Source organism: Sorex fumeus, unplaced genomic scaffold, assembly GCF_029834395.1.
Source record: "Sorex fumeus unplaced genomic scaffold, SorFum_2.1 ptg000018l, whole genome shotgun sequence".
Lineage (NCBI taxonomy): Eukaryota > Metazoa > Chordata > Mammalia > Eulipotyphla > Soricidae > Sorex > Sorex fumeus.
Genome location: NW_026606075.1, coordinates 25,888,598 through 25,960,686, shown reverse-complemented (window position 1 = coordinate 25,960,686; position 72,089 = coordinate 25,888,598). Strand labels below are relative to the sequence as shown.

General features: G+C 42.1%; 1 protein-coding gene across 3 annotated transcripts; it reads right to left on the bottom strand.

The window, feature by feature from the left end:
• Nucleotides 1-23,208: 23,208 nt before the first annotated feature.
• Nucleotides 23,209-67,696, bottom strand: POC5 (POC5 centriolar protein). 3 transcript variants are annotated; one of them, XM_056112557.1, is made up of 12 exons: nucleotides 67,569-67,677; nucleotides 63,579-63,668; nucleotides 58,315-58,462; nucleotides 54,526-54,612; nucleotides 52,816-53,015; nucleotides 47,917-48,093; nucleotides 44,864-44,968; nucleotides 42,152-42,331; nucleotides 40,277-40,430; nucleotides 35,586-35,860; nucleotides 25,892-26,068; nucleotides 23,209-23,524 (listed from the first exon to the last, which is right to left on the bottom strand). In XM_056112557.1, exons 2-12 carry the CDS (start codon nucleotides 63,654-63,656, stop codon nucleotides 23,381-23,383), a joined length of 1,725 nt encoding a protein of 574 aa, XP_055968532.1. In that variant the 5' UTR covers nucleotides 63,657-63,668; nucleotides 67,569-67,677; the 3' UTR covers nucleotides 23,209-23,380. The 3 variants fall into 3 exon arrangements, with proteins under 3 accessions (XP_055968532.1, XP_055968533.1, XP_055968534.1); XM_056112558.1 differs by having other exon boundaries at nucleotides 54,526-54,609; XM_056112559.1 differs by lacking the exon at nucleotides 63,579-63,668 and having other exon boundaries at nucleotides 67,569-67,696.
• Between the last annotated feature and the right edge of the window lie 4,393 nt (nucleotides 67,697-72,089).

Sequence of the window (72,089 nt, the reverse complement as noted above, 5' to 3'; positions counted from 1 at the left end):
TCCAACTACTATTGTGATGCTTGTAATGTCCTTCTTAAAGTCTGTTAGCAGTTGTTGTAGGTATTTGGCTGGTTCCTCATTGGGTGCATATACGTTTAGGAGTGTGATTTCTTCCTGATGTACATATCCCTTGATTAATAAAAAATGGCCTTCACTGTCCCTTCTAATATTTTTTCAACCTGAAGTCTATGTTGTCCGATACTAGTAAGGTCACTACAGCTTTTTTGAGAGGGTTGTTTGCTTGCAGGGTTGTTTTTCATCCTTTGACTTTGAATCTGTGTTTGTTCTGATTGTTCAGATGTGTTTCTAGTAGGCAGCAGAATGTTGGGTTTTGTCTCTGAATCCATTTTGCCACTCTGTGTCTCTTAATTGGTGAATTTAGTCCATTGACATTGAGAGAGATTATTGTTATGGGGTTTTGTGTCATCTTTCTGTAAGGGTTTGTTGTGCTTGTAGGGGTTTGTCTTGTCTTACAGTAGACCTTTTAGCCATTCTTTTAGGTTTGGTTTTTAGTCTATGAAGTTCCTGAGCTGTTGTTTATCCAGAAAATAGTGTACCATTCGTTCGAGTTTGAGTGAGAGTTTAGCTGGATAAAGTATTCTTGGTGAAGCATTCATTTCAGTGAGTTTTTTCACTATATCCAACCTTCGGGCTTGGAGGGTTTCCTCTGATAGGTCTGCTGTGAATCTAAGGGGTGCTTCTTTGTATGTGATTTCCTTTTTTGACCTTGCTGCTTGCAGTATTGCATCTCTATCCATGACATCCATCATTCTAATTATGATATGTCTTGGAGTGTTTTAGTTAGGGTCTCTTTTAGCTGGAATCTTTTGGGCTCCTTGAATCTGGATGCCTGCATTATCCAGCTCTGGGAACTTTTCAGCAATGATTTTTTCACCATGGTTTTTTCATTGGGATTGTTTCTCTGACCTTCTGGTACTCCGATGTTTCTAATATTGTTCCTCTTGGAATCATCCCCTAGGACTCTGATTCGCTCTAGAGCTATTTTGAGGTCTCTTGCCATTGTTTGTTGTTGCCTGTAGGATTCCTGCAGCTCATCTTCCAGCTCACTGATTCTGTCTTCAGCTGTAGCCATTCTACTGTTGAGGGCACACACTGAGTTTTTTATTTCATCTACCGAATCTTTTATTCGTGACATTTCTGTGTGTAGCTTTCCAATATCTGCTCTCATTTCTTTCTGTATTTTCTCAATTGTTTCTTTCATGTCCTCCTTTAATATACTGGATATCTGCCTCACTGTTTCATTGAGTTCATTGAACATCTTCATTACTTCATATCTGAATTCTTTATCAGAGAGGTTAATGAGGCTTCTGGACTCTTTTCATCGTCCTCTCCTTGTGGTGGGAATTTGCGTTGTTTCTTCATGTTGGTGTGGTGGTATGGAGACTTTGATGTTACATGATATCTCTGGGTATGAGTCGTTTAGGCCACGCCCACTTCTGAAGAGGCCACGCCCCCTACGGGTACCTGGTGTGTGTGTGTGTGGGAGGGTGGGTACAACTTGGGAGAAGGAGAAAACCGAGCACAGCGTTGGAGATGAACAGGAAGAGGGTCAGTGTGGCCCATAGTCCCAGAGGTACAGTTACAGACTTACAAAGTTTTGTGCTTGTTTCAGTCATAGAATGCTCGAGTACCCATCCCTCCAGCAGTGCCCATTCTCCACCACTGATGACTGATGATCCCAGTATCCCTCCCCCCCCCCCCCCCACCTAACCCCGCCTCTGTGGCAAGGAAAGGTAGCTCAGATAGAGAAGGGAATACCCCTGCTTTCTTATGCTTTAGACTTTCATCTACATTAAGGCAACTTTTTCATTAGTACGTGTTACCTCCCAGGCAGTCTTGGCCGTAGATAATCTTAAAGCTGTGGGTCAGGCTTTCATGTGGGGCCCTGGTTCTGAGGGCTTGAATTCCAGGCCACCTCCAACTGGACTTTATTTTCAAAATGCGGGTTACCAGGTTTCACCCGCTAACTTTCCCAGATTTCCCCTCTCCTCCCTCTTTTCTTTCAGGGTCTGGCAAATAGTTGGCATGCCACATATCTAATTAAGGAATAAAAACTATCTTTTCTGCTGGCTCCCACAATTTTCCAATGACATTTTTCCAGTGACTGTTTCTAAGCCCAAATTAGGGGCTGGTTAGGGGAAAGGAGCTGAGTTTTGTGGTAAACCTGTCCCCACCAGGCTGAGGTGTCACAGGAATTTGGATCCCTGCCACACCCCCACCCCAACAAACCCTGGGGAGATTTTTCTCTGAGCTTGAAAACTCTCTGACTCTCAGAATGCTTCCTTCCCAAAATAGGCTAATTATGGTGATTCAAGTGGTTTTACAAGCCAGAATTTAGACAGCATACAATTAAAAGCTTGCTAAATGCCTGTAAAATGCAGTTCTTCCTAATTTCATTACTGTCTCTTTTGATTAGAAACTGATTACTTTCTGCCCCAATTTTCAGGCTCACCTGGGTCTCGACACCTGGCCTCACAGACACACAGTTTAGATTGGTGGACTTGACCTTGTGGCAAACACTGGATAAAATGTTGGTTCCCAAAGGAGAGAAATAGGAGTTCCCAAGACTGGAATGTTTGAGGGTTATTTTTGATCATTCATTTTAACTATCATTAAGATCTCTGAGCACACTCTGTATGAGTTATTTGAAAAGCAAACCACCATCTTTTGCTGAGAAAAAAAAGATATTTATTCATAGTTGATGTAGTGAATACATCTTAGGGGGCCTGATTACTAAGCTGGATGCCCTGCCTTTGAGCTATACCCATCTTCACAGATGTGCATCTTTTGTAGTTTGTAAAATGTTCTCTATGGACTCCTGGTCGCCTACTTCCAAATTATGCCCAAAACAGCCTTCACTGTTCATTTCATTCCATTTCTTTACCTTTGGTTTATAGGTAGGTGGTACAATTTAATAGAAAAAAATCTGTGTAAGAGTCCAGCAAGCTGAATTCTCTTCTATGGATTAGATCCAACTCTTTCTGTCTTATTATTTCACCCCCCCCCCCCACCTCAACACATACTTTCCACTTCCTGTTCTAAGATGACTGTTCAAGCACCTGTCATCATGTTAGTAATCTATTCTGGAGGAATGGGAAAGGCAGGAGAAAGAAGATATTTCCCAGGGTTGGCGAGATAGTACAGTGGGTAGGGCCTTGCTTGTGGTCAACTCTGGTTCAATCCCTGACATCCCATATAGTGTGCCAAGCATCAACAGGACCCATTAGTACAAAGCCAGCAGTAATCCCTGAGCACTATTAAGTGTGGATCCCAAGCCAAATAATAATAATAAACAAAATAACAGTAAGAAGTTTCTATTCAGATACCAAAACTACGTTCTGGGGGCCAAGTACCCAGTAAAACTAGGATATCTCTTCCTACAGGGGAAAGGAAGAAAAAACTGCCAGGTAGGGAAATGGGACACTGTCAAAAGCTTCTGTCAGGGGTGGGGCCAAGTTTATTTGCTGAGGGATTTCTAACACAGAGCTAGGAGATCACTGGGTGCCTGGGGAAGATGTCTGGATTCCTAGGTATGTGTCAAACACTCTTAGTTGATGGTGGTTCTCTACACTCAAGTCCTTTCTCCTGCCCAGTTGGCACTGGTACTAGTATCCAGTATCTGACACCATTCCCGCATGCCAGTGCTTTATAAGCATCACCTTCATATCCCTCATCATTCCTGGGGGATTAGTATAAGTTGTTTTTTTTTTCTTTTTGGGTCACACCTGGAGATGCACAGGGGTTACTTCTGGGTCTGCACTAAGGAATCATTCCTACTGGTACTCGGGGGACCATATGGGATGCTGGGAATCAAACCCAGGTTGGCCATGTGCAAGGCAGATGCCCTACCTGCTGTGCTATCGCTCCAGCCCTCAAGAATTCTTTGAGAGTTGTATAAACCTTATTTGTCTTGGGAACAAACCAAAAAAGTTTGTCTCTGAGACGCTCTGCCTTCATTCATTGTTACCCCCTCAGTATCTGCCACTCATGCGCCTCTCACTAGAATAACCTTCCTACAAGATTCACATCTGTGCTCCCGAGAGAAATTCCCTCAGCAGACAGAGGCCCTGTCTCTGTACATATGTTCCAGGGTGGTCTGAGCCAGCACAGCCCCAGCCTTGCTTGGGTCTGCCTCTAAGGACCTCTGGGTCTGCACTGTTGTCTGATTTGCCAATTCTGGGAAATGTCCCTGAAGTTCTTAAAACCAAATGCCTGGATTAGCCTGTCTTGCCTACAGTCCTGTTGAACTGATTCAGTAATCCTAAACAGATACTTTTTAAAAAAATTTTTATTAGTGAGACACCATGACGTACAGTTGTAGACTTACAAATTTTTGTGCTTGGGTTTCAATTATACAATGATCAAATACTCATCCCTCCACCGGTGCCCATTTCCCACCACCATGGATCCCAGTATCCCTCCCCCCCCATCCCCCCATCCCCTCCCCCCCCCATCCCACCCTGCCTCTGTGGCAGGGCATTCCCTTTTTTTTTTTTTTTGATTTTTTTTTTCCCTTTATTTTATTTTTTTTAAAGTTGTAGATTTACAATTTTTTGTGCTTTGGTTTCAATTATACAATGATCAGATACCCATCCCTCCACCAGTGCCCATTTTCCACCACCATGGATAATATCCCTCCCACCCCCATCCCCCCATCCCCCCTGTCTCTGTGGCAGGGCAATCCCCTGTGTTCTCTCTCTCCTTTTGGGTGTTGTGGTCTGCAAAAGAGGCATTGAGTGGCAAACATGTTCAGTCCATAGTCTACTTTCTACATGCATCTCCCCTCCTGGGAGGATCCTCCAAACATCCTTTATTTGGTGCTCCCTTCTCTATCTGAACAGCCCTTTCCTCTAGGATACCCGGCTGGCCTCTAAGTTATGGAGTAATCCTCCTGGTGCTGATCTCAGCTATTCTTGGGTATTAATCTCATACTTTGTTACTTTATATCCCCCAGATGAATGCAATCTTTCTATGTCTATCCCTCTCTTTCTGACTCATTTCGCTTAGCATGATACTTTCCATATTGTACCACTTGTATGTAAATTTCATGACTTCATCTTTTCTAAGAGCTACATAGTACTCCATTGTGTAGATGTACCAAAGTTTCTTTAACCAGTCATCTGTTCTTGGGCATTCAGGTTTCTTCCAGTTTCTGGCTATTGTAAAGAGTGCTGCAATGAACAAACAAGTGCAGATGTCACTTCGACTATACATTTTTGCCTCTCTGGGATATATTCCCAGGAGTGGTATTGCTGGGTCAAATGGGAGCTCAATTTCTAATTTTTTGAGAATCGTCCATACTGTTTTCCAGAAGGGCTGAACCAGTGGACATTCCCACCAACAGTGAAGGAGTGTCCCTTTCTCGCCACATCCACGCCAGCATCGGTTGCTTTTGTTCTTTTGAATGTGGGCCAGTCTCTGAGGTGTGAGATGGTATCTCATTGTGGTTTTGATCTGCATCTCCCTGATGATTAATGATGTAGAGCATTTTCTCATGTGCTTTTTTGCCATTCGGATTTCTTCTTTGAGAAAGTTTCTGTTCATTTCATTGCCCCATTTTTGGATGGGGTTGGATGTTTTCTTCTTGTGGAGTTTAACCAGTATTTTGTATATCCTGGATATCAACCCCTTGTCAGATGTGTATTCGGTGAATATCCTTTCCCATTCTGTAGACTGTCTTTGTATTTTGGTCACTGTTTCTTTGGAGGTGCAGAAGCTTCTTAGTTTAAGATAGTCCCATTTATCTATCTCTGTTTTCACTTGCTCGGCCAGTGGCGTGGCATCTTTGAAGATACCATTAGCTTCAATGTCATGGAGGGTTTTGCCAACTTTATCTTCAATGTACCTTATGGTTTCTGGTCTGATGTTGAGGTCTTTAATCCATTTTGATCTTACTTTTGTACATGGTGTTAGGCAGAGTTCTGAGCCTATTTTTTTGCATGTAGCCGTCCAGTGATGCCAACACAATTTATTAAAGAGGCTTTCCTTACTCCACTTCACATTACTTGCACCTTTATCAAAGATTAGATGAGCATATGATTGAGGAGAGATGTCAGTGCATTCAACCCTGTTCCATTGGTCTGCAGTTCTGCCTTTGTTCCAGTACCATGCTGTTTTAATTATTACTGCTTTGTAGTACAGTTTGAAGTTCGGGAGGTTGATTCCTCCCATTTTCTTTTTCCCAAGAATTGCTTTAGCTATTCGTGGGGGCTTATTGTTCCATATAAATTTCAAGAGTGTTTGCTCCATTTCTTTGAAGAATGTCATGGGTATCCTTATAGGGATTGCATTGAATTTATACAATGCTTTCGGTAGTATTGCCATTTTGACAATGTTAAGTCTCCCGACCCATGAGCAGGGGATATCTTTCCATTTCCTCATGTCCTCTTTTATTTCCTGAAGTAGCGTTTTGTAGTTTTCTTTGTACAGGTCCTTTACTTCCTTAGTTAAGCTGATTCCTAGGTACTTGATTTTCTGGGGCACAATTGTGAATGGGATTGTTTTTTTCATGTTGCTTTCTTCTCTCTCACTGTTTGCATATAGGGGGCATTCCCTTTTGTTCTCTCTCTCTTATTGGGTGTTGTGGTTTGCAAAAGAGGCATTGAGTGGCAATCATGTTTGGTCTATAGTCTACTTTCAGCATGCTTCTCCCATCCTGGGAGGATCCTCCCAACACCCTTTATTTGGTGCTCTCTCCTCTATCTGAGCTCCCTTTTCCCCAGCATGTGTGACTGGCCTCCAAGCCATGGAGTAAAATTCCTGGTACTAATCTCGGCCATTCTTGGGTATTAATCTCCTATTTTGTTACTTTATATCCCCCAGATGAATGCAATCTTTCTATGTCTATCCCTCTCTTTCTGACTCATTTCGCTTAGCATGACACTTTCCATGTAGTACTACTTGTATGTAAATTTCATGACCATCTTTTCTAACAGCTACATAGTACTCCATTGTGTAAATGTACCAAAGTTTCTTTAACCAGTCATCTGTTCTCGAGCACTCAGTTTTTTTCCAGATTCTGGCTATTGTAAAGAGTGCTGCAATGAACAAACAAGTGCAGATGTCACTTTGACTATAGTTTTTTTGCCTCTCTGGGATATATTCCCAGGAGTGGTATTGCTGGGTCAAATGGGAGCTCAATTTCTAATTTTTTGAGAATTGTCCATACTGATAACCAGATACTTTTAAAGATCACACCATTCTTGAACTTTCCTTATATGCCTGCAAAAGAAACAGAAAATCTTTCCTTTTATTTTTTATTTATTTTTTATTATTTTTATTATAATTTTTTTCTTTTTGGGTCACACCTGGCGATGCACATAGGTTACTCCTGGCTCTGAACTCAGGAGTTACTCCTGGCAGTGCTCAGGGGGACCATATGGGATGCTGGGAATCGAACCTAGATTGGCCGTGTGCAAGGCAAATGCCCTACCAGCTGTGCTCTCTCTCCAGCCCCCTTTTTTTTGACAATTAGAATCCTCTGTTTAATCTCTCCTCGTCTTCTGCCTCTTCCTCTAATTTCTGTTTTTCTTCTTTATCATAGCCCCTTCTCATTTCCTTAGATAACCACTGTATTTTGAAGATGACCTTTCCATATTCGACCTCTCCTCCTGCTCTTGATATAGTCTTGTCATCTTCCTTTGAAGTAAAATCATTCATTGATTTTATACTGATTTTATTGTGTTGGGGCTCAAACCCACAAGTGACTTTTGCACGGAACCACGGAACTAACCCCTCTTTAGTTCATTCTTACTGACCATTAGCAGTTTTAGATTTCTTTTTCTAAATGGGAAAATGAGAATAAATTATTTGCCACCAAGTGTGTTAAGCCCTTACTTAACAAATATACCATGTGAGATCTAATATGTAATGAGCAAATACATAAAAGAGATGCCTTCAGAAATGCCAAGTTCTTAACACTGTTGACAGTCTTGATAGCTGCAGTGGGAAGAACACTTTCTTTTTAATAGAGATTCTTAAAAAAAAAAGCAGAGGTTTTTTTATTTTTATTTTTTAGTTTTATTTGGAAGTTTTGAGGAAGCAGGGTGGGGTGTGGGAGAGAATATTGTCCTCAGGAGAGAACAAGGGCTTTTCAGAGTGGAGAGGAAGCTGGAGAGGGAGAGGGGGAGGGGAGGGGATGGGAGGAGAGGCATTACTATTTTTTTGTTTTGTTTATTTCTTGGATTGACACTGCTCGGGGCTTTCTGTTCTGTGCTCAGGAGTCACTGAAGGGACCTCAAGGGAGCCTCAAGGGACCATGGGGTTCTGGGGATTGAACCTGGTTGGGTCATATGCAAGGCCCTACCCGCTGCACTATTGCTCTGGACTTTTTTTTTTTAATTATCCTTGTGATTAAACAAGATTGTATCCTGGTCTAATATAAATAAGGATTGATTTAAAGAGGTGAGTGAAATTTCATCCGAGATCCAATATCCATCTACCTAATCATGTCTTCATCTATCATTAAACTCACTGTTTATAAAGTCAATAGAAGCTTTCTCAAAATCTGGCTCATCCTATTTTATTTATTTTGTTTTAAGAAACACCTACCAATGCTCAGGGTTAATTCCGTTTCTGTGTTAGAGGAAGAATTTGCTCCAGATGCTGCTCTGGGAATCATATGGTATCTGGGCTGAACTGGAACCAGCAGTATGCCTGGTAAAGGCACCATAACCCTGTGCTATCTTCCTGATCCCTTTTAATACTTCTCAGTTCTGAAGCACGTCATTCCTAAAAACTAGTTTTATGCTTGGTAGTTCTTATGCTTTCCAATGACTATTGAAAAAGACTTGAGCATTCTGGATCTCCAGTGTTTTCTGTGGAAGCCTAAGGACTGTCCTGTCCAATCCTGGAACAAATGAAGCATACTCGTTTCTGAAAGAAGTGAAGGTTCTGTTGGGTGGATGTACTGCAAACACATCTGACTCTCCCCTTTACCTCACAGGGGTTGGGTGTTAGAGCTGGCTGGATTCATCTTTTTTCCAGAAAGTGGGATGAGGAGGAAAGGTAAAAAGAGATGACTCCCATACATGTTCTATAATTTTTCCCAGCCTCACCTGGGCACTGTGTGAAGATATCAAAGACTGGGTAGGGAAGTAATGCATCTTACACTCTTCAACTATGGATAGAGGCTGGAGCGATAGTACAGTGGGCAGGGTGTTTGCCTTGTATGAGACCAGCCTGGGATTGATCTGCAGCATCCTATATGATTCCCTTGAGCACCACCAGGAATGATCCCTAAACACAGAGTCAGGAGTAAGCTCTGAGCATTTCTGGGTGTGGGCCCAAAGCCACCTCCCTCCACCCTCCCGCCCCTGTTTTGTTTTTTAAAGAAAGAGGATATGGCAGACCAGAATGATAATACAGCAGGTAGAACTTTTGCCTTGCAAGTCACCAACACAGATTTGATTCCCGGCATCCCATATGGTTCCCCAACCAAGTGTTGTATATTAACTAAGTGTCTTAGGCTTCATCAGTCAATTGCCCCCCTGCCTCCCGGGATGCTTACAGTGCTCTTACAAGCACTCCTGATCCTCTGAGTTTATCTTTCAACTTTTCTTCATACTTTACTTCTCATTCCGTTAGCTACTGTATTTCCTGAGTGAGGCTCGGTGACTTCTAAAGTCAAATCATTTGGTGATTCTGGATTTTGTATTTGTAGTGAATTATTTGCTTCTCTCTTTCTCCTATAGCCTTTTAATATTTTACCATAGAACAATGTTGCTGAAACACAGGAAGACCATCAATGCTATACTCCTAATATTTGCGAGTTAATTGACCCTGAAATTGACTCTGAAATTGACTCCTGGGCATCTGTCATAATTACTTGATTTATGCTTCAGTCTCCATAGTTTCTAACACCCAAAAAGCTGGGTTCCACTGAGGGGGTCTCTGAATGGACCTGGGAAAGCAGCAAAGCTATCCTGGCTTTGATATGGGACAGTTTAGAAATCATAAAGCATAGTTTTGGCTCAAGCTTTAATAGCCCAAAAGACAGGACCCCATAAGGTAGGAAAAGCTAAAACGGTCTGAGGATTTAGTCTGGGATTTATGGTAAAAACCCAGCAGACTATTAACCATAGTGCCCCCCCGCCCCCCCCCCCCCCCGCCCCCTCACGCCTCATGCCAGGAGAACTAAGTTTTGGTTTTGTTTTGTTTTGTGCTTTTTTGGGTTACTCCTGGCTCTGCACTCAGGAATTACCCCTGGCGGTGCTCAGGTGACCATATGGGATGCTGGGAATCAAACCCAGGTTGGCCTCATGCAAGGCAAACGCCCTCCCTGTTTTGCTATCGCTCCAGCCCCAGGAGAACTAAGTTTTGGAATCTATATTTCTTACTGTGTTTATCTTACTAATTGCATATATTAATAAGAAGCAAACTTGATTGTTTAATATGTACTAGCAATAAGGGAAAGAAAAGAAGCAATATAGATGGAATGTTGCCTGGTTTCTCAGTATAGCCCTTGGGAGACAGAACATCTCCTTGAGTTAATGCCCCCAAAGAATTACTTCCGTTGAAATGAAATGCTTTACCTCTATAAATGGTCAATCACATACGTGCAGTTCTGTATCTACGACCCCTCGGATTCTCTATAATAGGCTATTCGGTTCTGAATTAAACTGTCCATTGACCATCAGTTTGTGGTCCCTGTCTCTTTGTTCTTCTGAGGAGGTGGCTCTCAGCCACTAAAATTCTCATACCAAGGGACCCCCCCCATCACATTTTAACTCACACCTGAGCACTTCCAGGAGTAATTCCTAAGTGCAGAGGCAGGAGAACTCCTGAGCATTGCCAGGTGTGACCTCCTACACGCCCCCCAAAAAGGAAGGGGGCATGGATTGAAAGATATGCATTTGGTGTGTGTGTGTGTGTGTGTGTGTGTGTGTGAGAGAGAGAGAGAGAGAGAGAGAGAGAGAGAGAGAGAGAGAGAGAGAGTTCAAAGAGTGCCTTCCTGGCACATGGAGCCTATGGTTTTATCCCAGCATTGCCTTGTTTCCCCTAACACTGCTGGAAGCAACCTCGAGTATCAAGCTGGAGCATACCCTGATTCTGCTATGCAACCTAAAAAAAAAAATCCAAAAAGTAACCCCCTCCCCCCCAATAAAGACATAGTTGTTGCTCTGACATCTCCTTAGCCAAGGCTTGGAGTGCTGGGGGAGTGGGGCGGGGTCAGTAGGTGGGACAGATGCCTGTGCCATACAAGATTGTCTCATTTTCATTTCCTATGTCCAGAGAGTGCTTTTTTTTTTTTTGCCACACCTGGAAGTGCTCAGGGATTACTCCTGGCTCTGCACTCAGGATTCACTTCTGGCAGTGTTCACGGTACCTGAACTGCATGCAAGGCAAGCACCTAATCCACTGTACAATCTCTCTGGCCCAGTACTCCAAGTTTTAATTTCAGACTTATACCTCTATCTTGAAGGACAAGAAATGATCCAGCAACAAGTAACTAGAAGCACAGTCTGTTGCCTTGTAGACAGGTATAACTGAAAAGATAAATGCACATTCTGAAATAACATGATAAGCAGAAAGTGCTGGAAACAATTAGACATAATTACTTTCCATTTCGGAGCATACTGGAGCCTCAGGAGCCCATCAGCCAGTTTTACTCTGACATTCAAGCCCGATCATAGTCTGGAGACCAGGCATGTTTGAGGAACCCCTGGAACTTAGCTTTCCCCCAGCTGATGGTACAGAGGCTGGCTCACTCACGAAACTTCCCAGAGTACCAGCTTTGAGCACTTGAGGCAGGGGAATTCAGGTGGGCATAGCCTGGCACAGAGAACAGGAAGCATCAGTGTAGGCCCAGAGCTCTGGCACGGATCTTCCTGAGGGTGACCAGCGCTTGGAGTAATCCCGAGGAAGGGGGAAGGCAGCACCTACCTGGCAGTAGGGTGGCTACCTGGCAGTGCTCAGTGGCCATACCTGGTGGTGCTTGGAGGACCATATGTGGTGCCAGGACTTAACCCAGGTCACAGTTGCACCACATGCAAGGGAGCCCTAAGACTTTGTGACCTGAGACTTTACAGGCCTTGATCCTCCCAAGAATCAAAGCAAAAGGAAGTTTGCCAAGGATGATTGCTTTTCTTGCGCCATATTGAAAAGCTGGCATTTAGCCTAGAAGGAGATCAAGGTTCCCAACTGAATGACCACTAAGGACCCAAGGATTTAACAGTTGACGCACTGCTGGGGTGCTAAGCTGCTTGCTAGTGTTCCTGGAGGAGATCATGAGGCGAACTGATTTATTCCCTAGCCAAAAGGCTCACTGTTCAGGGCTTCCACTGCAGGAAAAAATGTTTCATTTTATCTTATTTACTTTACTTGGCAAGAAGCGGGGGTGGGGGTGGCTTCCTGGCAGTGCTCAGCGGCCATACCTGGTGGTGCTTGGAGGACCATATGTGGTGCCAGGACTTAACCCAGGTCACAGTTGCACCACATGCAAGACAAATGCCTAAACCTTTGTATTATTTTTTTGTTGGTTTTCGGCCATACCCGGAAATCTCAGGGATTACTACTGGCTCTGCACTAAGGAATTACTCTTGGTGAGTGCCTTAACCTCTGTACTACTATCTCTCCGTCCCTTTGTATTATCATGTGGCCCCAGGAAGATGCCTCAAGGCAGGTCAGAGGAAAGGTGTCCTTCCTCTGAGCATGTGATTCTGGGTGAGACATTCCGCTCCTCTGGGACATGAGTGACTCAGGCCCGGGTTCTCTCTTAGATGATCCGGTCCACATGGTCACCTCAGACTCTACCAGCTGCTGGGTCAGCTAGACCCTCAGCTTTGACTTCTTATGATTTGACCCAAACTAAGGAAATTATAAATTTGACATTAAATCAACAAATTATCTTCTAACAACAAAGAAACAAAAACTTCTAGGCAAAACTTTCTATTCAGGGCACTATCTTTCCATGCATATTGTCGGATGTGAGCGAGTCTGGTGTTCAGTGCCTAAATCACATTCTTCTTAGTGGTTCTATTTTTGTTTTTTGGGACCACACAAGGTAGTGCTTGGGGCTAGTCCCAGCTCTGTACTTGGGGGTTGGGGCAAAGAAATGGCATGTGGATGATGGTATTTTAGAAAAATCAAAGTTTGACAAGGCAAGGTTAGACAAAAGAACAGAATTCACCTGTTCTGTGAAAAAAAATTTTTTTTTGTGGGAGGTTGTTGGGGATGGGTGGGTAATAATATCCAGAAGAGCTCAAGGGCTACTCTTGGTTCAGTGCTCAGGGGTTATTCCTGATGGTGCTTCCATTATTCCTATGCGGTGCTGGCACCAGAACCTGGGCCTCCTGCTGACGAGTGCTCTCCTAGAAGCATTATTCCTAGATTACACTATATCTTGAAGTATGATCTCTCTTTTTGGAAAATCAAGGGCTACACCCAGTGATGCCGGAACGGGGTGAGACAAGTTGTGTTGGGGATTCAGCTCAGGGCCGCACACAAGTGGGTGTGTTCTACCACCTTTCCTGGCCTTCAGAAGTAGAACCTCATGTGAGTCCTTCCCTTGCACTGAAACACCTGGCCAGGAACAGGACCCAGACACTCTTTCTTGAGAGATCTCTGTCACACATTCCACAGAGCGACTGACCTGTGAGGGAACTCCTGCCCATCACAACAGTGGCCTCCCAGCTCCTGTCCCTCACACCCTGCCCAAACCTCTCGGATTTACTGCATGAACAATCCTGGCCTGAAGAGCCCAGACTCTATCTTGAGTTGTTGCTGGGCGCCTGAGAGGCAGGATAGTTGGCGATGATTGCTCAGTTTTGCTAATCCGGGTGGTGGCAGATGGAGCAGCTGGTGGGGAAGGGCCGGTCTTGCCGCACTCAGTGACGTCAGTGCTCTGATGATGTCACAGGGCATGCAGCCCTGCTCTTGGTAAACCCACTAGCACCAGGCAAGCCGGGCTTTCAGCAGTGAGGCCATCAGAGATCAGATGTCTCTGATTTGTTCTTTCCCTCCCATGTATGGTTTCCCTCCCTAGTTTAACACAAAACATGGTTTAGAGATGTCTTTTGGGGGCATAGGAGGGATGGTTTGGCTTATACCTGGTGGTGCTCACAGGCTTCTCCTGACTCCGGGTGTAGGAGAGGGGCAGAAGCAAGGGTTGAAAGAAAGATCTAGAAGTTTTGTGGAGCACAAGATGGAGTTTCTAATGCCTGTGCACTTACAAAAGGGTGAACCAGAATCTGCATTTCAACAGCATCACCAGATGAAAGGTGAAACAGGCTCTTTACCTTGGAGAAGAAGCTACTCCATGGATACTAAAGTTTATAAAGCTCCATATCTTGTTAAGATTGCCCTGAACAGAGTCAAAACGATAGTATAGGGTTATGGCATTTGCCTTGCATGTAAACAATCCAGGTTAGAATCTGAGCAATGTATGTGGTTCCCTGAGCATGACTGGGAGTGATCTCTGAGCAGAGCCAAGAGTAAGCCCTAAACACTGACAAGTATGGCACCCAAACCAATTCCCTACTAAAATTATTGCCCCCTTTAGGGCAGAAGAGATAGTATAGCTGGGCTAAGAGCATCCCAGCACTAGATATGATGCTCCCTGAGACCACTGAGTGTGGTTCCCTCCCCCACTTCCCCTCCACACCTCTACCCCCTCCCACCCCCTAATATTGCCCCATGCAGCTAGGCAGTAAGGCCTCTGATGGGCTCTCAAGCCTGTGATGGGCTTCTTGGGAGAAGAAGGTGCATAGCAAGTGTACACCAAGTGTACTGGTCACTCTGGAGGCCTGCAAGCCAGCGAGTGGGCACAGGAAGTGCTTCCACCCCCAGGCTCTTTAGCTCACAGCATCAGAGAAGGAAAAAACTTGCAACCAGTCACAGAAAACATACTTAAAACTGAGCTCTCAATAAAAAAAGGCATCGGCGCATGTTGTTTTACCTCTGACCTTTTGTGCTTGGCACAGGAAGGGAAGCTTCCGAGAACACGACTGCAGGGCTCTGCTCATGTGGCTGCAGGAGGCCCAGATGACGCAGGCCACGCCTGACAAGCACTTGTGTGAAGAGCCGGTACTTGCAGGTTTCCCAGAACTTGCCGGTGAGTTCTAGTTTTCATTTTGAGGGGTGGTGATTGGGGTGGGTGAGGGCTTTGAACCACACCCAGCATACGTAGGGCTTGTTCCTGGCTCTGTGCTCAGGGATTACTCCTGGCAATGGTGCTGGAGGGGACAGGCATATGTGGCATCAGAGACAGAACCAGGGTTAGCCACAGGCATGGACTGAACCCCTATACTGTCTCTCCAGCCTGAGTTACAATTTTCAACACACAGAAATGCACTCTCCCTAAAGAGGAGAGAAGACAGCCCATGGAAATCATCACTGCCCTGGAGAGCATTAGTCTTCCACTTGTTAGTTGAGGATTTGCACTTTTTATTTTTCTTTCTTTTTTTTTTTGTGAGTGACTCAATCAACATTGGACATATTTTTAGGCTGGCTGTTCTCAGGGTCATCTCTCTACTGAGGACTTGCAAAAGTGTAGGAGTGTTTGGTGTGTCTGTGTATGCAAGTAGGGGATGTGTGTGTAGGTGCAGGGAGTGTGAATGCTAAACCAGCTTGTAGGACAATCTTCAACTAAGAGCTCTTACTCAAAATGTCACTTTGCCTGTTTGGAAACTTCACATTAATGTATTTGAAATGATGGTTTCTAGTTGAGAGAGAAAGAGAGAGGCAGTTATTCCTTTGCTTACTGAGGTTACTGCGAAGGTCCACTCTGCTACCACATTGTCAAAGAGGCGGCTTTGAGAACATCAAAAGATTAGGCAATGTTATTGTAGTGGAATAGGCATTTGGGCAAAAGACAAGGACAGGTGACATTATTGTCACTAAAGATGTTACCTAAAGATGAGAACGTAAATGCATGCACCAGGTACCTGATCCAATATTTACTTTAGAGCAGTGGTGGCAGGTATAGGCAATGGTGCCTGGATGGCGCCCGCCTTCCGCAACACGATCTTCATAGCACTGAGGTGCTGCCTCCACACTGAATTCTGTCTTTACTATAAAAGCATATCCACAGGAACTCCAGGGAAGACTGAGGCAGTTCACTGTAGTTGAAAGACATGTGGTTAGGAGCAAGTCTTCGTGGGCTCATATTTGATTCCCAATAACAAAAGGCAGTGTGATCTTCAGGCGAGTTCTATAAGGTCATTGTGCCAGAGTTCTCCTTTATTAGCTAGAAAAGAAAGTGTTTGTGCTGAAGGGCTCTTGTGGGATTTATAGTACTGGCAGCATAGCAAGTGCTTAATAAATGTAGCTCCTATTAATAAATGTGACTATTTTTATGCTACAGAAAATATCTGCGGGTCAAAAATGAGAGCAACTTTAGGGCTGCTCAGGGGACCATGTGGTGCTAGGAATCAAACCCCGGTTCGACACAAGTGAGGCAAGCATTCTAACTTCTGTCCTGTCTTCTGGCCCCATCATTGTATGAATAACACATAGGCCACAGGCACATGAAAAATGCTCAACATCACTTATTTGGGAAATACAAGTCAAAACTGCAAAAAGATATCACACCTCATACCTGTAAGAATTGCCTTTATCAAAAAGATTGGAAAATGTTGGCGAGAGTGTGAAGAAAAAGGAACTTTTTACACTGTTGGTGGGAATATAAATGGAATATAAATTTAAAAAAAATTCAGCCAACAATATCACTCCAAGACATTTGTTCAAAGAAGGTGAAATCACGAATTCATATTATCTGCGCCCCCATGTCATAGCCTTATCAAAATAATCAAACCATGGAATTAATCTAAGTGTCTAACCATGGACAACCAGATAAATTTGCTGTGTGTATATATTATTATTTTGGTTTTTGAGCCACACTTGGTGGTGCTCAGGGCAATCTTAGCTCTGAACTCAGAGATCACTCCTGATGGGTCTCAGGGACCATAGGGGGTGCTGGTGATTGAACCCAGATTAGCTACTTGCAAAGCAAGTGACCTACATGCTGTACTCTCTCTCCAGCCCTCAGCAGAACCTTTTTTGTCATTTCAAGATGAAAGTAATGACATTCTCTCTCTCTCTCTCTCTCTCTCTCTCTCTCTCTCTCTCTCTCTCTCTCTCTCGACATAGAATCATTGTGGGATATACAATTACAAAGTTGTTCATGTTTGGGTTTCAGTCATACAATGTTCCAACACTGGATCCCTCTGGAAATCCTTCACATTTCCCACCACCAGTGGAAATCCTGTCTGCTGGGACAAAATAGATGAGATTTGAAGTGGTTATACTTAGCAAAATAAGTGAAAGTCAGGCAGAATCTCCTGCCTCTGCACCAGGCTGTCTTCACAGGGGCCCCTTGGAGGGGGGTGGGTTGAGTCTCCCTCCCTGCCCCAAGCAGAACCTCAGCAGTTGAAAACCTCCAGGACCCAATCACAGCCATGCTCCAGGTCACTCTCCACATGCTTGGATGAGCCTCACACATGAAAGAACCCAGGTATGCGAAAGAACCTAGGTATGCGAAACTTGTGGCTGAGATCTTCAAGCCTGCTTAGGTCGGGACTGGGCCTCCTCCACCTAGATCCCCTGTTTTCCAGTAGCTTGGCAGTCACACCCACAAACTGCCTCCTGGTGCCATGTAACCTCATCAACGGTCAAGATCCAGAGACTAGAAAACAAAGCCCCAGGAAAAGAGCGATGCAGTTTTTCTTGGAACGTGTGGCCGCAAAGCCGTGCAACTTTTTTTTTTTTTTTTGCTTTTTGGGTCACACCCGGTGATGCACAGGGGTTACTCCTGGCTCTGCACTCAGGAATTACCCCTGGCCGTGCTTGGGGGACCACATGCGATGCTGGAAATTGAACCCAGGTTGGCCGTGTGCAAGGCAAATGCCCTACCCACTGTGCTATCCCTCCAGCCCCTCGTGCAACTTATTATACTCTTATACTCTAGCCTGCTGATTTACCTAAAGCAAAGCACATGTGTTTGGCTTTAACATACTTGCTTGTATTCTCATATATACGGACTTAAATGGCCCCAGAATGAAATCAACAACCTTCACATACTTTCCTCTTATTGTGGTGGGAAGACACTCGCTGGTTGGGTGGGTGTTTGAATACTAGCTGTAATGAACGGTTGTTAACTACTTTATGAAAATAAAATGTATAAAAATAATGAAAAAATAAGTGAAAGACAATTGGATGTATTACAGTATGATTTCATTCACATGTGGAATATAAATTACTAAAGCTAACAAACTAGCAAGAAGCAAGAAAACAAACTCCTAAGATTCAAATTAAAACCGTGGTGGTAACTACCATAGGGAAAGTAGAAGGAATAATGAGTAGGTCTGTTTGGTGGTAAGATGCCTTGGGAACTCCAGTTACACACGTATCAGTATAAAGCTAACCCCTCTCTGACATTCCTTCATATTATAAAATAGCAAGTCAACAAAAACTAAAAATGAAAGTAAATTAACACATGTACTACAAAAGACTAAAAATGCATTTATCAAATGTTTTTCTAATCTCTTGATGGCATAATTACAGGTAATTTTAATGTTGTATTTTTTGATACTTTACTATATTTTTTACCCTGATCATTGATTATTTTTGTAATGGGAAAACTATGAAATTTGGTGTCAATTTATATTCCTTAGTCATTATAATTTAAGGTTTTCCATTCTCAAATCTGAATCTTAAGTCTTTAAGATCAGAGGTAAAATCATGAACAATTTCAGTCTAATTATTCTATAATGAACATATAATTATGCATGTTTTTCATGGTGGATGTAAATGATGACCATTTATTAAAAGCTATGGAAATTTAGGTCGAGGACAGTTCTTCGCAATGGACTTGCTTTTATGCAACATGTAGGCACTTTGTGAAATAGGTAGAGTAGGTAAATCTGTTTTACAGGTAGAGAGTCATATACATTACATGAGAGGCTGATCTTATTCTTTGATGTCAGTTTTATAGAGATGGTTTCTTCCTATTGGCCAACACTGAGAAGTCTCCACCCAGGCCTAGAAGGTTGAGTTTGCTCAGGCTACCCAACCATTCGACAATCTTTGGTTGTCCAGAGAGCATAATGCAGGTTTAATGCTACAGATTTTCAAAAATATGTTATTTTTAATGTTTTTGGTTTTTAGGTCACATCTGGCTGTGTTAAGGGCTTACTCCTGGTGGGAGCTCACATGTAAAGCAGGTGCCTTATCCACTATAATATCATTCCAGCACCTCAAAATCTGCTTTTAATTGTTAAGTCTTGGAAAAATAAAAGATGAGTACCCTAAAGTCACAAAAAAAAATTTGTGAAAAAACTATTAGTACTTTTGGCCTTTTTCAATAAAGTAAGTAAAGGCCCTCCCATTGATCATCGATTTGCTCGAGCGGGCCCAGTAACATCTCCATTGGAGACTTTGTTGTTACTGTGTCCCTAGTTTATATTAACTTTATTAACTTTTAGTAAATTTGTGGAGATCACAGTCAGAGGGCCTGCTCCTGGTGGTGCTTGGGGAACTGAATGTAGTACTGGGGTTCGAACCAGGGTTGCCACATGAAAAGCAAATGTCTTGTTTCCCAATACTATTTCTCCAGTCCCTTAGACATTTTTTTTTAGTGATCTCTTGTAAGTTTAGTTGACAACACTGGGAATTAATCTTTTGGAAATAAGAGAAAAAACAAAGCAGGATTTACATACCTTAGTGATGTATTGTGACAGGCTGAACATATTAAGAAAAAGAGTCCATGGTATTTTTAATTTAAAAAAACTTTTACTTAATTAGATAAAAATAACATTAAATTTATTCTCTGCTTGCTCCCACCAACCACAGGTGACGAAGGGACTAAAATCAGGAGTCCCACCCTACCTTGCCCTGTCTGCTTCCACCAACCACCAGAGACCCAGGGATTGGATTGCTCACAGAAGACCCATCCTACCCCTACCAGGACCAGATAAATACCTCACTGGCAGACCTCCACTACCTCTACTACCCAGCTGCCGCCACACTCCAGGACGCTTTCTGGACATTATAAGACATTAAATACCCATCTTCCGAAATTGCCATACCATATATGATAGGGTTCAAATATGGTAACACCTACAAGGGCGATTAGAGGGCGCTCCAAAAGCCTCTATCCCTCTCGGAAAGCCTGGCAAGGTACCGAGAGTATTCCGCCTGCACGGCAGAGCCTCGCAAGCTATTCATTGTGTATTCGATATGCCAAAACCAGTAATTACAATGGGTCTCATTCCCCTGACGCTGAAGGCTTCGCCAATAATGAGAAGGCTTCGACAGCATTGAGAAGGATGAGAAAGGAGAGGCCGATAAAATCTCAAGGCCGAACTAGGCTGCCACAACGAAGGAATACAAAAATGATCGTCTGTACTTTCAATGCACGTATGCTGGCATCAGATGCATCCATCGAGGACCTGATGGGACAAGCGCGAAAGATCAAGTATGACATCATTGGTCTGACCGAGACAAGAAGGCACCAATCTCATCATGCCATTTTCGACACTGGAGAGGAATTGTTCCTCGGAACATGTGATAAAAGAGGTGTCGGAGGCGTCACTGTCCTTGTCAACACAAACTTGGCCATGAGCATTGATTCATTTGAATGCCTAATAACCTGAATCGGACGTTTACATTTGAATAAATGTGGCTCACTGCCGGCAGTTTCTATCTTCGTTGTCTATGCACCAACATGCAATTATGATGAAGGAGAAATTGAGAAGTTCTACATGGAGCTGGAGAAGTTCTATAAAGAAAACCACACCTTCTACAAGACCATTGTGGGTGATTTTAATGCCAAGATAGGACCGAGAAGATCAGTTGAAGAACTTCACATCGGCCTAGAATGGAATGAACAGGGTGAGAGACTGAGTTCATCATGTCGACCAAGACTATCCATGGTAACTCACAGTTCCAGAAGGACGAATCTAAACGTTGGACATGGGAGTCTCCCGGTGGACAATTCCACAACGAAATAGACCACATCATATTCAATCGACGGTTTTGCCTGACCAATGTTGCTGTTGTCCCAAAATTCCAAATGGGATCGAACCACCATCTCCTTCGTGAAAAATTCTACTTCACAGAATGGGGAGAAAGGGCTGCAAAGTTTAAAAAGAGAACTCCCAGAACGACCACCAACTGGCAGCTCTTTGGCACTATTGTGGCAACATGGCAAGATTCCATTGTTGACAACATTGACGAGGAATACGATTGACTGGTTCAGCACCTCCATGATTGTGCGAGGAATGCCAAGAGAGAGAGAGCCACAAAAAAACCCTGTCTTCAAAAACTCTTGAGCTTATTCACCAACGTGGTTTGGCGCATGCCTCAGGCAACTGCAAGGGAACGTCCAAGCTCGCAAAGCAGTGCAGAGATGCGATCAAGGAAGACCTCAAAGAGAGAAGGGCAGAAGTGCTGGTAGATGCGACAGAAGCCAGGAAAAGTATTCGTAACGCCTGCCTGTCCTTCGCCAACTACAAGACCAAGATGACTGCCCTCCGATGTCCTGATGGATCGATCACATCTTCCAGAACAGCAATGGAGAAGATTATCCATGACTTCTACTCAAACTTCTTTGATAGCCATGTCCACTTACCAACATACCAAATTCCACAGGATGGATATGTCGTTCCCAGTGTTCTCCCTTCCGAAATCCTACACGCCATTTCGTCAGTAAAGAAACGAACAGCACCCGGCCCAGACAAGGTCAGACCTGAACACCTGAAGAACCTGCCGTCAGTACTTACCAATACACTGGCTCGGCTTTTCACCCACTACCTGTCTGAATGCAAGGTTCCGTTCCAATGGAAAATCAGCAGAAGGGAGACATAGGGAGTCATCCATGTCTGTACAAGAAGGGAGACATCCATGACATTGGCAACTATTGCCTGATCTGCCTATTGCCTGTCATCTACAAGTTGTTCACTTGAGTCATCCTAAATAGGATTGGCAGAACACTAGATGAAAGACAACCATGCGAGCAAGCTGAGTTCTGCAAAGGATTCAGCACCATCGACCATATCCACATGATAACCAAGCTCATTGAGGTTTCTCGGGAGTTCAAGATGCCGCTCTATCTACCATTCATTGATTTAAAGAAGGCCTTTGATTCTGTTGAGACGGAAGCAGTCATTGAAGCCCTAGCCAATCAGGGCATTCAAGCTCAATACATCAAGATCCTCCGTGAGCTGTATTGCGGATTCACTACCAGGATCTCACCATTCTACAAAGAAGTGATCGTTGATGTCAAGAGAGGGGTGCGGCAGGGTGATACCATTTCACCGAAACTCTTCAGTGCCACTCTCGAGAACATCATGCGAAGACCGGAATGGGAAGGAATGGGAGTGAAGATAGATGGTCGGCAATTACACCACCTCCGCTTTGCTGATGACATTGTTTTAATAACACCAAACATCAGCCAAGCGGCACAAATGCTGGCCGACTTTGACCGTGAGTGTGGAAAGGTCGGACTACAGCTGAATCTAACGAAGACAATGTTTATGAGAAACAGCCTCATTCCTGACACCCCATTCGCTCTCAACGGAACAACCATCTCTGAATGCAACAGCTATATGTACCTAGGTTGAGAAGTCAACATGACAAATGACCTGGCACCCGAGCTGCGCAGGAGGAAGAGGGTGGCTTGGAACGCCTTCAAGAGCGTCGAAGAAATAGCTAAGAGGACGAAGAACCTCCGGCTCCGGGCACATCTCTTTGATTCCACTGTTCTTCCTGCATTAACATACGCCTCAGAGACCTGGACCCTACGCAAACAGGATGAGAACGCTATTCGGGTCTCCTGAAGAGGAATTGAAAGAGCTATGCTTGGAATATCACGTTTCACTCAAATGAGAGAAAAAATCCGGAGTTCCGACCTCCGTCGACGATCAAGAATCAGGGATGCTGTCTCATTTGCCAAGGTGTCAAAAATCAGATGGGCTGATCACGTTTAAAGACGACCGCTGGACTAGAGCTGTTACCGACTGGATTCCACGGGATGTCAAAAGACCGCATGGCCGCCCACCTACCAGATGGTCAGACTTCTTCATCAAGATCATGAACGATCAGTTTGAGGCTCTCCATTTTACTAGAGCGAACAGACGCCATTGGGCTATACTAGCACGCGACAGGGACAAATGGAGACATTACTGGCACCCGCTCGAGCAAATTGACAATTAATAGGAAATCAAGTGATCAAGTGAACATTAAATTTATTCTACATATAGTTACAAAGGATGGTATGGTTTTTAAAAGTCTCTTATAATTTTGGGGAAATGAACATGATATATCCTTAATGTACTTAAGAATATGGAAGAATGAAAAACTAAAGACCTCAAATCCTTTATAAAGCAGAGGAATGAAAAGGCTTCACCATAAACATGTTTGTTTAGTCAACCACTTTCATGGAATGAATGCTTGAGAGAGACTGGGTGTGGGCCGATCTGGTTCCCAGAGATCTGGAAGTTGAGGCGTTAGTTTCAGGGTGAATGGTCCGAAAATATTTTGCTGCAGTAGCTTGAGAGATGGTTTGCTGGAAGATAAAGATCAGCTTTAGTTATTCCCTAAAATGACATCTATGAAACAGCATTTCATCATCTATCATTCAATGGAAAACAGATTTGTTAAGTGTCCTGAAGATGCAAATCGTGACTGGGTTAAGCAGCTGTTAAAAAGAATAAGATGTGGTGCTTCCAGGAGGAGCGCCCACACACCCAACTACACAGATGTGCTCCCCACCCCCCAATTCAGATGGGAAAGATGGCCCAGAGGGTTTTAAAGGAACTACGGGAATTATTGCTCAGAAAGTACTCAAGGGGAACTGCATGATGCTCACAGGGGCTAAGTATAGAAAGGGACTCTGGTGTTTGGAAGAGGGGTCAGCCCTAAGCCCTCACTGTCATCCCACCTCCCTGAAGCCAACATGTAAAATACAGTCCCAGAGAACATGCAGAATGTCCTGAGAAATTTTGTCTGGTCCCTGCTTCCAAGCAAAGTAAAGCTGATTCCTCATATTTCACCTGGTTCATCTGGGCGCTGACTAAACCTTTTATGGGCACACAAGAGGTCTTCCAGAGGCCTGCTGCCCCATTAAAATGGACTACAGCTTCCTAAACAGGGAAATAACTAGACACTGAGGACACTTATGAGAGGAGGATATACACATTACCTCAGAGCCCAGGGGACCAAGTAGGGAGGCTTTCTTCAAAAGCTCATCTTTTAAATATTGCCAAGTAAAATTATATATATTAAAATAGAACATCATGTATTTCTTTTCTGGGATACACCCAGCAATGCTCAGGCCTTACTCCTGGCTCTGTGCTCAAAGATCACTTCTGAGTAGCTTGGGAGACCATATAGGGTCCAGGGAAGAAACTGGGCTGGTCATGTGCAAGGCAAGCTACTGTATTCTCTCTGGTCCATCATATACTTAAAAAACCCTCTGTGATACAGGAGGCTGGAGGAGAAAAATGAAGAAATAACCTCCTTTTTATATTTTTTAGGTGTCTTATATAACTTTATTCTTTGTACATAAAATATAACTGCATAACCATTGCAAATAGGATTCTTGTGACAAGTATGACATTTTAGTTGCTAAACACCTAGTCTGACCTTATCAGAAGAGCTATTTCTCCTTGGGTAGGCAAGGGGAAGTGGGTGGGCAGGAACTGTAGGAAAATGGTTCGTAGAAAACTTTCTATCATGATGTAGAAAATACGACAGAGAATAAAGTAATGCCAGGAGCAGGCAATTACCCAGCAGATGGGGCTAACGTGTCAAATCTGATTATTGGTTAATCTGTAATAACTGTTCCTGGTACTTCTAAATCTTGGTTCCTGAGGGGGAAAAAATAAAAAATAAGTACAGGAGACAGCCATTGTGTCTGTTACATAACCCAAATTAAGTAGTAATGGAGGCAGGTTGTGGCTCTCTAATTCACGGCCAATTACTGGAGGCACAGAACATACTGAATAAGCAAAGGGCAGTTTGAAAGGGAACTATCGGACAGAGCAGAGCAGCTGTAAACCTCACATTTCTTAATTTTTTTTTCTGTGAAATGTGAAATCCTTCCGCCAGTATAAAAAAAACCAGAAGGCTAAGTTCTGAAGAAACACACATTTTATACCTTCTTTATCTCACAAAAGCAGTCAATTTTCCTATCTTTGCACACACATGTGCTGATAAAAATAGATACAACTTCACCTCTTCTCATTTTCAACAACTGGTCTCACAGGTTGAAAAAAAAAATAGAAAAAGTCATCTCAGGGCTTTCAGACATTGTCCATCTTCTGTACTGAAAAGTGGGGAAGAACTGGGGTTGGAGTGACAGTACAACTGGGTGGGGCGCTTGCCTTGCATGTGGTGGACCTGGGTTTGATCCCCGGCATCCCATATGGTCCTCTGAACCCCCCAGGAGTGATTCCCTGAGTTCAGAGCCAGAAGGAAGCCCTGATCATAGCCAGGTGTGGCCTCAAATAAAAAAACAGAAAGGAGGGAAGAAGTTAATATTAAAAGAGAAAAAAGTTATGGTAACAGTAGAAGGTATTTCTTTTAATTATCTACTATACGGGCAGCTTGCTAATGAGCAAATATCTTGCCTCTATTTAAAATTAATAAATCATTTATATATTTTATCTTTTGTCCACCAGCATACAGGATTACACTGAGTTGATAAATTCTTTTATACTGTTGAGAAAAAAAACAATGTTTCTGAAACTGATTTCCTAAAAGAGCTGAAGCAGATACAGACAGGTTTCATAACTGTAGGCCTGTAAATGCTCCTAAAAGCGTCACTGTGGCAGGAGTCACGAGTTTCGAGGTCACCCTCAACATCTCAATTAAGTGTATTTATTAACCTTTAAACTCAGGAAAGAGATTTTGTGGCCCAAGGTGAACTCACCACTGTGACAGGATGATGCTTTTCAACAACAACTGAGCTCATGGGTGGAGAAACTCCCATAATCGCCAAGCTGCTGTTAATTCTGTTTTTTGAAGCAAAATCACATCTCCCTGTGATTCGGGCTGTAATTGTTCTTCCCGCTTTCTGCTGTGCAGATGTTACAATTCTGGGAACATACTAAGAAAAAAATAGACATTAAGTTGGTTGAAAATCTGTGGCAAAATTCTCTAACTTATGAGGAAGTTATTCAAGTTCTTAAGACAAATTTTACACAGAACAAATAAAAAGAGACAAACAGCCAATTTCAAAACCTACCATCTCCCCCAATATTCCTTTTTCTATCAGCTACTTTATGGGATTTCATCAACTTTTAAAATTCTTCCTGTTTTGAAACAACCAGACACATGGGAAGGTACAAGAGGGGCAGAGCGAGGTCCTGAGTGTTCCCTGCCCTCCTCCATTTCCTGCAAGTATATTTCACATAGTCATAGTTTAACAACAGTATCAAAACCAGGAAGTTGTCAGTGGCTTAATGCTTGCTCTAGAATTGTCTCTTTAGTAGATTCCTGTAACTGGCACTGCGATGTAGAATCAACACTCTTCCATTTCCACAGAGATCTCTCTTGCACGGCGGCTCTGTCTCCACCCCACCACTCCTCACTCCTGACTTGCATAATTAATATCATAATTAACATATGTGTTTGTCCTCTATCCTTTTCCTTACCACTTTGCTAATGTACCTTCCCTCCCCCCATGGAGACCATGCATTAACTTTTAATGATGCCTTTTTAATGCCAACAAGCCAGCTTATCCGAATGTTTCAGTTCTCTGTTACTGCATAAGCACACTTTTATTGCAAAAACAACAACAACAAAAAAAACAAGGGGCAGAGGGGCTGGAGTGAGAATACAGTGGGGAGGGCTTTTGCTTTGCACGTGGCTGACCTGAGTTTGATCCCTGGCATCCCATATGGTCCTCTGAGCACCATCAGGAGAAATTCCTGAGTGCAGAGCCAGGAGTAACCTGAGCCAAATAAAAAAAAAAAAAAAGGGACTATATCAAAAGGTAAAGTCAACTTCTTTCTTACTGCTAGTTGATACTTTAGAAAGATTATTTTTGAATGAGGAGAAATGCATACAGGTACTTAATGCCCCTTCCTCTATCAATTAACTACATTAAGTGCTCATTTAAGTTTAAAGTAACTCACTATTTGTTTTTTGAAATTGTCTTATATTTGCCTTGTGTATTGTGTGTGCACATGTGGTGTCAGAGACGGAACCCAGGGCCTCACCCATGCAAGGCTTATGTCTTAATGCTGAGCTACATCCCTGGTGCCAATATTTCATACTTGCATTTGATTTTATCAACTGTCCATATTGTTTAAGTACTTTCCAGGCAAAGAATGATTCTTACCCAAAATAAAGAAACCTCTTCCCCTGCTTATAGCACTAAAAGTTTTAACAGCACTAGATAAATATTAAGCTCATCTTAGTTGTCTAATAGTTTAAACAGGTTTCCGTTTGTATATTTTTCTTTCTGTATTTGGGTCATACCTGACTGTGCTCAGGGCTTACGCCTAGCTCTGTGCTCATGGATCAGTCCTGGCGGTGCTTGAGGGGGAGTACAAGGGAAGGGATGGGGTTTGCGGTATGCAAGGCAAATACTCAACCCTTGTACTAACTCTACGCTACCCTTTAGTATGTGTATTTTAATGGACACAGATTGAAAAAATTTCAATTAAACCTATTACAAATTTCTTGTTTTCGTAATTAAAAAAGGACTAACTTGATTTGGACAGTTAGATAACTATAGTCTTCCAGCAATCACTTAAGTGGATCTACTGTACTGAAACATCTAACTTCCACTTTGAATTATTAATATAAACTCATTTTTTCTCCCTGCACCGTTTTACCAAAGCATTATTAAATATGGATCTTTCCCCTGTGTTGCTGCCCAACTGAGGTCACTAAACTCTTTCTGTCTGCCGTCTGCCTCTAGCCACAGACTGCTGCAGAGAATATGGGAACAGGCTGACAGTGGGCTGCAAGCAAAGGCGCTGGGAAAATGAAAATGATCCCATACACAGGTGATTCGAGGACCCCATGCAAATCACATTTAGTGGGGTTATAATTCCATGGGGAGTTTGTAAGACTTAGTTACGGTATAAATTTTAATTACAGGAAGCCAAGAGAAGACCACTAAGAAGCAATTAATTCCAGGAACAAAGATTTACTAGAAAGGAAATAAAACATAGATTAATGGCTCAGTTATATTTATAGTCATCAAAAATACTGAGTTGGATATCTGTATTTAAATGTTTGTAGATAAGGTGGATGGGGAGAGAAGATATAAGCATTAGGAGGCTATTTTGGGCCCAGAGAGACAGGGTAGAGATTAGGGTAGAGAATACAGAGTACAGGGCATTGGCCTTGCATTAGGCTAGCCTAGGTTCAATCCCTGTCACCCCAAAAAGTCCCCTAGCACTCCAGGAATGAAATGACTCCTAAGGATAGAACCATGAGTAGGTAGTAGATACACCAGTAGCAGGGTGTACCTCAAAACAAGTTTTTTTTAAAAAAGGAAATTTTTAAAGGCCATTGTTTCGGATGTGAAAAGAAGTCAACAAATAATGCTTGAAATTAATACATGTAGAACCACTGACATGAGCTTGTTATTAAAAGTGGTACATAAAATAAAAAAACTGAGAGGAGGGATTTCAAAAACTATTTCTTCCTATAATCCTTGTGGAAGCTACCTGAATGTTTAAACTTCTATGAATCTTAAGGATTTGAGATCAAAATGCAGATTTAAAATATTTACCAAATTGTGGATTAAATTCATGCTTCTGAGGGAAACATTATTCAATAAATTAAAGAAAAGATCTTATAAACTGCTGGAAGCTATTTAAAAATATAAATTTAATTTCTGGCAAGATTCTTGGCAAGAAAATTGAAAACCTAGGTCTAACTGAACTCCTAACCTTACACTGCCTACTTATATGGAAGAGGCATAACCATGCCCACGAATGGAAATTGTTCTCGCTGGGAGGGTGAAGACATGAAAAACTAGAGAAGTTTAGACAGGAAGTTCCAACCACCTAGTGTGGTTGAAAAATGCTACAGATCTTAACCACAGAACTGCTGTAGCATGCCTTCAATATGAGGAAAATAGGCCTTAATAATATCACAAAGGCTTTTAAAAGAACCCTCTGTCCACACATTTGAATGAAATAGTAGTTTTTGATATCTTCTATTTATCAAGTGAATTGCTTTCAAATGGCTGTCATTTTTTACTTGTTAGTGATTTCTACTTAATTTAATTAAAATTGTATAAACTGATGGGAAAAAGTCTTGAAAATAAATGTGGACAATATACATCCTAGGATTTTATAAAAATACATTATGAGAGGGGGCCAGAGACATGGTATAACAGATAAGGCACTTGTCTTCATTGCAGCAGGCCCAGATTCGATCCCTGGCACCCTGTATGTCCCTGGAGCACTGCCAGGAATGATTCCTGAATGCAGAGCCAGGAGTAAGCCCTGAGCACTGCTAGGTGTGGCTCTCAAACAAAACAACAACAACAACAACAAAGTTATTAGAAAAAATTGCTGCTAAATCAGGTAAAGGAAAACAACTAAAAGAAATGCGACACCACAGAGACTGGCTCACAACCAAAAGAACAAAAGCAATCAGTGCTGGAGAGAATGTGGCGAGAAAGGGACCCTCCTTCACTGCTGGTGGGAATGCCGACTGGTTCAGCCCTTCTGGAAAACAGTATGGACGATTCTCAAAAAATTAGAAATTGAGCTCCCATTTGACCCAGCAATACCACTCCTGGGAATGTATCCCAGAGAGGCAAAAAAGTGTAGTCGAAGTGACATCTGCACTTGTTTGTTCATTGCAGCACTCTTTACAATAGCCAGAATCTGGAAAAAACCTGAGTGCCCGAGAACAGGTGACTGGTCAAAGAAACTTTGGTACATCTACACAGTGGAGTATTATGTAGCTGTTAGAAAAGATGAAGTCATGAAATTTACATACAAGTGGTACTACATGGAAAGTATCATGTTAAGCAAAATGAGTCAGAAAGAGAGGGATAGACATAGAAAGATTGCATTCATCTGGGGAACATAAAGTAACAAAATAGGAGACTAACACCCAAGAGTGGCTGAGCTTAGTACCAGGAGTTTTGATCCATGGCTTGGAGACCAGCCACACGTGGTAGGGGAAAAGGCAGCTCAGATAGAGAAGGGAGCACCAAATAAAGGGTGTTGGGAGGATCCTCCCAGGATGGGAGAAGCATGCTGAAAGTAGACTATAGACCAAACATGATTGCCACTCAATGCCTCTTTTGCAAACCACAACACCCAAAAGGAGAGAGAGAACAAAAGGGAATGCCCTGCCACAGAGGCAGGGTGGGGTGGGGGAATGGAGGGTGGGAGGGATATTGGGACCCGTGGTGGTGGAAAATGGGCACTGGTGGAGGGATGGGTATTTGATCATTGTATAATTGAAACCCAAGCACAAAAATTTGTAAGTCAACAACTGTACCTCATGGTGTCTCACTAATAAAGATTAAATTAAAAAAAAAAGTGAAACTGCTTCTCAAACACTGTGAAGTCTTGGTTTATGAAAATTAAAATGGGCTCATAATAGATAATATACTCTGGTTCACATAAAAAAAGATGATAATTATATGTGGACCCATACTTTGACTCCACAGTGAAAACTGGCAAATACATATGTATGTTTCAGGTTAGAAAAAAGATCTACATATCTAAAATTTTGCATCCACATTTATATATACATAAATCGGGGGTATGTGCCAGGCATTGTATGTAAGGTCTCATATATGCAAAGCATTTACTATACTACTGAGCTATTTCCCTAGTTTTTATATGTATCATTTGAAAAAAAATTCTGTTTCAGTTGACATTTCTAAATGATGACTTACTGATTCCAATCATGTTTGATATTTTTAAAGTCATCAGCTGAGCTAACTTAAAACATTTACAATTCAAGCCATGCTAACATAATCAATAAAATTAAAAGGAAAAAGAAGGCACTTAATAAAAAATTCAATGTCTGTACCTTCATACTTGACCTAGAGACAATACTGACCACTGGTTCAGAGAGCTGAACTCAGAAGGTCAAAGTCTGAACTCCAGTCCAATTCTTGATTATGTCCACTAGGCAAATGCCTCTCCTTGAGCCTCAACTTCCTCATTTATAAAAGGGGGAAAGCACCACCAATCACTTTTTATTTTTTCATTTTTTTACTTTTTACTTTTCATTCACAGGAAGCGGATGTTTAGAAGAGGTTTATTAAATAGCTTAAAAACTGAACTAAAAACTCATCAAGTATTCCAATTAGATTTAGAGAAAAGAATCAAGTGCCATCTATTGTTCAACATGGTGAACTACAATATAGCTGTTTTTAACTGCCAAATTTATGTTTTGAAAATGCCCATACTACAAAAGTTTGGCATTTTACTTAACAAACTGAGCTTATCTGCAGAAAAGAAACAGTTCTACACATAAAGATAGTATTCTGTCCTGACTCTTTGCCTCGTCTTCCCTCACCACTGATTGTATGATATTATAAGGACCAGAACTGAACACAGAAAGAAAAATTCAGAGAAAAAATTCAGAGAAAAAAGAAAAATTCAGAGTCCTTAGTGCCAAATCATGCTTGTTCTATTAGATGAAGATAAAAATATGTGTAGCCACTGATGTTTCTGAGTGATGACTGGAAGAGCATCAGTGTTGTTTAAGCACAGAAAAAGTAAGCTGGAATGGATAACACTTATTTGAGATAGACAGAGCTGATAAATTTGCTATTTTTTCTAGAGCGACAGACCTCTTTTCTCTAGCTATTTGTGCCCCTATATTTGAAGTTTACTTCCATTTGCACCTCCTTCTACCAACTGGAAATATGAAGTAAGACTGAAACAACTTTTCAATGTTCAGACAGGAAGTCACTGTGACTAAAATGAAGAGAAACCATAGACTACAAATCTCTTATTTTTCTTTCATTTTTTCACTTTAGCTAAGTTTTTCAACAAGTGTATTTTTCCTACTTTTGTTACTATGGGTTTTTCGTGTTTTTTTTTTTTTTTGGCAGGGGTGGGGTTTGGGTCACACTCAACTGTGTTCAGAGACTATCTTGCTCTGTGCTCAGGGGACCATATACAGTGCCGGAGATCAAATCAAGGCTGGCTACATATAAGACAAGGGCTCCCCTCCTGTGCTGTCTCTCTGGCCTTATTATCATGGTTCTAAAAATATATACATATATATATTTTTAATAGACATCCTTATGGTCCTGGGCTACACTCAGCTGTGCTCAGGGATAGTACTCCTGGCTCTGTGCTCTGGGATCACTTCTGGTGGTGCCTGGGAGACCGGGTGGTGCCTGGGATCTAAGTGAGATCAGCTGTTGCAAGGCAAGTACCTTGACCCCTAAAGTACCTGTCCTGTCCAGAAATTAATCTTTATTGGGATTTTTAAAAAACAAAATAATTTTAAAAACAGAAGCCAATAGGGGGTGGTACTGTAGTAGAGTGGGCAGAGCATGTGCCTTGCACGCGGCTAGTTCAGGGTTGATTCATGGCATCCCATGTCATCCCCTGAGCCTGCCAGGAGTGATCTCTGAGAGCAGAGCCAGGAATCAGCCCTGAGCACTGCTAGGTTTGTCCCCCCCCCCCCCAGCAAATAAAAGTCCCTAAAACACAAACAGAAAACCACAGAAGCCAATACACAGAAACAAGAAAGTAAATCGAAATAGATTATGTATATTCAAGTATCAAAACATCTTTCAGATTAACATTCTATAATCAGAAAAAATGCTTTGACATATTAATTCTGGAAACTCTATTTAATATTAACAACACAGAAACCTAATATCTGAATGTTATAAAATGCTTATGGCATGGGCCAGTACAGGGGGTTGGTGCTTGCCGTGCACGTGGCTGACCTTAGTTCAATCCCTGGCACCTCATATTGTCCCTGAGCCCAACCAGGAATGATCCTGAGTGCACAGCCAGGAGTAAGCCCTGAGCACAAGTGGGTGTGACACCCGACCCTAGCCCTCCCCCCCCCAAGTTTATGTCATATTAACTACATGGATTAATATTTTATTCTTTCCATCAGCCTATGTCACATACATAATTAAACCTATCACAATTAATCAGGTTATTTCTGAGCTCTTCCTGAGATTTTATGGTAGGATATGCTTGAAGCCACATATTATTAAATGTGACCTCTTGAAAGGTTATTAATATGATATATTTTATCAATATATATTAATCTCTATACTGTTCTTCCTTTTCACTTACTCTCTAAATGTACATTAAAAGAGCAAAACTTTATAGTTTTTGCTCCTTTTTTGTGTGGGTGGGTTTGAGGTCACACCAAGCTATGCTCAGGGCTTACTCCTGTCTTGGCATTCAGAGATCCATCCTGGTGAGCTCAGCGGACCATATGGGGTGCTGGGGATCGAACCGGGTCAGCCACATGCAAGGCAAGCAACTCAAGCCTTGTATTATCTCTGGCTCTTTCACAGTTCTTTTTAAAAACAAGACATGTTGAGGTGAATCTGAGTATCATAATAGTAAAGCAAGAAAGAACATTAGAATTAAAATCAGATTTACTTGTGAGTCTCATTTTCCAGAGTCCGAAACACTATCCTTATGTGGATGAAACTGAATGTATATATGGTCTGAAGGAGAGGAGGAAGCTGGAGATTTGGGGAAGATGAGATGTATATATAACACTGTGGGTGGCAGGTTTCAAAGACTTCAATATTATCCAGGGCTATTAAATTGCTTTGAAATGTTAGTAACTGAAAGTGTGGAAAGCACAATCATTGGTATTTTCTATATAGTTCCAGGGTTAAGTATAAATGTAGATGTACACAGGGTGTGTCCTATTTTAAGGAAATTAAAAAAAAAATCTAGCTCTGTGTGTGTTATCTGAATATGCAAGACGGGTGAAAAACTTAGTGATGGTTTATTTAAATGAGATCTTCTGTTCAGAATCACACTTCAAAATGTGTAATCCTGAAAAATAAACACAGCTGCACTACTTTCAGAATTGGATTTCTGTCTCTTATTTCCAAGGCGAAACTCCCTCACTCCTTCACATTTCTTGACCTTTTATTTTTAGACTTCTGTGAATCAAACGTAATAGCAGATCATAACATATCTTCCCTCAAAGATAGCAACTCCCAAAAGGCAGAAATCCAAGTCAGCAATTGTCAAACTGAGGCTGCCAACTGTCTGGTAGGAGTCGTGTTCCTCTCACCTTCTCAGGGGCTGGTTAAGAACTAAAACAATAATGACTGGTGATTTCCTTCCTCTCCTGGAAGTGGTTAGGTGAGGGGAGTAGAGACAAGGAAGACAGAGTCATCACAAGTGCTTTTAAAGAAGTATGACTGAAACTCAATTGAACAACTCTGTAATTGTATCTCATCATGATTCAAAAAAAATTTTTTTTTAAAATAATAAAAATAAAAGACTTTGCCAGCCGTTGTGTCAGAGCCAAGTCAGAACAGGGAAGAGTGATAAAACAGAGCATTTTAAAACAAAACCCTGTGAGCTTTGATCTGAATGTCACTGCCTCTTGAGAAACACAGTGAGGGGAGTATGGGTTCACAGCAGGAGGCTGAGAAGCAAGAGCCATGACGTGCTTTGTCCATAACTCTTAGCGTATGATAACCAGGGTAATCCCACTGTGGAATTTTTGCAGAAACATCCCATCCCCATTCAATACTCCTCCCCCTTGCCATATCTTCTCAGTATCGAAAAAGTAATGAAACTGGGGTGGCGGGGAATCTTTCCTATCTTCCTTCCAATTATGATTTTAAAGTTAAAACCTAATTAAATCAAGATGGAATTGCTAGAGAGGAGTGCTAACCACGGCCATCTGTCTCCAGAAGGGAAAGTCAGAGCTGAGCAGGAAACAAACTGAAGTGTCCTTGAAAACACCCATTCACTTCCTTCAAAACTGGAAAGAATTACTATCAAATGTTTTTTTTTCTTGATTAGTTCTAAAAAATGTAAAATGAGAAAGTACTTTTTTTTTTAAAAAAAGATGATCAGTGGGTATTTGATCATTGTATAATTGAAACCCAAGCACAAAAATTTGTAAGTCCACAACTGTACCCCATGGTGTCTCACTAATAAAAATAAAAATAAAAAAAATAAAAAAGATGATCAGAACTAGTGGCTAGAGTGATAGTCCAGCAGGTATGGTGCTGGCCTGAGAGGTGCTTGAGCGGGTTCCATCCCTGGAATTCCGTATGGTCCCCCAAGCACTGCCAAGAGTGATCCCTGAGTTGCAGAGCCAGGAGTAAGCCATGAGCATTGGCTCCAAAACAAAAAGGTGAGTGAAAAATGAAGATGCTCACAGCTCCAACAAAACTCTGAAGTATTCTTTTTTGTTATTCTCTCTCTCCTCTCTCCCTCCCCCACTCCTCTTTCCTTCCCTCTCTGTCTCTCTGTCTCTCTCTCTCTCTCTCTCTGCTGCACTCACTCCTTAGGCTCTGTATAAAAATATTTCAGACGGCTTAGCTTAAATATCATGTAGGTCCTTTCCTCCAGGGTAAAGCATGTTCGGCTCCCAAACACGCAGCATCGGAGTAAGTGTGGACTACTCTCCCCAGGGTGGACGCCTGCATGAACTGTACTAACCATCTCTTCTGGTGCAGTAGCAACTGAAGATCCAGTACCAAGATGAGAAGGCACGGGAAAGGGGATGGATGCAGAAGCAGCCCCAGAGGTGGCGACAGACGCCCCAGAGGGGAAGACGGCGGTGCTGGATGGCCCTGCAGCAGCAGCCGGAGGTGTGACGGCCCGCGTGCTGCATGAGGGTGCGGAGGGAGCGGAAGGATCCAGATGAACAGAATGTTCTTTTCCTTGAGCACCAGAATCGTACTCATCCTTCTTAATGTTTGTCAAGTCTATCCCTGTAAAACACAAGTTAATCTCATTAAAAATCCTTCCGGGGGAAGACTACTCTTACCTCATACCAACAAAAATACATGATTGCTAAAATCTGGTTCAAACTTTAGGTACAGCTTTGTCATAAGCTGAAAACCGTGTGCAGTTAATATAGTTTATCAGAGTTAGCTGGAAAATGTCAGTATTACTACTAAAGGCTGCAGACCATGTTCGCTGACATGTTAAAGCTAATTAAAGATTTTTCCTCATTCATAAAAGAATCATGAATCCGCTGGACCTCCTTGGAGTGGAGGTCACAGCCTTCACAGCCATCACAATAATGTGGCAGCACCTAGCCGAAGGATTTAAGTCCTCTGTCCATTACTACATACAACTGTTCTTATAAATGACCCAGGATTTAGGTCTTTAGCTTATTTTCTGATAACACCATGCCCTCTCATCGTGCAATCTATCAAAAGCTATATTTTTATTCTTGATATCTTAAATGAATCAGTAAGCAACAGTAAAATCTTCATTTCTGGCAATGTGTGAAAGAAGTAAGCTCTTGCTGGTAATCTTTTTTTAATTTTATTTAATTTTTATTAGTGAAACACCATGAGGTACAGTTGTAGACATACAAATTTTTGTGCTTGGGTTTCAGTTATATCTTTTAAAAAGATGATCAGAACGAGGGGGCAGAGTGATAGTACAGCTGGTTGGGTGCTGCCTTATACATGTCTGAACCAGGTTCAATTCTCAGAAACCCTGATGGTCCCCCAAAACCTGCCAGGAATGAACCCTGAATACAGAGCCAGAAGTAATCAAGGCAAGTGTCTGAACTCAAATACTTTCTTTCTGGCCTAGAATATTACTTTGACAGGGGGCAGGGGGTGTAGATGGATAGAGTGGGGGTGCTCAGGGATTCTGACTCTATGCTCAGGAAGCCATAAACAGTGTCAGGGAATGAACTGACTCAAAAGCATGCACAGCAAGTGCTCGAACCCCTCTTCTATCTCTTGGGCCTGGAATCTTTTTTTTTTTTTTTAATTCCTTGCTTTGTTTTGGGGCCACACCCAGTGGTGCTCAGAGGCTACAAATCCTCCTTCAGTGCTTAGTGGTGCTCAGGAAACCATGTGGTGCCAGGGATCAAACCTGGGCTCCTGCACGCAAGCATGGACACTGGCACTTTGAACTATCTGGCCCACAAAACAATAATTTTTTTGCTTTGGGGCCACAACTGACAGTGCTTAGGAATCACTCCTAATGGCACTCAGTGATCATATAGGATGCTGGGCATGAAACCCAGGCCACTTGTATGCAAAGCTTGGGGGCTAGGCCACTGAAGTATCTCTTCAGTCCCTCAAAACATAATCTTCACTCTACATTAAAGGAGTAAAATATTAGTTTCCATAAACTAGGACATAGGGTTTCTTTAAATTTCAGATTCCTTCCATTAGAATTATGTTAAAATGTCCACTTAAGACTATTGTTGTGGTACCAAACACCAGGGTGCGGCTGAGAAACCCAGTCACTGAGATGATTCAGAATATCTGGACCGCGGGTATTATGTAGCTCTGTGTTTAGAGGGTTGTGAGAGTCATCTTTCTATCCAGAAATGTGGACATTATAAGTCCTTCTGTTTTTGTTTTTTTTTCCTTTTTTGGGTCACACCTGGCATTGCACAGGGGTTACTCCTGGTTTTGCACTCAGGAATTACTCCTGGCGGTGCTCCTGGGACCATATGGGATGCTGGGACTCGAACCCAGGTCGGCTGCGTGCAAGGCAAACGCCCTACTCGCTGTGCTATTGCTCCAGCCCCCACTTTTTTTTTTTGCTTTTTGTCTTTTGTTAGATATCTTTATATAAGACAGAGTAACAGCTACCTCATCAATAAAGTTTAATGAGAATTATATAGGCTCTTTGAAATCTTTTGATAAATGAAATACAACATATATTTTATTTTTTGTTTTGAAAACAAAGCCAAAGCTAAATACGCACACTTCTATAGGCTGGTAAAAGTGATTCACTTTTTAGATAGGTAGCCGACTTAATATTAGATACAGAAGCATTACGAAGATCAGATCTGGCCAAGGATTTGATGAAAGAGAAACAAATGTCTAACTCTGGTCAATGATGGATTGATTTTTGCAATACTATATTTCACTTCAACTTGAGAATTTTTTTTCAGTTGTAAAGCACTTTTTTTACTTTTCCTAAAATTGCTTAAAAAATAATGGTAAATATTTTAAAGGCGAGTTTTATTTTTAAAATTTGCCTTTCTCATAGCAATTCAAATTTACAATCTGTATGATTTAGGGTTCTGTATAAAATAAGATACCCACAGATTACAAAGAGCAGATATTCTTGGGGCCAGAGGATAGTATAACAGGTAGGGTGTTTGCCCTGCACGCAGCTGAGCCAGTTCAATCCCCAGCATCCCATATGGTCCCCTAAGCACTGCCAGGAGTAATTTCTGAGAACAGAGCCAAGAGCAACCTCTGAGCTCTGCTGGGTGTGATCCAAAAAGCAAAAAGCAAAAAAAAAAAAAAAAAAAAAAGAGCAGACATTCAGGACAAATGAAAAAAAAATCCAATATTCATTTTGCTCTAATAAGACAGGTAGACAGGCAGGTATGTTTAGGACTACTAAAATAAAAATTGCATTATTAAAAAATTGTTTTAAGGGAAGTCAGGGCCAGAAGTAATTTTTTTCTTCTGAGAATTGAAAAAATAAAGAAGGAAAAAAAAAAAAGGAGAGTTGTTTAGAAATGCCCCAAGACCTAAATATCACAGAGCACATCTTGCTTTAGATTACACTGAACTTTTGCCCTTGGCAGCCTTGCCAACATTATTGCTGATAGATATCTTATGCTGTGTGGGCGAGATATCTTATGATTCCTGTCATCTTTATCCACCATTGTTCTGATAAACAGAGTACAAGACTACTCAAAACAGTGGGGTTCCCAGAATGTAGGATTAGCAGCAGATGCCAGCAGACATCAGAGTAACAGGAACAAAATCATTTGTGTTGTGTAATTACCCACACACATTTTCCCCATATCCTGTGATGGATACGTAGGAGACACAGCTGTATTTGATGTAAGAAGACAAATGTGTTAAGGTGCTAAGCAGTGCCCTGATCTAGGAGGGACAAGGTTTCTTACCATTGAAAGCAGTGGTAATGATTATAATGATTATACTTTGTCACTTTACTTGGGAAATCCAGTGTCATCTAATATCTGTTACAAGTACCTGATTAAATTCAAATTAGTACACACAACTTCCTGGTAATGACAACTGAAAGTGGACTATTGTATTATCAAAGTTAGTAAGTTTGTTTTCCAGTTTGGATCTCAATAAAAAGATCATTTAATGGAGAAATCAAATACTGATTTAGTGGATGGACTTGGAAAGTATCATGCTGAGTGAAATGAGTTAGGAGGAGAGGGTCAGATAGAGAATGACTGCAATTATTTGTGGGATATTAAAAAAATAGTATGAAATTAATATCCAAGGCCAGGGAAAATAGGCCAGGAGGACTGGTCAATGGCTGGGAATTACCACAAGGGTGTGTGGGTGGAGGGTAGTTAAGAAAGAGGAGGGTCCATTATAACAACATTAGTTGTAAATGATCACTCTGGACAAGAACTGAATGTTAAAGGCAGGTGACGGGATATACATAGCCTTTCAGCATCTGTATTGCAAACCTTAATGCCTAAAACGAGAGCGAAAAAGAGAAAGAAGAGACGTGCCTGCTATAGAGGCAGGAGGGGCTTGGGGTGGTTTAGAGAGGTGGGAGAGAAACTGGGAACACTGGTGGAGGGATGGGCATTGGAACATTGTAAAACTGAAACACAATCATGAACAGCTTTGTAATGCTCTATATCACGGTGATTCAATAAAAAGACAAATAAATAATTAAAAAATTTAAAAAAAGACTCATCTAGGCATCAGCCTTGAGGGTCTATGATCTTAAGTCTCTAAGGGACTATACACCACCACTGCTTCAGAGAGTAAATGGTTTTGCCTTAAAACTCATCATCGTCCGCAACAGGTATAATGGGCCTCCCGAAAATCAATGTTTGCTGAGGTGCTCAGGATGGGCTGGAGAAATAGTTCGGACTTAAGAAGCTAGTTTTGTATGCATCGACCCTGGCTCGATCCCGGCATATGCCACTCACCCCCGCACCCAACAGTAGTCCCTGAGCACCGCTGGATGTGGCACCACAGCCCCTCAAGAATCACAAGGTGCCCTCAGGCCCGTACGCTGAACAGCCCATCAGGCTGGCTGAGAATTACCAGAGGGGGTTCCTGTGTCTCATGGGAAGGATCCCTCCCTGTTAGGTCCACCACAGAATTTCCATACAGTAGAACACACTGAGCACTGTAATATTCGTAAATCCTTTCCGAAAACAGGAGGAGAATGTTGAATGGAATACTGACCCGTTTCATTTCTGTTCTGAAACATAGTCATAGCTTCAAGATTTAATGCACATACACCTCTCATGAACGCTTTCTTCATGGAATCTTCAAAGTGCTCTTTTTCATGCTGCATTCTCTGGATCTCAGCTTTTGCATTTTCCAAAGCTCCAGACAACTGAAGGAGATACATAAAAACAAAACAAAGCAAAAAAAAAAAAAAAAAGAAAAAAAAGGGAAGAGAGAAGCTTGAGAAAAAAAAAGGAAATTACTGATACAGGACTTGGGGGCATGGATGGGGATTTTGGCATTTTGGAGGTGTTGTAACTGTTCATTAAGATCATGAATGTCAACATCACTGTAAACGCATAAGCTATAAATAGTACTTAGACTATGAAGATATTTTTATGTGAAATATTAAAAATGTGTCTCAATTTATTTTAAAAGTTATCCTGCTTCTATTGTTGTCATCAGCAAACCATTTTCATTCCAAGTCATAAATCAAGGTCCAAACAAGAGAGCCTTATCATGCCAGTCCCATTCAAGAGTGCTCATGTGTTTTAAATACACAAAATTTTATTTTTTAATAGTAAAACTTTCATAGAGAATATTAAGCAAAATATGTACAGGTAGTTATTTTCTTCCATTCGGGAAGAAAATAAAAAATAACTAAATGCCTGCAATACTGTAAGTTTTTCAACCAAATCTGTAGAATTTAAAGCACAATAATACCATATGTAACACACTTTCCTAGTAGACCAAACTGTTTTCCATATTATTTTGAATTGCAGAAAATTATTTTTATAAGCTCTTTCTTTTTTTGTTTTTGGGCTCTGTCTGGCCGTGTTCAGGGCTTACTCCTGGCTCTGTGCTCAGGGATCACTCCTGGAGGGGCTTGAGAAACCATATGCGAGTGCTAGAGTTCAAATGGGGTTGAGTTGCTTGTGAGGAAGCATCCTATACACTGTAGTATCCTCTGGCCCAACAAACTTATTTTTTTAACATTAGGAACTTTGTACTACTATAAAGTATATTTTTTCTTTTAATATTGGATTTCAAGAGAACTACAGCTTTCTTCAATATGTCTTTATCTCGATCTAAAATGTTTTCCTATGGTAACAAATTTTATTATTAAAAGGTAATAGAAAAATACTACCCATTTATTTACAACTGCTTTATATCAATGAAGCTGCACTAGCAAAGAGATATAAGGAGCTCTGGGTGATTTACAGTCCCTAGAGAAGAGATCCAACACAAGTCTGGAGTTTCATACATAACTATTTAAAAGGATTAAGTCTGACTTGCGTTCACTTTCTCCCAACAGTGTTCTTTCAACCTATACTGCAGGAGAGAGAAGTGGAGAAATGGGTTACGCTGCTTATCACCAAATAACAGTGAATGACGCTACTCACCTATATTTTTATTAAAGACAAAGCATAAATGGGGGTTGCATGGGGCCAGAGAGATGATACAGGGCAGGGCACTTGCCTTGTATACAGTTCATTTGGGCTCTTTATGGTTCCTCGAGCAACACTAGGAGTGATCCCTGAGCACAGAACCAGGAGTAAGCCCTGAGCACTGCCAGGTATGGCCTGAAAAAACACCAGAAACCAAGTAACATCCCCCACTCCTATCTCAACCAAACAAAACAGAAAAATATTGAGGGTTGGAGAGAAGTACAGAGACCAGGCTGTCTTTTGCCTGGCATGAGGCAGACCCTGGTTGGATCCCTGGCACCATATACTGTCCTCTGAGTACCACCAAAGGGGCAATCCTGACTACAGACCAGGAACACTTCCTGAGCACTACCAGATGTGGCAGCCTTTGCCCACCTGTGCCCTCCGCCCCCCCCCACCCCCGCCCGATATCCACAACAACAAACAAAATTAAAAAACTTACCATCGCAACTTTGGCTTCATAGTCATTAGAAATATGGACACAAACTTCCTCAGCTCTTGCCTGGCAAGCTCGCTCCACAACTTCTTTCCACTGTCGCTGCACTATGGAGTGCCAGCCTCTCCAGACCTTCTTCAGTAGGGTTCTCCGGAAATACTGGTCAGCTAGTTTACCTTCATAAACCTAAATCCAAGCAACACAGAGGCTCAAACACAGAGTAGGCTGAAAAATGTACGGCAGTAATAATACTCACAGCACTTTGGTAATCAGAATCTGTACATTACCATTTAATCCCATGTAAGTATGTCTCTCTCAAGTACAGATGGGAGAGCAGGCTCAGAGAGGCTAAGCAACCCACTGTGGTCACTAGGGTAGGAAGGGGACAGCTAGTTTTTGCTCACTTTTGCTGGAGCGAAGCTCTTACTCACTATGCACGAAAACTCATTAATTTAGAGAAATCAACCCAAAAACAAATGGGAGGAAATGAACTACTCGTCACTTGTCATCTGAGGGATGAGTGTATGTGACCTTTTCACTAACAGCAGGATTAAGGTCAACAGAGTAGCTTGGTGGCAGAAAGGGAGGCAGTGTCTGTGGCATCAGAGCACACTACCTTCTCTCTGCGTTGGTGGCCAGCACCAGACAGGATGGATTTATAGACTCTGCCTCCACAGACAGAGCCAAACTAACCCAAATGGGAACAAATGTGATCCTTCTTTTATCAACAAATTTGAATTCCTTTTAAGCAGTTCCAATTTCTAATTTTCTTAAGTGAAAAAGGCTTTTTAAAAAAGTGATGTGGATGGGGCCAGAGTGATAGTACAGCGGGTAAGGAGCTTTCCTTGCATGGGACCAACCTGAGTTCGATCCCTGGCATTCCATATGGTCCCCTGAAACTGCCAGATATAATTACTGAGTGCAGAGCCAGGAGTAAACCCTTAGAACCGCTGGGTGTGGCCCCCCAAACAAAAACAAAACCCCAAAACCAAACGAAACAAACAAAAAAAAAAAACCCAAACCAAAAATAATGGTAGCATCAACTATTTTGGCTAATTTTTATACACCATAGATTCTTATTTATAATTTTTCAAATAATATATTAATTTAAAATCACTTTGTACAGCATTAACGTAGATATCATCGTTAGGATTTAGCAGCAGGAAGTATTCTTGTGTGTGTGTGTGTGTGTTTTGTGCGTGTGTGCGTGTGTGCGTGTGTATGTGCGTTTAGGGGGCAGGGAAGGATGAGGGTGTGGGGACACACCCTATGGTGCTCCAGGGCTTTCTCCTGGCTCTGCTACTCCTGATGATGCTCAGGGGCACACACATGGTACCAGGGAAAGAAACTGAATTGACCCTATACTATCTCTCCAGCCTCATTAGAGAATATTCTGAAAGAAGAAATCCTATTTCATGATGGTAACAGTCGTTCCCTTTCCCTTAGATACTAATCTTCTCGAACTAAATGCAGATTTGCTCTATGGCTCACATGACTATATGTGCATGCATACACACACACATACACACACACGTACAGATGCACACATGCATGCACGCACACACAACTTTCCATCACTTCTGTTCTGATTCTTGTGGGACTAACATATACTCCATACTTTTCCATTTTTATAAAATTACTATAGTTAATTTACATCTCTGATATACTGATTCAGCTGTCATTTGATTAAATATATTCAAGTTTAGATATCTACAAAATAAGAATAATTTGAGGGGACCTCTACCTCCCCCCTGCCCTTGGCAGTGACACTTGGGCCACTCCAGTGGTTTGGGACTGATAGTTTCAGGACAGTCCCAGCTAGCACAGGCCCATTGGTGGGGGCTATCAAGGACATACATGATTGTGCTTAAGGGGCTATGTTGTGTCAGGGATCAAACTCAGCTTTGTGCTCTACTTTGATGGATTTCTCCAGTCTCCAAACTAAGTAGACTAAATAATTTTTTAGTAAGTTATGGAGAAGTGGGTTTATTTGATTCTTAATCAAGAAAAGTATGTACAACAAATATTTAAACAATTTTATAATGCATAGATATAACTGAATACCTATTCATAGGTATAGCACTGAATCTTTATGAAAAAGATACCTATTCAGGCAGTTTAATGGTAGAGACAATATAAGAAGTACTAATCTATTAAAGATTACAAATTCTTTCCCCTTTGAGGCTGAATCTGTTAAAGACATTCCATTACAAAGGCATTTGCAATTGAAGCACACTCTTTACTAACCTAGTATGTTGTGATAGGTCTATAAAATCTATATGGGGTCTGGAGAGATAGTACAGTGGGTAGGATGCTTGCCATGCATGCGACAGACCCAGGTTTAATTCCTGGCATCATATACAGTCCCTTGACCACTGCCAGGAATTATTCCTGAGTGTAGTGTAGAGCCAAGAGTAGCTCTGAGCACTGCTGGGTGTGGTCCTAAAACAAATAAATACATATACCATATTCTTTTCTGAGCTATACTCAAATTGAATTGTCACTGTCACTTTCCTCCCGCTGTTCATTGATTTGCTTGAGCGGGCCCAGTAACATCTCCATTGTGACTGAAATAACAACAACATAAAATTGTGAATTAATTTAAACTTAATTTCGACACACTTTCTTTCATGTTAACAAGAATTCTAGTAGGAGATCATAAACTCATTGGAGTTTAGAAATCTAGTGCCTGTCAGTCATCGTCTCCCGTTTACTTACATCTTGTCTGCATCTGACATGATTAATTCGCCAGCGGAAAAAAGTTCTCATCAACTCTATTCTTTCTTTTTGCTTGCCTATGGCATGAGACAAGCTAGAAATCACCTGTGAAAAGCAATTAATCCAATTATTGTGATGTTACAATAACAGTGATTTTCTTAATCGAAATAATGCAAACATAAATACCAATACCTGTGGATCATACTGTATTCATCTACTAATTCTCATTATTTTTAAGACTAAAAACTTTTTCACATAAATACACTTTGTACCAATGAAAAAGGGGAACAAAAGAGGAGATTCCAAGATATCACATATATTGGCAAATGTCAATAAAAAGTTTAGGCATATAAAAATTAATATGGTTCTTGACATTGGATTCAGGAAGAACAAACATTTGAAATTTCCATTACACATACAAGACATCTTCATCAGAACTGAAGACAGGACCAGATTTTCAGACATCATTCCCATACTATTCCTACTAACCTTAGAAGTTCTCAATAGCTACTTAAAAAGAAAATAATTGCTTTATCAAAAAACCTAGAAAAGCAAGTAATAGTTATACTTTGATGAACTTTTTAAGTGAATAATTTTTTGTGCTTAACATGAATATCTATAAAGGCTTTTGAAACCAAAGAATGTATTTCTCTCATAGAGTGGAAAGTGTATCTGAAAATTGCTATATTAAAGAGATTCAGTAAATTGAACACATTCACTGAGAGACTTTATTCTGGTTGTTTACATAATTTTTGAAGCTGGAAAAGGGAGCTGGAGAGATAGAACTTCCTTTGCATATGTCCTCCTAGGTTTGAATTCCCTGAGCTCCACCAGGGGTAACTTCTGAGCACAGAGCCAAGAATAAACCCTGGACAGAAATTTTATTTCTTAAAACTGAACATGTAGAGTCTTTTTGTGTGAAGTTTCAAAATAACAAAACTAAACTGAAAATACTTAAGAATCTCAGAGGCTTTTGGGGATAGCAGTGAATATGAAAGACAGTATCTATTGTTTCAAATGAGTCACTGTCACTGTCCTCCAGTTGTTCATCGATTTGCTCAGTGGGCCCAGTAACATTGTGAGACTTGTTACTGTGGCATATCCAATACCTCACGGGTAGCTTGCCAGGCTTTGCCATGAGTGTGAAATACTCTTGGTAGCTTGCGGGGCTCTCCGAGAAGAGTGGAGGAATTGAAGGCAGAGGAATTGAACTCGGGTCAATCTGGTCGTTCGGCCGCGTTCAAGGCAAATGCCCTACCTGCTGTGCTATCACTCCAGCCCTTCAAATCAGTAAACCATATAAAATGTTCAGTTTTACTGACTCAGGAGTTTCTTTTAGGGTGGCAGGCAGGGGAGGTTTATGTCATACCTGGTGGTGCTCATAGCTTACTATTATGAGGGACTATATGGGATCCCAGGGATTGAACCCAGGTCAGCTGTGTGCAAGGCAAGAGTCCTGCCTGCTGTACAATCTCACCAGTCCCTGAACCATGGTTTTATATAAGGCCATGCTCAGAGGTGCTCAGGAGGCAGGACCACTCCTAGAGAAGCTCAGGCCAGTGTATGAACTCTGCGCTATCAGGGATCAAAGTCAGGGCCTTGCACATGCTATAAATCAGCCTCTACAATATTCCATTTGATATTATATCCTGAGCCAGCATTCTTCAACCTTTTCATAAACTGTGAACCAGCATTTGTCACACACACAAGGCAGTAGCCATGGACCAGTGGTTGAAGACCATAGTTCCAAAGCACCAAAAGACATGTGCATAAGGAAAAAACAAAACCCAAATCTTGAGTGCACTAAAGCACCTGAGCGAGGAGGTGTCTGCTGTGAGTCCCTCTCGAGGCCACCATCCTCGGGGGAGCCCCAGATTTGCTGCATCTGCATTTCTCAAAGTCTCTCTGGGAGAAAAAAAAAAAGCACAAACCTGAACTCTATCTACTTTCATGTAGTTTTTCTTTGGGGGTGAAGGTGGGGGGTGGTGTGTGCCCACACGCAGCAATGCTCAGGGGTTACTCCTGGCTCTGGATTCAGGAATTACCCCCGGTGGTGCTGGTGGAGGGTGGGGTGGGGTATCCATATGGGATGTTGGGGATCTAATGGGTTAGCCGCATGCAAGGCAAGTGCTCTCTCAGCTGTACTATGACTCCAGCCTCACTTTCATGTTAGGAGGCTAAAAATAAGTGACATAAAAGGTGATGTCCATGTTTATTAGGAAATTAATGCTTCCATAAAACAAGAAAGGCATGTGACAGATGGCAAATGAGATACTTAAATCGGCCCCTGAAAGATTTAAATGTAGTTAATTCTGGTTCCCTGACATTTTCTTAGAGATAGTGTGAAAATATTAGGAAGAAAATATCTAGAATAGAACATTCAGGCACTCGGGTTTTTTCCAGATTTTGGCTATGAACAGTGCAGCAATGAACATAGAAGTGCAGATGTCATTTCGACTGTACTTTTTTGCCTCTCCGGGATATATTCCCAGGAGTGGTATTGCTGGGTCAAATGGGAGCTCAATTTCTAATTTTTTGAGAATTGTCTATACTGTTTTCCAAAGGGGCTGAACCAGTCACACCTCATGGTGTTTCACTAATAAAAAAAAATAATAAAAAAAGTTTTGAAAACTAAAAAAAAAATAAATAAATAAACAACAGTTATTTGTTTTTCATTCTTTGGAAAATAAAAAAAAATAGCACATTCAGGACTCTTAAAACCACTAAAATTGATGGCAAAGATAAAATGATGTCTTTGGTATGTTTAAAGAAAATAAGAAAATCTTACTTCAGTGATCTTTTTCTACTAGTTTCTGAAGTAATTTTCTCTTTGTATCTTTTTTTTTGGGGGGGGGGCACCCCTTGCACTGCTCAGGGTTTACTCCTGACAGTGCTCTGAGGACTATGCAGGGCTGGGGACCAAACTCAGGCTTCTGGCACGCAGAGCTAGCACACCAGCCAATGAGCAATCTCTCTGGCACGGTTCCTTACACTTTTTAACCCAGTAAGGTATTTCCTGGATATCAGTTAAAAAGGAATATAAGAAAGAAGACCTCATCTTTTCTCCCAATGGAGACCTCATAGGTCTTTTGTAGCTCCTTCAAGCCATTGATCTGGCTGTGCAGCTGTTTCAAATCTGCTGCGTGCCGATCTTTCTCTTTTTTCATTTCCATTCGATGCCAGTCAATAAAGTTAAGTCTCCACTTAGTTAATTCTGATAAGATGTTTGTCTGAAAAAGAAAGCATGCTGACAGTTAAGCAGTTTGGTCCTTTATGCTATTTCTTAAAATTACACTGAAATTAAGAAATATGAAAAAAAAAAAACCAACAAAACCCAATAAACCCAGAATCTGCTTACATTATTAAGAAATCATCACCTCTCTTGCACATCTCTCCCCAACCCCACATTTCTTTATATTTCAATATAAACTATTTTGCTTCACCAAAATTTTTTTTCCTTAAATTTTTATTAGTGAAACACCATGAGGTACAGTTGTAGACTTACAAATTTTTGTGCTTGGGTTTCAGTTATACAATGATCGAGTACCCATCCCTCCACCAGTGCCCATTCTCCACCACTACCAGTCCCAGTATCCCTCCCACCCCTCTTCCCACCACTACCAGTCCCAGTATCCCTCCCACCCCTCTTACCCCCATCCCACCCTACCACTGTGGCAAGGCATTCCCTTTTGTTATCTCTCTCCTTTTGAGAGCTGTGGTTTGCAAAAGAGACATTGAGTGGCAATCTTGTTCGGACTATAGTCTACTCTCATCATGCATTTCCCATCCTGAGAGGATCCTCCCAACACCCTTTATTTGGTGCTCCCTTTTCTGTTTGAGCTGCTTTTTCCCCTAGCATGTGCGGCTGTCCTCAAAGCCATGGAGTAATCCTCCTGGTACTTATCTCGGCTATTCTTTTCACCAAAAATTTTTTAAAAAATTAAATTTAATTTCACTTGATCACTTGACATCCTATTACTCATCGATTTGCTCCAGCGGGTGCCAGTAACATCTCCATTTACCCCTGTCCTGTGCTAGTGTAGCCTAATGGTGTCTGCTCGCTCCAGGAACACCAAGAGCCTCAAACCGATCGTTCAGAGTCTTGATGAAGAAGTCTGACCATCTCATAGGTGGGCAGCCATGCGATCTTTTGACGTCCTGTGGAATCCAGTCGGCAACAGATCTAGTCCAGTGGTCGTCTCCAAATCGCATTATGTGTCCAGCCCATCTGATTTTCAATGCCTTGGCAAAGGAGACAGCGTCCCTGATTCTTGATCATTGACAGAGCTTGGAACTCCGGATTCTTCCTCTCACTTGAGTGAAGCGTGATACTCCAAGCATAGCTCTTTTGATTCCTCTTTGGGAGACCCGAACAGCATTCTCATCCTGTTTTCGTAGGGCCCAGGTCTCTGAGGTGTATATTAATGAAGGAAGAACGATGGAATCGAAGAGATGTGCCCAGAGCCGGAGGTTCTTCATTCTATTTCTTTGATGTTCTTGAAGGCATTCCAAGCTGCTCTCTTCCTCCTGCGCAACTCACATGCCAGGTCATTCATCATATTGAGTTCTTGACCTAGATACACATAACTGTTGCATTCGGAGATGTTCGTTCCGTTGAGAGCAAATAGAACATCAGGAATGAGTCCGTTTCTCATAAACATTGTCTTTTTGAGATTCAGCTGCAATCCGACTTTTCCACATTCATGGTTGAAGTTGGCCAGCATTTGTGTCACTTGGCTAATGTTTGGTGTTATTAGAACGATGTCATCAGCAAAGCAGAGGTGGTGTAGTTGCCAGCCATCTATCTTCATTCCCATTCCTTTCCATTCCAGTCGTCGCATGATGTTCTCAAGGGTGGCACTGAAGAGTTTCGGTGAAATGGCATCACCCTGCCAAACCCCTCTCTTGACATCGATGATCACTTCATTATAGATTGGTGAGATCCTGGTAAAAGGTAAAGGTAAAGGCCCTCCCGTTGATCGTCGATTTGCTCGAGCGGGCCCAGTAACGTCTCCATTGGAGACTTTGTTGTTACTGTGTCTGGCATATCGAATACGTCATGGGGAGCATGCCAGGCTCTGCTGTGCGGGCGAGATACTCTCAGTAGCTTGCCGGGCTCTCCGAGAGGGGTGGAGGAATCGAACTCGGGTCAGCCATGTTGGCCGCTTGTAAGGCGAACGCCCTACTGCTGTGCTATCACTCCAGCCCTGGTAGTGAATCCATAATACAGCTCATGGAGGATCCTAAAGTACTGAGTTTGAACGACCTGTTTGGCTAGGGCTTCGATGAGTGCTTTAGTCTCAACAGAATCAAAGGCCTTCTTTAAATCAATGAACGTTAGGCAGAGCAGCATCTTGAACTCCCGAGAAACCTCAATGAGCTTGGTTATTGTGTGAATATAGTCAATTGTCCTGAATTCTTTTCGGAAACTGGCTTGCTCGCATGGTTGTCCTTCATTCAGTGTTCTGCCAATCCTATTCAGGATGACTCAAGTGAACAGCTTGTAGACAACAGACAACAGGCAGATCGGGCGATAGTTGCCAATTCGTGGATGTCTCCCTTCTTGTACAGTATAACAGTCCTGCTGGTTTTCCACTGGGATGGACCTTGCATTCAGACAAGTAGCGTGTGAAGAGCTGAGCCAGGGTATTGATGAGTACTGATGGCAGGTTCTTCAGGTTGTCTGGGCTGAGTGCTATTCACTTCTTTATGACGAAATGGCGTGTCAGATTTTGGAAGAGAGAACATTGGGAACAAAATATCCATTCTGCGGACTTTGGTATGTGGGCAGGTGGACGTGGCTATTGAAGAGGTCCAAGCAGAAGTCATCAGGACGTCGGGTCATCCATCAGGATGTTATCTTGGTCTTGTGGTTGGTGAAGGACAGGTGGGCATTGGCAAATGCTTTTTCTGGCTTCTCCCGCATTGGCCAGCACTGCTGCTCTTCTCTCTTTCAGGTCTTCCTTTATAGCTTCTCTGCACTGCTTTGCGAGCTCGGATGTTTACTTGTGGTTGCCTGAGGCTCGCGCCAAGCCATGTTGGTGAATGAGCTCAAGTTTTTGAAGAGAGGCGTCTTTTTGTGGCTATCTCTCTCTCAGTGTTCCTCGCACAATCATGAAGATGCTGAACCAGTTTATTCTATTCTTCGTCAATGTTGTCAACGACAGCATCTTCCCATGTTGCTGCAATAGTGCCAAAGAGCTCCCAGTTGGTGGTTGTTCTGGGAGTTCTCTTTTTAAACTTTGCAGCCCTTTCTCCCCACTCTGTGAAGTAGAATTTTGCACAAAGAAGACAGTGGTCTGATCCCGTTTTGAATTTTGGGACAACAGCGACATCAGTCAGGCAAAACTGTCAATTGAATATGATGTGGTCAATTTTGCTGTGGAACCGTCCACTGGGAGACTCCCATGTCCAACATTTAGATTCGGCCTTCTGGAACTGTGAGATACCATGGATGGTCTTGGTCGACATGATGAACTCAGACAGTCTTTCACCCTGTTCATTCCATTCCAGGCCATGGGTCCTGATGTGGGGTTCTTCGGCTGATCTTCTCAGTCCTATCTTGGCATTAAAATCACCGACAATGATCTTGTAGAAGGTGTGGTCTTCTTTATAGAACTTCTCCAGCTCCATGTAGAACTTCTCAATTTCTCCTTCATCGTAACTGGATGTTGGTGTGTAGACAATAAAGACAGAAATTGCCGGCAGTGAGCCACATCTCTTCAAGTGTAATCATCTGATTTGGGTTGTTAGGCATTCGAATGAATCAATGCTCATGGCCAAGTTCATGTTGACAAGGACACTGACATCGCCAACGCCTCTTTTGTTGCATTTTTTGAGGAACAGTTCTTCTCCAGTGTCAAAAATGGTGTGATGTGGTTGATGCCTTCTTGTCTTGGTCAGACCAATGATATCACACTTGATCTTTCGTGCTTGTACCATCAGGTCCTTGATGGAAGCATCTGATGCCAGCGTATGTGCATTGAAAGTACAGTCATTTTAGTCCTTTGTTTTGGCAGTGTAGTTCGACCTTGAGATTTTATCAGCCTCTCCTTCCTCATCCTTCTTAACGCTGCCATATTGGTGGCTCTTTCAAGGTCAGGGGAATGAGACCCATTGTATTTACTGTTTTTGGCATATCAAATCAGATCACACTAATGAAAATGTGTGACAGGCTGATAGTCCTGGCTTTTCTTAATTCATATTCACTATCATAAGGAATTTAAGATTTTTGGGGGATGGGGTAATGTTTCTGTGTCACAACTATTAGTGATCAGAGTTTACTCCTGGCTCTGCACTCAGGGATCACTCCTGGTGGCCATATTGGGTTCTGGGCATTGAACCCAGGTTGACTATATGCAAGGCAGGCTTCTGTACCTTCTGTACTCTCTCGCCCCAGAAATTTAATATTGATGTTACTTTGTATGAAATATTGTCATTTAAAAGACAATTTCAAATTACATTCACTGAAAAACAAAGCTCCTTTGCTTTTCCAAAGACTGAAGAAATATCCATTATAAGATTAAACAGGGAAAAGACCAAGGCCGGACGAGGCTGAGGCACAGGATTACAAGTTACTTAGATTGATACGAAGAGCATAAACCATATTAAACCAGCAGCAACTTCCCTGGTTTCCACAATCAAGATCAAGACATACAGATCTGAGCTCCTGCACTGATGTTCTGGGGAAACTATTTTAAGAAATCTTTTGATTTAATAAAAGAATTACTTGGGAGTGATAGTACAGCAGGTAGGGTGTTTGCCTTGCATATTGCCAACCCAGATTCAGTCCCTGGTCTTGAATGATCCTCCAAGCCCTGCCAGGAATAACCCCTGGGCATCGCTGAGTGTGGCCCCCAAACCAAACATAAATAGATAGATAATAAATAAGAATTCACAGTGGCATCAAAAGCAAAACTCTAATACAACATGGTATTCACCAACCATAATACCTTAATCCCCGAGCTCCAAAGATCAAGGATGTTTTCCACCTTCTGGAGGCTTTCAGGAGAAACCACAAAATTGTTGGCTTGCTGGACATCTGGATGGGTAGAATTAGATCCTGGGGAGGAAGAGTCACCTAAAATATTTGAACTAAAAAAATCCATCACTGGATGAGAAGGTTTCCTTGGTGAAGACAGTGGCGATGCCCCTAAAAGTAAGGAAAAGTGGTGGTGGTCAGGCCAAACAGAAAAAAAGTTAGCTACTAAGAAGGCGTATTGAAGGCTAAGTGTGGGCTAGCTTCCACAGGGAAAGAGCTAGCTGAGGGAAAGAGCGCAGTGCCCACCAGTGCACCAAGTATAGCAATTTTTCCTTTCACTCCTATATTTGATTTAGACTGAGCAGCTGTGATGCCTTCTTCACAGGCCCTCCCTGTCCCCAAGAACTTGTGTCTGAAGACGGGTTTTCTGAATATCTGGGTTTAGCTGGAAGTAAAAGTAGTATGGCTACTCCATAGTATTAATATTTACTAAATATGCTCCAATTTTGCTGATGAGGAAACTAAGGGCTACAAAAGAGAACTGGTTGTCATTATTTAAAAGCAAATAGGGGCTGGAGTGATAGTACAGCATGCAGAGCATTTGTCTTGCTTGCAGTATTCGACCTGGGTTTGAACTCTGGCATCCAGAGATCCCCAGAGACCCACCAGGAATGATACCTGAGCACAAAGCGAAGAGTAATCTCTGAGCACCATTTGGTTTGATCCAGAAACCAAAAATAAATAAATGAATAAAAATAAAAGAAACAAAATAAAAATATTTTATCATACATGTGTACTGGGCTGGAGCAATAGCACAACAGTAGGGTGTTTGCCTTGCACGCAGACAGCCTGGCCAAGCTGGGTTCGATTCCTCCACCCCTCTCAGAGAGCCCAGAAAGCTACCAAGAGTATCTTGCCTGCGCAGCAAAGCCTGGCAAGCTACCAACGATGTATTCAATATGCCAAACACAGTAACAAGTCTCAAAAAAATGGAGACATTACTGGGCCTGCTCGAGCAAATCGATGAACAACGGGAGGACAGTGACAGTGACAGTGACATGTGTACTGGAATCACACATTATTTATGTCCATTTCTCATGCATCTCATTTTCTTTGGGGGTTCTAATATGAGACTGAAAGGCTCTTCAATGCTTAGATAATAAACCAATATTTAAATTAAATATTTAAATTTAAATATTTAAATTTGATAGACAATCTAACTGGAGGGCTGGAGCGATAGCACAGCGGTAGGGCATTTGCCTTGCACGCAGCCAACATGGCCGACCCGAGTTCGATTCCTCCGCCCCTCTCAGAGAGCCCGGCAAGCTACCAAGAGTATCTCGCCCGCACGGCAGAGCCTGGCAAGCTCCCCGTGACGTATTCGATATGCCAGACACAGTAACAACAAAGTCTCCAATGGAGATATTACTGGGCCCGCTTGAGCAAATCGATGAACAACGGGAGGGCCTTTGCCTTTACCTTAGACAATCTAACAAGTTAAATATTTAGGAATCTTAGGAAGTTATTTTTAATAATATTACTTAATAAATTAACAACAGCATTTAAAAATCCTGCCCATAAATAATGACTCCTAAAAATTATTTCTCCTGATGAATGAATAAATACTCGTGAAACCACAAGATGTTATTTAATAATAAAAACATGTTATGAAAAGTCATACCATCTGTCTTTGAAAGAATTGAGGTATTTAAATCACATCCTTTTCCAACTTCAGATCTTGGTTCTCTTACTGCAGGGGCACTTCCTGCTGAAACAGAGTTTTTAAATCATTGAAACAAATGACTAATAAAATTCCTAACTATACAGACTAAATTTAAGAAGATCAGGACACAGTATTTTAGAACAAGCACACTACAACATGCAGGGAAAACGAGATCACTAGAAAAGAATGTGAGACTAGAAAAGATTAAAAATATCATTATAAGCTCAATTTGACCCACCCACTATAAAGGAAAGGTAAATCAGAGAAAAAAATTTAATTCACTCTCAAGAAAAGTAGACAGATGACATTAGAAACTTAAAAAAAAAATCTAGCCTAGCTTGCTACATTGGATATTTCTAGAACCTGTTGTATCTACAAGTTTCAGTCAAATTAAATTATTAACAGTCTGAGAGACTGGTTCTCCCCAGAGATACCTTTAACCTCGGGCTCCTTAGCTAATATATAAGGAAAACTTCACACGAATGGATATATCAGAGGCTTCTATAAGAGTCTTTGCCCACTTCAATGCATCCTACTTCTACCAAACAGCAACAACACAAAAGAGTTATGAAGACGCTGCTGAGTAAAGTTAGTTAAGAGAGGGACAGACACAGACTGATATCTCCCTGTGTACTATAAGAAGTAATATAGGAAAAAAAAATACTCAAAGGCAACAGAAACTGAGAATTGGTCTTTAATTGGAATCGCATCACTGTAGGGGGGCTGCGGGGGCTGGATGGAGGGGAAGGGCACAGGGAACATTTGGTGGGTGCAGTGTTGGAATTTTTTTTTTTGTATTAAACTCTGCCGTTATCAATATTGTAAAGCATGGTGCGGAGCAGAACCCCAGCAGCTGAAGACCTCTGGAACCAGACACAGCCATGCTTAAGACCACTCTCTACACGTTCGGATGAGCCTCACGCATGAAGGAACCAGCAGAGGAACCCAGGCATGCGGGACTGAGATCTCCAAGCCTGCTCGGATCAGGACTGGGCCTCTTCCACCCAGATCACCCATCTTCCAGTAGATAGGCATTACACCCACCAACTGCCCCCAGCACCATGCTATCCCATCAACGGCCAAGACCCAGAGACTATAAAACCCAGTTCCCGGAAGCGCACGACCGTGTGACCTCTTATTATCTAGCTCTTACTCTTGGAGAACCCGGCAGGCTACTGAGAGTATCCTGCCTGAATGGCAGAGTCTGGCAAAGTCCCCATGGCATATTCGATATGCCAAAACCCAGTAACAATGATGGGTCTCATTCCCCTGACCCTGAAAGAGCCTTGAATGTGGCACTTTCTAAAATCTCAGGGCTAGGACAAAGGAGACATTACTGGTGCCTGCTCAAGGAAATCTATGAACAACAGAATGACAGTGATACAGTGGTTCCTAATATAAAATTTTTTAAAAATTATAATAAAAGCTATGATGATAAGCTCTGCACAGCCAACTCCAACCAAGTCTATGTGGGACCCAGGATACCCAAATATGAGGCAAGTTTAGATCTCAATTCCTTTTGGGGAAAGACAAAACTGAAATAAATACCATCTTACATGTGAGAGGAAGAAAACAGCAGAATTCTTAGATCCTAAATGATTACCTCAAGAAGACTGCAGAGTTGGGGCAAAGAGAGGACTCCAGTGTGTTACTGGGAGTGGTGGTGCAGTATTATTGTTTCCAGTGAAAAAGGAAACAAGCTTTTGGTAGCTGGTTGGGTAGAGGCGCCAGAGGCTAGCATGCTCCTGTTTATACCGACAGAGGTGTACAAAGCACTTCTGGTTTGCTTGGCAAGAACATCTAAGGAATCCTATGTCACCTGAACATGGTCAAGATCACTGATGTAGAAGGAAGAAATATGTCTTATCTCCTGAACATCAAGAAAATTCAGGAAGAAAATACTGTATGTTTCAGTGGCCCTATATGTTGATCCAATACAACTGGGTGAAGGAGGAGAGCAATGAAAACTGGAGGGAAAGGTGGCAGGCGCACTGAGTCCCAGTCCTACCAGAGCCCAGCAGCCGCAGCCACAAACCTCCACTGCAGTCACGCCAAGGGCTCAACTCCACCACTTCACTAATATTCTCTGCAGAGAGATGCCAAACTGCAAATCATTTCAGGAAGCCTAGCTGAGAACTCTGCTGTCTTCTTGGAGTTGGGGTGGCAGCCTCCTGCCACCACTCATATTTCCAGAAGCCCCTATAGCCACACCCACCTCCCATATTTACTACCATGTCAACTCATTGGCCCAGTCCATAGATCCTGAAGTCCCTGGACAATGTGTCACTTCCTAATTCCTTAATACTGAAATTCCCATAGGAGCACATCAAATCAAATGGGAAAGTAACACAGAAGCCGACAGGTAATTCTCTCTACTACCAGCGCTGTTTCAGGGTTTTTTTTGCATCCTTTACAGAACACTTAGAGTGAGCTGTTTGGGACTGTGTAGCACTGCAGCACTATCCTCCGTTGCTCATCAGTTTTGCTCGAGCGGGCACCAGTAACATCTCACAACAAATTGTGAGATTTGCTGTTAATGTTTTTGGCATATCAAATATGTCACAAGTAGATTGCCAGGCTTTGCCGCGCAGGCGGAATACTCTCAGTAGCTTGCCCGGCTCTCTGAGAGGGGCGGAAGAATGGAACCTGGGTTGGCCTTGTGCAAGGCAAACACCTTATTGCTCCAGCCCTGGGACTGTGTAATTTACAGAATTAGGTAAGGGCAGATACAAGGAGTTTTATTTCCCTTTCTTCATCTTTCACTTATCTATCATCATATAATCTGGTTTGTATGGGCTTTCATCTGTCACTTGACATAGTTCAAAAATGGGCCCATTTTTGTGGTGATTTTCCTAATATTTTCATTCCCCATATAAATATTGGTGAGAAAACATAAATATGATGGCTCATAAACCTAACAGGTTCTGGGAATTCCTGTCAACCAAGTATAATTAAGTATTTAATTTCCAAGACCATCCTGGCATACGAGCATTAGAACAAGTAAGGAGATGTAACATACTCTAAGAAAGGTAAATTACTAGAGTTTTGCTTCATTAATTTTATAAAAATAAAGGTCAGATAAACAAAAATCTAGGTGTCAAACACTAGAACCAAGAATTTCATATTGAGATGTAAAATGTTCCTTCAAGGACCTAGGGTCCAGCTTAGTTGTAGAGTGCGGGCCTATGTAAGACTGTGTAAGACTGTGTCTATTACCCCAGACACAGCACTGATTAAAGAGAGTCACCGGAAAAGCATTTCATCATCATGTTATCATGAATAAACTCAATATGCATGAAAAAAATTGTAATGTGTATAATGAAATCTTATCGAATTATCACAAAGAATGAAATCTTGTAGTTGCTGTAACTTGGATGGGGCTAAGGGGTGCTGACCTAAGTGAAGTGCATCAGAAGGAAACAGACATAGACAAGATGATCTTGCTTATAAGTGACATATAAAGAAACAAAGCAAGGAGACAGATAATCCCCAGTGGTGAGCAGCCTGAGACACTGCAGAGAAAACAGTGGACTGAGGCTGCAGAGAGCTCATGTGAGGGAAAAGAGAAGGGACCTGGGGACTGTGGTGGTCACTGACACTCTAGAGGTGGACCTGGTGCAGTAGCACTGCAAGTATAAAATCATCACATGGAAATGGCTGCCAACCAAGACACCTCAGTAAAAATAGCTGATGATACAAAAAATAAACTTGGCAACAAATTAAGACAGATTGGGAGATATACATCACCTTGATTATGAAGAACGTCATCGATTAGGATAGGAATTCGAACGTCCGGCATTGCATCTCCCTTAGCATAAGATGGTACTTGATGTGAAGCATTTGATTCAATATTTTGAGTCACTATAGCGTAGCGAAGCAACTCTTCATATTCTTCCTAGGAAAGGTCAATAATCAATAATGCATTAAAATCTTGTCAATATGGACACTCAGGCAAAAGAACAATAAAGGCACAGTCAGAGATGTTCTCTGCTCCAGTTTTCGTAACAATATTCTGATGTGGAAAAGAATACTTCCAGCTCCTGTATTTCATTCATGAGCATTCACCTACTGAGACAGTAAGATTCTCTGAGGGAAGTGAGATACCTAAGCAGGGTTTTGGGGCTTGGGGCTCACCTCCGAATGTTCCTGACAAACCAAGCCAAGTGATTCTACTGTAGGCAGTAAGATTCACTTGGGTGTGTGGGCCTCCCAAGCAGGGCTTAGGGGTTTGGAGGGGTCACCTCCTATTGTTCCTGATAAACTAAGCCAAGTGATTCAATGCTTGGCTGTTATGGTGCTGGAGATCATCAGGGTCACCCCAGCAGTGCTGCAGGGTGAAAATGAGCATATACTACCAGGAATTCAACTAGTGGTCGTGCTCCTTGAGCCCTGAGCTTTCTCCCCAGACCTGTAAGTAAAATTCTTAAAGACCACAAAAATCCAAGTCTACCTCACCTTTTTCCTTCCAGTGACAGTGCCTTTGTGCCAGATTTCTTTGGCAAGGCCTTAAGAAAGGTGATGACAATGACACTGAAGTGATGTAGTTAGTTCCCAGAAGCCGACCAACAGCTCCAACAGGAAGTATCTTCCCTTGACAGGTGACTGCCTACATACAGGTGGGAGAGAGCAGCTGGCCGTACCCCACTTCTCCTTTCTTGAAATTTACGTCTAATGCAGCTGTGCAACATTTTATATGTTGGTAATCTCTCATACAAGGGCTTACTGGCTCCAGGGTGAGAAACAACAATCTTCACACACTTTCCCCGAGGAAAACTTTTTTTGATCATTCTTGGCAGATTATTCATGACAATCTTTACAAAATAAATTATTTAGGTCCGCTTTGGGGGCAGGGTTTGAGGGTTGGACCGAAAACATTCTAAATATGGTGGTGGGTAGGTATAATGGTGGTGGGATTGGTGTTGGAATATTAAATGTAACAAATTATTGTGAACAGCTTTTAAAAATAAAAGAAAATAAAAAAATACTGCTTCAAAGGCTCCACCACAACAAAGAAGCCTGGTAGTAAAGTCATTTTGGCTATGGCCATGCTCTACCCCTATGAACCCCACAATAACTCTGAGTTTCTTTTCATACATCAGCATGCAAAGAGAAGAATCTTTGGGAAAGAATATGGACATCAAAAAGGAACACAAATGCATTTTTCTGCCCAGTGGCAACATCACAGTACACAGCAAAGCAAAACGAGATTTGAAAAGGCAGGCCAAGAAGAATAAGGACATTCATGTCACAACAAAGTTCCAGTCATGACAGTGAGCTTACTGAAATCAATACTGTCTATTTCTTGCAGAAACAAATGTGATAAGAAAGATATGAAGTCAGCGCTCCCTTGTGAAATGAATGGTATCAGCAGTCAGTACTCAAGGATTTCACTAGGAAATGCTTTACGAAGGTATTTCAGGGAATACATAATGTTTGATTCAAATGTCTTTGCTTAAAAATTTATTCAATTATTTCTTTAAAATCTGACATCCCATCCCCACTCCAATGTGATTTAGGGATTAAACCCCATGTCTTGCCCAGTTGAAACCTGTGCTCTACCTACTGAGCTATACTGTTGGCCCTTCTTTCTTTGATACTTAACTTTTAAAATAAATCCATAATAAAAGAAAAATGAATTCACAGATGTATTATATATATTCAATTTTAACAGGCCACAATTTTAAAATTGTTTAATTTTTTTTTAATTCTTTAAAAAAAATCCTTCTTTTTGCCGTGTGGGACAGGAACTTCTTTTGAGAAGAGCCTGGTCCTAACCTGATATCAGGACTATATAGTTCAGGTTTTATGAGAGAGAATCAAACTATAAGTCTTTATAAGTCTTTCACTTACTGCATCCCTGCATCCCCCCCTCCATTAATTTGGTTCTTGTTAAAGCATTCAAACATTCAAAACAACAGCTTATAAATTCCCCCAACAGCCATATGCTGAAATCCTAACCCCCAGTGTTAGTACAATTTGGAGATGGGATCCCTAAGGAAAAACAGGAAGGTTAAGTGAAGTCACAGGGTCAGGTAGGAGCAGAGAGGAGTAGTGTCCCAAGATGGAGGGCACTCTTTCCCCCAGCCTTCTCTTGCCCCAGGAAAGCCCATGTAAGAAGGCAGCATCTCATAGCCAGAAAGGGAGACCTCACCACAAACTAATCTGGCAGGGCTGGAGAGATCATACAGTGGGTAGGGCACTTGCCTTACATGCACCCAGTTCGATGCTGGCACCCCATATGGTCTCCCTCACACACCAGGCACTCCTGGTGAATCTGCCAGGTGAGGTTCTAAAGACTGGCTGATCTCTGCTTGGAGTTTTGCCCAGAGGACGATAATTGTGACAAGGAGTTCTAGAAGTTCCTGTCTCCTGGCATTTGTAGCAGTCTGATGAAGCACTCATGTAACTGACACTCCCTAAAAGAGAAAAATCCCTGAGCTCTAAAGAGCCAGGCCTTCAACATAGTTGGGTGTGGCTGCAAAACAAAAACAAGTATGAAAACAACCCAATTAGACCTGGATTTGGTAGTAACAGCATCCAGAATGTAAAATAATTATTTTCTGATGCTTTAAGCCTCTACATTTATGGTATTTTGCTACAGAGCACAAGCATGCAAATATTGGTTAATACACACACGCTAATACACACACACACACACACACACACACACACGTCAGCTAATTTTTTTAGAGTCTCTTTTCTGGAGCAGCAAAGATAAGATCCTGCCAACTCAATACTGGTCAGCTCTAAATACCACCCTGCCTATAGGAAGGATGGGAGATGGAAGCCCCTAGGTTTAACTCGCCAATAGATTCAAACGAGTATTTCAAAATTCCCTCAATCATGACTCAAAGGGGGTGGGAAGTTGGCATAATAGTATTTCGGTGCATATAAATTTTAACTTATTTTAAGGGTGGGCTTTGAGAACCAGTGATGCCAGAAGTTCAGAACTGCTAATGAAAAGCATCTCAGTTGGGTAATCAATAATACAAAATAATTTCTGGCATGCCTAAAAGTTTCTTTCCTTTCCTTTCCTTTTCGTAAATTCTACTGACTTATTCTTTTGTTTCAAAGCTAGGTTTCCTGACAAAAGGACAATCTGAGACTTTACAAGGTGCACTCGCGCGCACACACAGACACACATATACACAAAGAAACTGTGAGTCACAGTTGGTGTTGCTCCGTCTGTGGTGGCTGGCTGCATGAATGGGTAGCACCATAAACCCTGCACATCATTCCAGTCCACAGGCATTTACACTTTAGTAAAAATGAGTTCATCATAATTCTCTTCAAAAGGAAATTGGGCAAAGCTGAGATGAAGAATACCAAAAGAGCAGCATCACCTAACAAAAGCATGTGGGGAGATACGGCACCATCTGAAGCGAAGGCAAAAGTGGAAATCTATGTCACAACTCCAGGAGGCTTTTATCCTAGACAAACAGACCCTTTTCCAATACCTTCCCAATTTATCATCTGTACTTCAATGAAAAGAATATATTTCAAAAAATAGTTTCCTTACTACATAGCTGTTAGGAAAAATGAGGTCATGAAACTTGCCTATAAATGGATGGACCTGGAGAGTATCATGCTGAATAAAAGAGTCAGAAGGAGAGGATCAGACAGATATGAAAGAAAAAAAAATAAAAAAGAAAAAAAAACCCCAGTATGAAACTAATATCCAAGGTCAGGGAAAATGGGTCAGGAGGACTGGTCAATGATTGGAAATTACTTAAAGAAGAGGAGGGTCTATTATGACAACATTAGATGGAGATCACTCCGGACAAGAACTGAGTGTTGTAAGTAGGTAAAGAGATATACATGACAACCTTTCAGCATCTGTATTGCAAACCATAATGCGTAAAATGAGAGAGAAGGAGAAAGAGAGATGTGCCTGCCACAGCAGGGAGGCGGGGGTGTGTCTTGGAAGGGTGAGAGGGAAACTGGGGACATTGATGCTGGGAAATGACACGGGTGAAGGGATGGATATTGGAACATTGTACGACCAAAACCCAACCATAAACAGCTTTGTAAAAAATAAAATAAAAAAAATTAGAGAGGAAATAAACATATAAAAAAATGAAGATATCAAATATAATTTTTTTCCCCCTACAGCACAACATCTATTTGTGCTGATAATAATCCGCCTGACTTAGAAATCAATGTCAGGTCTAGATTTCCTCTTTGTGGGTGACAGAACTATAAAACTTAAGATAAATCATGCTTGGCCTGGAGAGACAGGACAGAGGTTAAGGTGCTTGCCTTGCATATGGCTGACGCTGGTTTGATCCCTGACACTACCTGGTGCCATGACCATGGCCAGATGCAGCCCTGAAAGCCCTTGTGCACCACTGGGTGTGGCCCCAGTCATCTTTAGCTCTACAGGGCCAAGTGGCAGCCCTGGGCTCCAGCATTAAACTGCTGGCTCAGCTGGCTGAGACTCAATCTCAGAGAGGATTTAAAAAAAGGAAAAGAGATACCATGTTAGTATTCCCCCATTTAAGATCTACTCTGGAATGCTAAGTCTCTATTTTTGATGAAATATAAATTAAAAGTCAAAGTTTGTCCTACCCAAAATCACATCTTAGTAATCACTGTTCAGGTTTGGGGCAGAAGAATACACCACGCAGTGGAAACAGGACCTAGAATAGAGCACTATGGAAGTGAGGGCCCAGAACTTTGGATGGCTTGATATTGCCTCAATTTGCATTAAAGGCGAAAGCAGCATTCATGAGACGTACAACAGAGAACAATTTAAGGGATTAAATGTTTCTTGAGGCATCCTGTTGTTGAAAGACTTTGTACAAAGACTATTTCAAGAGCTGACTGTTTTCTGAAAGGTTAAAGCAAGGAAAGGTATTCAAAGTTTGTGAAATAATCCCCAAAGTTTGATATTATACTTTAAACAACTCTTTTGGAAACGACATGAGCAAATGAAAACTGTATTCCTAGTTTTTGCCTCATCTTATCACAGGTTTAAGATAAAAAAAGTAGCAAATTTAGACTTAGCCTACCTGAAGATCTGAAGAGACGGAACTGTCAGAACTGCTTTGCATAACTGGAAATGAGCATTTCTCCTCATCTGATGACATTTTGTGCAAATGCTACGAAACAGAAGCTAACTTTAGTTTCCCACCCTTCATATGCACATGAATGTTGTTCTAGATATTAAGTGCAGTGACATCCTAGTCTGAAATAATTTTTGTGTGATATGCAGAAATCTTTCAACATCTGGCTCATCCATAGACAAAATCTTTGGGGCCAGCAAAAATAGATTCTAATTCTTATAACGCACCAAGGTGATGAGAAAGGTACATGAAAGGTTAGTGAGAAAATGGAAGATCCTCAGACAAATCTACAGTGGTGCTCGGCAAGAATAATATCCAGTGACACTGACTTGTGAACAAGCTGTGACAGCTGGGAGGTCTGTAAGATTCTGAACCACAAGGGAATTACCAATTAGCACACATGCTTGAAAAACTTACCTTTGGGAATATTATGTTAAGAAAAGCAAGCCTCTGTAGAACAGAGGCTAGTACATGCAGAGAAAACTTGGTGAAAATCTTTATGGAAAAGTAAAATAAAAATAACAAAAGTAGAGGTCAGAGTGATTGTATGGAGGTTAAGGCACTTGCTTTGTAAGCAGCTGACCCCGGTTCAATCCCCCCCAGTACCCCATACAGTGCCCCGAGCCCTGCCAGGATTGATCCTTGGGCAGAGCCAGGAGTAAACCCTGAGTACAGAGGGATGTGGCTTCTATGATAATAATAATAATAATAATAATAGCAAAAGTACATATAGTAACAAATTACTTGAAAAGCAAATAGTGACTATTCTAATGATTGGAACCCTGGTTATATGTAATACATTGGTCAGTGGTGAGGAATAAAAAATGAAAAAACCTTCACACTCAAGGGCTTTAACAGTCATCAGTGGAGTGGCTGAGACATATATAAAACTCACGGATGGAAAAAAATCTAAGATTTTAAAACAACAGAAGTTGAAAGCAGAGGGATGGGAGTAACCATTTTTCAGGGGGGGCAACTGTGGGGCTAAAATGGGGCACCCAGAGAAAGTTTCAAACAGTGAATGTGACCCAGGAGTTGAGATGTGATGCTAAAAGATATACATATACGCAAGGCAGCAAAACAGCATAAAGAAAAGATCGAGAGGCTGGACATATAGGTCAGAAAAAGCAATTAATTTTTAAGGCTGAAGCAAACGGAAGCAAGGCTGAGGATGAAACAGGCTCATGGAGAAGCCAGCTCATGGAAGATCATGATTGCATCATGTCAAAAAGTTTGATCTTTACTGCAAAATTGTAAAGTTTGCAAAGTAATATTTTAAATAAGTGATGACACAATTAGGGCTCTTTCTTAGAAAGATCCTCCAGCAGCTTTTAAGCTAGATAGGGAAGGACAGTGAGCTAGCATGATGTATGGTGCTTGCTCTGCGTGTGGTGGGCCCAGACTCAATATCCGGCCACCGGCCACCAAACAAATGCTCTCAGCAACACCAGAAGTGATCCCTGAGTACAGAGCCAGGGGTAAACTCTGAGCACTGCTGGAGGTAGTCCAAAACAACAATAACAGAACGACAAACTGGGGGAGGTAGGATTCAGCTGAGAACAGACTGCACTGGTCTAAAGGAAACGTCCCTCTGGGCACTACCCAAAAGATACAGGGGATTCCAGAGGTAGGAAGCAGCAATGGAAGTGGCCAGAGGCTATGACCATGAGATGAGTCTGTTAAGGCAGAGGGAAATAAGAGACCAGGGTCAACAACTGGGTAAAGGGAGGAGCCTGGATGGTCTTCTGAGTTCTAGCTTGGGTAAACAGATGCATCAGTGCCACTCAGCAAGGTGGAGACTAGAGGAATATGAGCAAGATGGGAGGAAGGACAAAAAAAGCTGTAGCAGCAAAGCTGCAGTGTGTGGTCTTAGGTCACAACTGTTATGCAGCATACACCTCCAACTGCCACTCACAATATTGTCACTGTACGTGATACTTCCTGAAGCTAAGCAATGTGGAAGCTCTGCGCTGGAGGTACAGATTGGAGATGCAGTTTGAGGAAGCATCAGTGTTACGAGAACTAAAAAGGGGGAAGAGGATCACATCACCCATAAACTGGTATGTGAGAAAGAGCTCTTACGGTGAAGGACACACCCCCAAAACAGTAGGTGTTATCTTAGTACACCTGATCATGTTTCTAGGAAGAGACCCTTAGCTTCCAATACTAAGAAGGGGATATAACACCAACAAAACTGAGGACTTTGGTAGTGAGAAAGTTAAAATTAGCACCACTACCATTTAACAGGGCTGGAGCGATAGCACAGCTGTAGGGCGTTTGCCTTGCACGCAGCCAACATGGCCCACCCAGTTCGATTCCTCTGCCCCTCTCGGAGAGCTGGGCAAGCTACCGAGAGTATCTCGCACGCAGGGAAGAGCCTGGCAAGCTACCCGTGATGTATTTGATATGCCAAACACAGTAACAACAAAGTCTCCAATGGAGACGTTACTGGGCCCGCTCGAGCAAATCAATGAACAATGGGAGGACAGTGACAGTGACCATTTAACGGGGAAGAGAAGAGTCAGCAAAGAAAAGGAAGTCAGGATAGCAGAATGGGCACATGACTGAAACTTCATGTCTGTACTCCAAGAATGGAGTAGTCAGATGCCAAAGAAAGATACGTATTCAATTAAAATGCTCAGAATCTAAGGATCAGGAAACTGCCTGCAATGTTTGCTTGAAAACTTCAATGGGAAGGGGAACAGGTGTTAATCATGGTGGGTTGAAAAAGATGAGAAAACTGAAGTGGAAGGGGGTAGGGAAAGGTGAGTTTTATGAATGAATACTGGAGCTAAACTGTGGAAAGCATATTTCAACTTTACTTAGCAAGACTGTGTAGCACATTGTACGTACACTATATTTCAGACTATCTTCAGTTAAGCCACTTAGTGGGGGATAAAATAAACACAGGCCTCATTGGGAAGGGACAACTCCTTCGGGGACTTCAAATTCACCCCAGGGCAACTTGGTCCATTTCTGTTTTCATTCAAGTCTTCCTTTTTTAGGACGTGTCAGAAGAGGGCACAGTTGGGAAGAGTAGCGTGTGGTGGTGCTACCAAGTAAAACAAATGGGCTGGGAAAATTATCCACACACCTCAAAGCGAGTTTCTGATGCAATTATTGTACTTTGGGATAAAGAACAATCATTGTATTTTTTGGAAATATAAATATTTTCTAAATCTTCCATCTGTTCTGCTCTGATACCAACAAGGTACGACAGCTTAGAACTACCTGCAGTGGAATTTTTTTTTTCTCACTCTCTCTAGTTCAGAAACAGGAGAACGTGGCTTGCTTTAATGGCAGGGAGATGTACTTCAGCTCAAGACAAATGGTTCCCCTCCCCCACCTCTCCTCCCCCCACTCCCGCTATTGCCAGAGGGAGCAAATCACTTCTTGGTGGATACCTGGCTGGCAGGGAAAGAGGAGTTTGGAAATTCAAGCCTCCCCCTGGAGTCGGAGCAATAGTGATGGCACAAGTGAGCTGGCATCAGGGTAGACGGGCCCTGCGTTCTTTGCCCGTCCTAGCTGCAGGCCGGGAAAGGGACGCTGGAGCCCTCAGCCTCCCACAGCGCGGCCAAGAAGCAGAGGCGGGGGTTGGGGGTGGGGGGTGGGGGAAGCAGTTGTGCCTGAGCAGAGACCTACAGGTCCTCTCTCATCACCTCCCAACTTCACCGAAGTCTTACTTTTAGAACAACAAACCGTTAGACCCTTGGACTCCCCCCAGCTCCCTTACACTTCAAATGACCAGAACCTGCGGCAATAACCGCTGTACACCGTCCTCCCATCCGGGACAACTGGGGAAGGGAAACTAGCCGGGTCAGGTCCGCTGCAGGGTTGCACGGCCCGGGTCTGCGGGAAAGACACCCCCAAGCCGGTGGACACGGGGACTGGCCACCCCGGCCCGGGCACTGCGTCCGACAGGACGCTCCTGCCTACCGTCCAGGCTCCCCGCAAACCAGGACTACGCTCTCCGCTTCTCTTAGCCGTGACGCCGAGGGGACAACAGCCAGAGCTGCGGCTTCCTTAGCAGCAAGCTGACAGTTTCAAACTGCAGAGAGAAATTAAGGACCGCCCCGAGCATTGGCCCCGAGCCCCAGCAATCTGCCTTCTGATTGGTCCGAGGGCCGGCGCTCTCGACCAACAAAGGGAAAGGCCGGAATTAGGTTCTAATTAGGAAGTCCCCGCCCCCAGGGGCGGAGCCTCAAGGAGCCCCGCCCCTCGGGCTGGACTCCTGGACCGCGCATGCTCTGTTTAATCTCGTGACTGAGGCGCCAAGAGCTAGCAGCTCCAAGTTCAGATTTGTTTTGCGTTTCAATGAGCGGGACTGAAGTTAGCTAGGGCTCTGTTCTCTTTCGGCAAAGTTTAGACTTGGGGTCGTCGTGCATAAGAACCATTTGTGTCCGAAGGTCCGTTGCAATAGAATCACTTGGAGGTTTTTTTTTTTTTAAAGTACAGATTTCTGAATCCCCTCTGCTGAATCCCTGTTTCTTGGGCAGAGTTAGGGAATCCGAATTTTTAGTAACCTCCAGTGATTCTGGGTTCTGTGCTCTTGAAGTGCATGGAAAGGGCTAGTTTAGGTTTTACTAAATAGCGTCAGATGTTTCCAGATTGCAAATTGGGCTCTTATGGCACAGAGAAACTTGATCTTAGAATCAGATCATAATTATATGATGACATTTTCACCTTCTCACCAATACTCTGGAGAATGCTACCATACAGGAGTGCTGTAGGGAAAATAAATCAGTTATTGATTTATTTCTATAATACTCCTTTGTATCTAAAATTTCTGAGACAAACATAAAAGAAAAACTAGTCTTTCAAATTATACAGTTATTCTTTTTAAAAAACTTAAACGTTTGCCAAAACTCTGCAATAATGAAGTGTCTGGCATTGTTTCTCAATCGCATATGCTCACTTTGTATCTATCACATACAAAGATTATTATCATAATCATCAATATTGTATCTGTTGTGCTGATCTGTGATGTTATCAAGCACAAATGTCAAATGTCAATAAATTAGAATCCTTGGGATTAGACTGGAAGCCATAAGCTCTAGAGGAAAACACAAGGAGAACACTCCATGACTTTATTTTTTCCATATATCTATATCTTTAAATTTATTTTTATTTTTTATTAGTGAAACACCATGAGGTACAGTTGTAGACTTACAAACTTTCCTGCTTGGGTTTCAGTTATACAATGATTAAGTACCCATCCCTCCACCAGTGCCCATTTTCCACCACCAATGATTCTAGTAGCCCTCCCAACCCCACATCCCATACCCCTCACCCCACCCTGCCTCTGTGGCAGGGCATTCCCTTTTGCTCACTCTTTCCTTTAGGGTGCTGTAGTTTGCAATAGAGGTTTTGAGCGGTCATCATGTTCATCCAATACCCATCAGACAAGGGGTTGATATCAAGGATATACAAAGTACTGGTTGAACTTCACTAGAAGAAAACATCCTATCCCATCAAAAAAAATGGGGCGATGAAATGAACAGAAACTTTCTCAAAGAAGAAATCCAAATGGATAAAAGACACATGAGAAAATGCTCTACATCAATAACCATCAGGGAGATGAAGATCAAAACAACAATGAGATATCATCTCACACCACAGAGACTGGCCCACATCCAAAAGAACAAAAGCAACCGTTGTTGGCGTGGATGTGGCAAGAAATTTGGGAATGCTCCTTCACTGCTGGTGGGAATGCCGACTGTTTTAGCCCTTTTGGAAAACAGTATGAACGATTCTCAAAAAATTAGAAAATGAGCTCCCATTTGGCCCAGCAATACCACTCCTGGGAATATATCCCGGAGAGGCAAAAAAGTATAGTCGAAATGACACTGCACTTCTATTTTCATTGCTGCACTATTCACAATAGCCAGAATCTGGGAAAAAATCCAAGTGCCCGAGAACAGATGACTGGTTAAAGAAACTTTTGTACATCTACACAATGGAGTACTACGCAGCTGTTAAAAAGACAACGTCATGAAATTTACATACAAGTGGTTCTACATGGAAAGTATCATGCTAAGTGAAATGAGCCAGAAAGAGTGGGACCAACATAGAAAGACTGGACTCATCTGGGGAATATAAAGTAACAGAATGGGAGTCAAACACCCAAGAATAGTAGAGATAAATACCAGGAGGCCTGCTCCAGAGCTTGGAAGACGGCCTCACATGCTGGGGGAAAAGGCAGCTCAGATAGAGAAGGGAACACCAGTAAAGGATGTTTGGAGAACTTGCTCAGGATGCGAGATGCGTGCTGAAAGTAGAACATAGACCAAACACTCCATGACTTTAAAGCTAACGGTATGGGGCAAGAATTCAACACTAGAGACCTAAGTGATTGTATAGTTGGTAGGGCATTTGCTTTGTATGCAACCAACCTGGGATCAATTGCTCACATTCCATATGGTCCCTCGAACACCACCAGGAGTAACACCTGAGCATCATTAGGTGTGTCCCAACCCCCCCTTCCCCCCAATTTAAAAAACAAAGAACTTTCAGGTGCATATGCTGCCTGAGCCCATGTGCAGCTTGTGCAGCTTGTGTCCACGTGACCAATGAGGCTGACTACATCCCCTCTTGAGATTTGTACTTTCCTATCTAATGTTGGTGTGTGTGTGTGTGTGTGTGTGTGTGTGTGTTAGCTCTCCGCCCTTGGAGAAGGCTGATTTCTCTGCTGAGTGTGGTACTCTCTCTTTTATTCCCTCCCCCCCCCACATCCTTCAAAAACCTCTAAATAAAATCTGTTTTACTTAAAAAAATAAAAAAGGAAAAGAAAAGAAAAAAGAACGCAACACTGTTCGTCAAGCAAATGAAAGCAAATATAAACACTTAGGAATACATCAAACTGAGAAGCTTCTGCACTGCAGAATAAATGAGGACCAGAATCAAAAAGACACTCCACATAGTGGGAGAAAGTATTTGCCCATCACTCACTTGATAAAGAGTTATTGTCCAAGATATGAAAAGAACTGGTGGAATTTTGCAAGACAAAAAACAACCCCACCAAAAAAAAAGTGATTCAAACAGAAATGTCCTCAAAGAAGACAGGTTTGTGACTTGAGCTACTGGGTAGATTGTAGCATCTTTATTCTAAAGAGTATGAATACTGGAAGAGGAACATGTTTTAAAAACAAGAACAGAGATTCAGTTTGTATAGGCTGTTTGCGTAAACTTCCAATGTCATTAAGCAATGTGACATACACATCTATAGCTTAAAAAAAATGATGGCCCAGACACATAAACCAGGATGCTGTGTCTTCTAGGTCTTAACAAACATGATGGAGAAAAAGTGCTTCTATGATTGACTTGGTTTGCTCCTGATTTCCATAATCACTGTGAGAACATGTCTGCATTATCTTGCTGGAACATAAAAGACATTTTATAGAACTTGAATTGCCAAGTCATCCCAGCTGAGGTCGTTCTAGATCCATCTATATCCAGCTTATCCCCAGCCACACATGAAAGCTCAACCAACCAACCAATCCATAGATTCATAATCTAAATCAATGTTGACTGCTTAAAGCCATTATTTTTTGTAGTAGTTCTTTCATAGATCATTGGGGTAAAATGTGCCTGATAAATGCAATTTAAAGCTATACAACTAGGTTTAACCTGACTAGAACACAAAGAGTAGAAAAAGTTCAGAACAGAACCCTGAAGTCTTCCAAGGTTTTAGAGTTGGGAAGCCGCAGGGCTGACAAAGGAGACAAGGTGCTGCCAAGGTAGAAAGAAAACCAGGTCAAGGTCAGTAAAGATCTGTTTGCTATAGCTGTAAAACTCTATAGTGTGCAGGTATGCCTATGAGCCCTAAATTCTGAATCTCTGCTGCAACCTTGTTATTTATTTTGGTTTTGGGGTCACACCCAGTGGTGCTCAGGGCTTATTCCTGGCTCAGGGATCACTCCTGGTGGTGGTCAGGGAACGAACCATTTGAGTGTGTCAGGAATTGAACCCAGACAAGTCTGTTCAAATTAAATGCCCTACTTGCTGTACTATCACTCCAGCCCAGTATTCGTCTTTTAATCTACTATTTTGGATTAAGGAATTGTTAAATTTGATGTGGATCGCTTGTCTAGTTGCCTGTCTTGAGTTCTTCCTAGAAGTCATAAATTATGTCCTAAATGTAGCAGAGCAGTGTTACTTCTTTCTCAAAACCCTTCCATGTGGAGGGTTATTGACCCTGGTGGTGTGAGGGATGTAGTAGCACTGAAATAAAACAAAAACATGGAAACTGCTGTAAACTACGTTATCCCCATAAAAGTAACTGGGGAAGAAACCCAAAACAAAAATAACACCTTCTTACATTGTGCTCAAAGCTCTACTATGCTCAGTGCTATGCACTAAGGGTTAAATTGTGTCTCTGTGTGGGTTTTTTTTTTCTAAATCAGAAAAATGACTTCAGTGACATCTGATTCCTGAAGGAAGGTGATCAAAGAACCTGAT

Bases quoted from the DNA above. Each gene is read 5' to 3' on its own strand.
- POC5 (XM_056112557.1), bottom strand. From the start codon at position 63,656: ATGTCATCAGATGAGGAGAAATGCTCATTTCCAGTTATGCAAAGCAGT. The intron at 54,613-58,314 runs GTGATGTATATC...ACTCTGTTTCAG, and splicing joins TGACGTTCTTCATAATCAAG to CAGGAAGTGCCCCTGCAGTA. The intron at 48,094-52,815 runs GTATTATGGTTG...TTTCTTTTTCAG, and splicing joins TTTGGAGCTCGGGGATTAAG to ACAAACATCTTATCAGAATT.